The sequence below is a fragment of the Podarcis pityusensis genome (genome assembly GCF_964106645.2).
Source record: "Podarcis pityusensis genome assembly, chromosome: 3".
Classification (NCBI taxonomy): Eukaryota; Metazoa; Chordata; class Lepidosauria; order Squamata; family Lacertidae; genus Podarcis; species Podarcis pityusensis.
The window spans coordinates 115066854-115138942 of NC_138026.1; the positions used below are offsets into that span (position 1 = coordinate 115066854).

General features: G+C 43.4%; 1 protein-coding gene across 4 annotated transcripts; it reads right to left on the minus strand.

Moving 5' to 3' along the window:
- Positions 1-2393: 2393 nt before the first annotated feature.
- On the minus strand, positions 2394-36565 carry XPO1 (exportin 1). Of its 4 annotated transcripts, none has more exons than XM_081000881.1 (25): positions 35493-36565; positions 31468-31599; positions 28228-28329; positions 24059-24131; positions 16546-16607; positions 16410-16454; positions 16135-16316; positions 15338-15386; positions 15135-15254; positions 14554-14682; positions 14016-14174; positions 13309-13506; positions 12692-12830; positions 11685-11866; positions 10345-10501; positions 9855-10018; positions 9007-9141; positions 7773-7956; positions 6413-6519; positions 6115-6309; positions 5204-5372; positions 4514-4648; positions 4239-4398; positions 4042-4138; positions 2394-3445 (listed from the first exon to the last, which is right to left on the minus strand). In XM_081000881.1, the coding sequence occupies exons 2-25, from the start codon at positions 31591-31593 to the stop codon at positions 3299-3301; spliced, it is 3216 nt and encodes a 1071-aa protein (XP_080857007.1). In that variant the 5' UTR covers positions 31594-31599; positions 35493-36565; the 3' UTR covers positions 2394-3298. The 4 variants fall into 4 exon arrangements, with proteins under 4 accessions (XP_080857007.1, XP_080857008.1, XP_080857009.1 ...); XM_081000882.1 differs by lacking the exon at positions 35493-36565 and adding an exon at positions 33769-34530; XM_081000883.1 differs by lacking the exon at positions 35493-36565 and adding an exon at positions 32195-32389.
- Positions 36566-72089: the final 35524 nt, after the last annotated feature.

Consider the following 72089-nt stretch of genomic DNA (forward strand, 5'->3'; position numbering starts at 1 on the left):
GCAGGATTGCAGGGAATTGACTTGTCTTGATAGCAGTTGGAATCCTCCTAGGAGGGACCTTGATCCGTCATCTATGCACTGGTAACGTCTAGGTTAGAATACTGCAATGTTAAAATATCCATCTGCCTTTGAAGATGGTTCAGAAACTTCAGCTAGTGTAGTTTTCAGCAGCCACGTTGCTGACCAGGGCAAGATGGCTTGGGCATATTACACCAATCCTGGCCCAAATGCATTGGCTGCCAATTAAGTTTCCAGGCCCAATTCAAAGTGTGTGATGGCCTGGGATTCGGACTCGGATGCTGAACCTGAGGGATCCCAGCCTGCACATGATTCCCCGCCTCCAGAACCAGCTGAGCCGGGACTGGGGCATGAGCCTGAAGGGTCCTCACCTGTGCTGAATCCTCAGGTGCAGGCATCAGCTGAGTCTGCTCTGGCTCCTGAGGTGATGGAGGACCCATTGCCTGCAGGTGCTCCACTCTCAGCCCCATCAGAGGAAGCTGAGGTTGCCACTGGGTCCGGTAACCCTTCAGCCTCTCCTGAGCTGCAGAGGCTCAGGGCAGAGAGGCAGAGGGAACCAAGTTCCCGCAGGAGGAGTGCTCGCCTCCAGGCCAGGAGAGGCGAGTCACCAGAGGATCGGGGCCGCCCAATGCCTTGGGGCAGATAAAAGCCGGCCAGCCCCAGTCGCAAGTTGCGGGAGCAGCATTGTTGCGTTGCTAGTTCCTGCCTGAACCCTGTCCTGCTTTCCTGCCTGAGCTCCTGACCAGCCCTTGCTCCCTGCTTGCATGCCTGTTCCTGACTTCACCTGACTCCCTCCCCTGCACCCAGCTTCAGCTTCTACGGACTGCCTCTTTGCAGTCTTTGACCAGGGATTGGACTTGGACCTCACCTCTCGGGTAACCCACGGGACCAGCACAGTGTGCTAGTTTTGACCTCTGAAGCCTTAAATGGCTCAGGACTGCAATGCCTCAAGGACCACCTTTATATGAACCACCCTGGCCTCTGTGATCATCATCTGAGGCTCTTCTTTGTGCGTGTCCTCGAGAGGTCTGTAGGGCGGTAACATGAGAATGGGCCTTTTCTGTAGTGGCTCCCCCTTTGTGGAATGCTCTCCCCAGAGGAGGCTCACCTGGTGCGCTTGCTACCTATATTTAGGTGCCAGAGAGTCCTCTATAACCGGGCCTTTGACTTATTAAACTATCTATAGTCTTTTAAATTGTTTTCTTTTTCTGGGTTGGGGGGCGGGAATTGGTTCGTATCACTAACCAGCCTGGAAAGGTTGTCAAGGTGGACTTCTGCCAGGAACTACTGGAATCTGTCACTGCCCCTTGTGGTGAGACCCTGAACTGCTGGTGTCAGCCTTCTAAGACTGAAGTACAGGCGAACCACACGTTTAAGTGAACATGCATGTATTTGAAACACCATTGAAAAAGTCTGCAAACACCCTGTTCCGTGGCCCCCCTCCTTTTGTGACATTTTTGGGTCACAAAAATGTGCTTCTACTATGTTTGCCCTAATGTATACAATGCCCAGTGTTTATGCAGATTCTCCATTACTCACACTTCCTACAACATTCATTATTTGCTTCTCGTATTAATTTATTTTGTCCTCCACTGTGTCCACGCCTGCCATCTTAGGCATATGACGTAGACTGATTTCAAGTAGTATGTTGTGCAAAAAGTTTTGGTTGGAAACAGAAGTCGACTTAGCACTTTAGAACCTCAATCTAGTTTTGGTATTTTATACCAAGCATTAAAAGCACTTGAATTTGATTTAAGTGTTATTTTGCTTTGATAGGTACTAAAATGAAGAATTTCCAACTAAAAATTCTGAATGGATAATAAAGGCACAATACAACTTTATTTTTATATTCAAATTTTATATAAAAAGATTAACACTAATCATCTACCCTCATTTTCTTTAACAACGGCACATGAATGTTGCATTTTAAAAAAAGTAGTGAGACAGTCTCAGGACTGTAGGCAACATGGAAGCCACCCGTCCCAGGAAAACCAAGACAAAGTTGGCATTTGATATACAGAAGAGAAATTCTGGAGAAATGTTAAGCAAAAGTAACATTGATACTGCCAAATGTTAATTTTTTTGTTTTTGGTCATATTATACACTGCTTGAGAAGAGCCACAAAAACTCGGGTTAAAGGGGAAAAAGACAATGCTGGGCAGGCCATTTCGGGAGACGTGTTGAAAACCTACGTTTAAAGAATCAATTTGCAGAGCCACTCTCCTGCAGAGGAAGGTCCCACGGCCATTATGGGAGTCCCTGCCAGGTCTTGCAGGGTCCGTAACGGGATTCTTCTGCTACTCTAAATTCTACTTGAATTTTAAGGTGATCAGAGCGTTTAATCCAATAAAAGAATAAAGCCAAGGAAAGGAAAATAAATGTAAACCAAGTTTATTTTGCTTTTTAAGTAGTGTTCTTAAAGCACTACAGCATGGTAAACAATGTAATTAGTAGAAGTCATCTCAAAAGCCAGAATTCTTCTTTAATGAGCTTGTTAAAAAGATGCAGCCTAGTCTAACAGGATAAATATTTTAACCATTTCACTTCGAGTTAATGAAGGCTCACAAATGAGCAACACTCCTCATTGAGGAAAACAAAAAGCTGTTGTCGACAAAGCGACAGCACACACACAAAAACAAAAGAACTGTGTAAAAATAACTAACTGTACTGTGTTCCCATACTCTTTTTTCTCCAAGTTGCTTTACAATGGGATGATATGCACATGATCTTGCTGCAAACTTGCCATACAACTTGCAAATACCAGTAAGCCTAGCCTTGCCACTCAGCCCAAAAGCTGCTCATGTCTGATGCAGCACTCACCATCCTATACCTAACAATTAATCTGATGGACTATACTCATTTACCCTTTTCTTCTAGACTGCAGGACAGGCTAGTAAGAAAGTGTTCCCTAATTGGAAAAAAAAATCTGTGTTCTAACTGGAAAATGTATAATTTTGCAATAGACTTTACAAGTTATATGTTTTGCCTCTTTTACCCTTAGCCACAAAATGGGCATGAAGTGTTTTTTATTTATTTTTAAAATGCCTTAATTTCCAACTTCATGCAAATCTAAATAAAGATGACCAAAACAAAAAAGCTTAAACAATGGAAGGATATTTCACAGAAAATTTCTTATACAAAAACACATAAGAAAAAAGGGCCACTAGGTGACATCTTAAATTTACAAATTGGCATCATTTTGGTCAACAAATATCCAAGTCCTGTTTTCTTTTACAACAAAGCAGCTGTACAGAAAGAAAACAGTGCAACTGGTTATTTTTTAATCACACATTTCCTCAGGAATTTCATGTGGATTAAGGATGCCAGGGACAGACATCTGAAGTTTGTGTTTCTCCTCCTGAGCCTGTCGAAGAGCTGTCTCTCTTTCTTCCAGGAATAAGTCAGACGTGTCTTCACCTGCAAATTCCTGTGGGAATAAAGCAGATGAGAAAATCCATTATAATCCAAACAACCGGCAGAGATAATCAAAAGCTAGAAAGGCAGTTACGATGTAAAGTTCCAGAACTTGGATGGATGAGATAATTTTATGCAATGAAATAAAAACCACACTCAAGAGTACCCTTATTGGCATCTGCATGTTTGAAACAGAACAGTGACTTCACATGTTAGAAAGCAAATGCCACAATTAGTGCATATCCCCTTTTCATAACCTGATAGTTCTGCCCTTATATTTTTGGTCCTCCAACTCAATCATCCTCAAGTCTCCTGTTCCCTTAAGTATGGGCATTAGTCTCCCTGATGGTTGGAATTAGAAACTAAAGTTACCCTAGGACTTTAGAAGTTGGCTACCTTTAACAATATGACAAAATTCACAGCATCAATATTAGCAAATAAGAGAGCTTTTGTTTTGTAAAATCATCTAGCAACTGACTTGGCATACCAATGAATGGAGCATGACAGAAACTAGCAATACATAGGTCTCAGCAAAAAAAAAAGCCCCATGGTTTAGTCTACTTGAAGTCCCATATGTATTCAGAATAAGAGAGGGAATTCCAGACATACCTTTATCTGTACCAGGAAGTCCCTAAGGTGTTCCTTGAAAGCAGGAATATCCTGATTTAAACTGAAGAGTCCTGTTACAAACAGTTTAACCTGTGCACTGAAGTAATAAAAAAAAGAGACACACAGAGAAGAGCAATTAAGACCACTAGTATTTGCACTCAAGTTCTACTTAACCTTTTAATTCTAAACACACTTACTCTTGAAGATGAGGAAATGCAGATTTAAGGAGATTAGCAACGTACTCCTGAATAAACATTTGGTTGCTCACTGGATTTCCAGGGTTTAGAGGAGTACTTATTTTTCCTTCTTCTACTAAGTTGAACATGTATGCAAGAATTGATGCATGCATCGTCAAACCTGGTGAAAGCACACAAAGGAGAGAGAGTAATATTTAGATTAGAATGTATACAGCAACTGAACTCACCGTAGCTCAAGCCGTACAGGTCTTCCATCCCACTCCACAATTACTTACCAGCAGTGTGAGACGTGTCTGTTACAACAGAGAAAATGTGCTGAAGAATGTCACAGAAATAAGTCTGGTAAAAACTCTGGGCAGCAGCTTCTTCTTGTGCAACATTTTGTAAAAGTGTATAAAGGATCTGAAGGCCTAGAAGAAAGTACATGAAGCTATTCAAAATTTTAGTGCCTGTAGAAGTTATGCATTCTAGAAACCAAGTGAAGTACATCAAGTATATGAGCTACACAGAAGCAAGTAAGTTATTAGTCTGGGAATTCCACTTTTTAAATTAAATAATCACTCATGACTACCACGTTTAAAATGAATGGACACACTTGGAGTGTCCACTCCACCAAACCTGTTCTCAATAGAATTCCCGTAAATTATTGAGGGAAGCTTAAAATCAAGTTTCAAATCTGTTAGGTGGGTATATAGAACAGCCTCTTTTCAGAAATAGGTAAGAACAGACACCCCCAAACTTGGCCCTCCATATGTTTTGGGACTACAACTCCCATCATCCCTAGCCAACAGGACCAGTGGTCAGGGATGATGAGAATTGTAGTCCCAAAAAATATCTGGAGGGCCGAGTTTGGGGGTGCCTGGGTAAGAATCTACATGCCCACATGTTCTAGGCAGAGGAGGATAGTTCAGCACAATTAGCTGACTTACTCAAGCATAAGAGTTCAGAAAATTAGGATAAGTCACCTGTATCTGCAACGTTTCTCATTGTGTGCTTGAAAGCCCAAATGATAGAATCCAGTACTAGTTTGAACTGTGCAGGTGGGATGGCCAGGAATGCTGGGAAGCAATGGGAGTTTACTGCTTGTAGTAGCAAGAAAAAGTTTGTTCTGTGTTCAGGATATTCTTCAAAGTCCTAATGGCAGAGGAAGGAGCAAACAGAAAAAAATAATGCAAGTTACACAATATAGTCTGACCAAAACAAATTTTTAGAACTTCACATTACTTAAAAAAGCACCCCAAAGTAAAATAATCTAGGGCAGCAGCTGCACAACAGCCGCCACACTTGTTCAAGAGCCCAAACCTAATTTTGAAAGAAGTTTCAAAACAATTCAAATCATGGTTTGATTTACAAGTTTTCAGGACTAGTGTATACCTGAGGCAGACCAAAACTTTAAACTATGCTCCAGCCTAGTTTAATCTACACTTTTTAACAATGGTTAAAACAATTGTTTCCTTAAAGTTGCTTCCAGTGAATGACTGAATACAGCGAGAATTGAATAAGCGATGAAATGAATGGAGAACTTTCAGAACATTTCTTGCTCTGTTTGAAGTTCTGGTATGCTTATTCGGGCAAGATTTTCAGAGATAGGTATCCCTACATATATGTCAGGCTTAAGTATTTTGCCTTTACTTTTTACGGAAAGGCAACCAGTAAGTTTTTTATAAGGTTCCTTCTTAGATTTTATTTCCACCTCCAAGAAGAATAGCTCTAACAGCCACTACATGGCAAGCCTCTTCATGAGCAGCAGCCTATAAATGCTTCACACATACATTTACAAGGAACACTACAATTTCAAACAGAGACAACTGAATGTGGTTCACAGCAGTGAAAAAACTCGAAGCATTCCTGTTTGTTGCAGGACTTTGTGAATTACCTTATTGATCATATTTAACGTGCATTCAAAGACAGCATCAAATATCTGAGGTATTTCAGCAGTAATGTGTCCTCCCAGCTTGTTTACTATGATAGCCATTGTACTAAGCACTTCAGGCTCTCTGGCAGCTGGAACATTCCTCTGGTAATCAATAAGAACTGCATCCAGCAAAGGCGGAACAAAGTTTTCAGCTACCTAAAGAGAGAGAAACAGTTGTACTGTAACACAAGGTCTACTATACGTTTGAGTGTGCATTTGCCATTCATTGAGGTTGCTGACACTTGAGAAGTCCACTTACCATCTGAGGATCATTGGATCTGCTCACCCAGCCAGAAATTAGTTTTAAAGTTTCCCTTTTTACTGTTCTCATACTTCTGATCAGAGGTTGCTTCGTAACCATTTCTCCTGGAAGAGTTTGAGGTCAGTTACAACCCAGGAATACATACTTTGTAAAACAATTCAAAAATATTTTTACCCTCCCTTTCCACAGAATGTCCAAGGTAGCTACCCATCTAAAACAAACAAACAAACAAACAAACAAACAAACAAACAAACAAACAAACAACGGAAATATGGCAGATAAAATCCAGGGCAAAGAAAGCAGCTGTCAAAACCTTGTAAAAATCAATTTGAACTTTAAATTGACGTCTTAACTTAAGCAGAGGCTGGACTGTGTATTAGTTAGTTGAGATTCTTGCATTGCCGGGGGGGTTGGACTAGATGACCCTCAGGGTTCCTTCCAACTCTACAATTCTACCTCAGGGTAAAAGTTCTGACCCTTTTATTATAGGGGCTACCGGACGGCATATACCATCCTTGGTACAAATTCCACCTCCCTCCCCACTCCATCCTGTGAAGGCTTTCCTCAACACTGACTTTAACCATGGTTAATCTATTTTCAAACACAGAAACAAGAAAGAAAGAAAGAAAGAAAGAAAGAAAGAAAGAAAGAAAGAAAGAAAGAAAGAAAGAAAGAAAGACTAGTAGCAAGTTGTAGTAAGTTCTGTGACCGCACCATGCAAGGGTTCCCCTATCCCATCCATTCATTAAATTTAATCTTGTTTTAACCACCCTTTGCTTTTCAAACAACATAAACCATTCCATCACTTCATCCGTGTCTTTTACCCAAGCTATCGTATTTTTTGCTCTATTAGACACACCGGACCGTAAGACGCACCTCTTTTTTAGGGGAGGAAAACAAGAAATAAGAAAGCAACGCAAAGCCTCCTGAGCGAGGAGGGAGTGCTCCTCCCTCTTCGCTCAGAAGGCTTTGCGGGGCTATCCCTGAAGCCAGGAGAGCAAGCGGGATCGGTGCGCACCGATCCCTCTTGCCCTCCTGGCTTCAGCGAAAGCAAACCTCCTGCCTTTCCCCTCACCTCCCGCTAGAGCCGTGTGCTCTTTAAAGGGAGTGCGGCTCTTGGGGGCTTTTCTGGGAAGTGGGGGAAGGGACAGAGCCGCACGCTCTGTCCCTTCCCCCACCTCCCGCAAAAGCCAGGGATAGCAGCGCAAAGCCTCCGCAGGGCAGCGGGATGAAGGCTGCCTGCTGCCCTGTGGAGGCTTCGCGCCGCTAAGGCAGAAGCTAGAAGTTCTGGCTTCTGGGGTAGCCCGCGAAGCCTCTGCATACTCCAAATACTTATGTTAAAGCCAGTAATACTCACCGTTTGCCTGAATAGCTGCAGAAATGTTTTCACTGAGGCACTTGTACACATTCAGCATATCCAAGTAGATTCTGCCCAGCTGAATCACAAAGGGATGCCCAACAGCTTTACACGCCCGCACATTTGTTTTCAGAATGCTCCCCAATTGCTTAACAGTTTCAGAGTCCTTTAGGATATCAACGTTCTGTGGAACAGAAGTAAACCATGTATATATATTTCCTGCTACTTGATTCGGTATTTTATTCTATCATTTTTATCTGTGTTGCATGTCACCTGGAACACTACGTTAAAAAGAAATGTAATAACAGTAATAGTAATAAATTAATTCTCTTCCTCCTCCCTGGCCAGCATAAAAATAGTCTGCTGGTTTGGGGCGGGGGGGGGGGGGGAGAGAGCGAGCGAGCGAGAGAGAGAGAGAGAGAGAGAGAGAGAATTCCTTCCTCCACTCCCAGCGCAGAAATGGCAGGCTGATGAAGCCATGCTTTTTCTATTAATTCATTAATTACATTTGGATACCACCCTATACCAGTAGATCCCAGGATGGTTCTTCTATCAGCTGCATTTGTAACCTGCTCAAGTTTTTCTTTACTAGCCTGCATTTTGCTTAATAGGAGGATGGTAGCAGCTTGTAAGTTTGGGGCGGGGCAGTGCTTAAGAAGGCTGCCTTTAGCGAAATTAGCCGATGCCTCTCTCACACACATAGCAAATGTTTTCGTATTTCGCACCACATCTCCATAGAATTCCACCACAGAGTCTTGGAAGGCAGGTCAATCTCATTTCAGCACTGCCCACCAAAGGATCGTTCCAAATGATGTGCATAAAGCTAGTAATGACATGCTTCATCAGCCTTCTGTGAACTGGAAAAAAATATATATACTCCTTTTGTCCACTATGCTCTATGAAGGTTGCTACAATTTTGCTATGGCGAAGCAGAAACTGCAAGTTACATGAGGCCGAACGGTAAAACTGAAAGTAAAATTAATGTGTTTTAGACCCATACATGGAATGAAGTAGTTCGTGTAACTTTACACAACTCAGGGCAATAAAACCTTTGAAAATTGGGAGTAAATTTTTTGAAGCATCACTGATTTGGGTGACCACTGCCATGGCAGCCATTTTGTGGCTGGTCAAGCCTTCATGGCAGCCATTTTGTTGTGGCTCGCATGACACGCTCACATATGCAAGTGTCTCTGTAGGTTCAAAATAAAGGAAACCCAATAGAGAATATACTTACTTTTGTGGCCTGTTGAATTATGCTGTCCCATACTTGATTAGGGAGTAACATGTATTTCTCTATCAAATGCTCTTGTACTGTCTGGTCAGTCTGTGCTCCAATCATGTATCCAACTGCTTCGTAGAAAGTATGCACCTAGTTGAGGTATCAAATGTACCAAAACATATAGCTGAATATGCTAAAATATGGTAAGCCTATACATGCATTTTAGACTGGTATTTAAAACAGGTGCATTTATTTAAATTATCTGTTCAACGGTGAAGCTGCATATTCTTCTAAAACATGTGAATTATTGCTCAAAAATAAGTAGGGCCTTTTTAGGACAACCTAAAAACACAACTTAAAAGATTGACAAATAAATTTAGAGCACACATGAACTTAGGCCAACAGTGCACCAAGGAGTCAGATTTCCCACTATGGAACAAAGACCATCTACATTACTATGCAGAAAATTTGGCATTTATATAGCTAGCTAGATGTGAATGCTAAAGGACTATTTTGGGCAGAGGAGAACCTAACAGCAAATCAGCCAGTTGCAGCTTGCCACTGCTTTGTACCATGGACATGTGTCCCAAAGCTCCAAAACCACTGTTTTAAGTCCAAAAGTGCTCTTCTGTGGGTGCAAGAGCTTCTTCATATCCAAAACACCGACACAGAATTCATTCCAAGCTTTCTCCATACATCTTTCATTTTAAGTCAGGGGTAGAAAAACTATCAGCTCAAAGGCTGAACTTCCTTATAGGGGCTACATTATCAGTGGGCAGAGGCAAAATTGACAGAGCAACAGATGCGTCCACCCTCAGGCCCAAGGCTTCATATTCCTGTTTTTATAAAGTTGAGTGACATACCTGTTGTGGTTGAAGGTCACAAATGATTGTATTAATGTTGTTCAGGATCTCATCGATGAATGGCATGACCTCTCCCACCTGGACTTGAACAAAGTGTCTGCGGCATTTCTGCGCTATTTTTATAAAAGTATCGCAAGCCATGTCTTGGACACCATCGTGGGTTTCTATAGCAGAGCAAGAGAAAAGTTGTGAATACAAAAAAATTACTGTATACAACGTGCTGCTGTTTCTCAGGTTTCATCTTTCCACAGAAATCTTGCCAAAGTTGGCCTATTTCTCTTTCCTAAATTTAAGTAATATTTTGGTGTCTTCTACTGGGGCTTAAGGAAATGAAACTGGAACAGAGATGCTACTCAGAGTCTTGAGTAGCTTCTCAAAGTCCTATAATGTTAAGGTAGTCTAGGATCAAAAGCAGTTAACTATTTCAAAATTTAGATTGCAAGAAATATTTGTTACTGTGAAAACAAAGTGAGAATTCCAGATAAATTACCATGCATAAATTCAAACAGCTTGTTAACAACAGTCTTCAGAAATTTCCAGTGGGCTCTCAGAAACCTTGGATATTGCCCTACTATATACATTATATTGGATGCAATAATAGCTTTATTATCCTTCCCTCGCTTTTGCTCGCAAAGTCCCAGAAGGTCCTACAAAAGGAAAGAAAGAAACAAAGAAACAAAGAAAGAAAGAAAGAAAGAAGAATTATGGAGTTGCACTGTTAGAAGTTAAATTTGAAAGCATTTTTTCTATTTAGTTTGCAGCATCCAGAATATTTTACAGAACCTCTACAAAGTCCTCATTTTTCTTTTCAATAAATGCCTGCATTACCATAGAGGCTTCTCCTTTTCTCAAGTAGAAGGGAAGCACACTCTGGCCCCCAGTAAGGGGTGTGTTTTGATGGGGCTCTTTTGCATTATTACAATCTATTGCAAGTTGCCTTGAGGATCTTCCATCAAAAGGTGTTGTGCAAGTCTTAAAATAACTTTAGTTATTTTATTTGAACTGCCACTAGCATGTCTACATTTAAGTGTGTTGACGCCAAGACAATAATTGAGGCTGCATCAGCAACAGAAGCTGCATGTTACCTTTATGAAATCCCGCCTTCCCTGGAGTTAACTCTGGCCACTGGTAAGATTAGCATTCCCTAGAACTTTTGTTCAGATACTGCTTTTTAAAACAGACTATGTTGCACCTCTTTCTGGAAAATCTGGTTTGCTTCCCCCCAAGAGCTACTAACATTTCTCTATCCAGCTATATGCTATACATGATGCTGACTCTGAAGATGGTTTAGAAACTTCCAACTGCTGCAGAATTCAGCGGCCATATTTGAGCACATGACACCAATCCTGGCCCAAATGCACAGGCTGCCAATCAGTTTCCAGTCCCAATTCAAACCGCCGGTTTTGACCTATAAAGCCCGAAATGGCTCAGGACTGCAGTACCTCAAGGACCACCTCTCCACATACGCCACATATGAACCAACCCGGACACCGAGATAATCATTTCAAGCCCTTCTCTGTGTGCCTCCTCCACAAGAGGTCCAGAGGGTGGTAATATGAGAACGGGTCTTTTTTGCAGTAGCTACCCATTTGTGGAATACTTTCCCCGGTGAGGCTCACATGGCACATTTGTTACATATAGTTGCCAGGCAAAAACATTCTCTTTCTCCCAGGCCTTTGGCTAATTAATTGATGACCTTTTAAACTGTGTGGGGATGGGGTGGCTGGGTCGTGTTTTTGTTTGTTCCTATATTACATATTTTTGTGTTTTCATATTGTAAACTGCCCTGTGATCCTCAGATGAAGAGCAATGTAGAAACTTAATAAATACCTTTATTACTGTTACAAGAAACCTCTTCTCATCTTCTTCATGCATTGCCCCACTGATTGAGCCTATGGCCCAACACAGAGTGTTTAGATTTTTCCATGACCATTCGGTACCGTTTACTTGATTGTGAAGTTTCTCTGTCATTATTCGCTCAGTATCTGCGTAATCCAAATGGGTAAGGTAAACTAGAAAAAGAAAAATTGGTCATATATGAAAATGAGCATTACATATTTTCAGGGTTTCAGAGTAACATCTACGCTTAAGAAATATAGTTAATATTTAAAGATAAAAGTGCTGTACTGCTTGTATATTTAATTAATCACACACAGTTCATCCAAACATCACAATACTATACATTATTCAATACTGTAAGTGGGTATAGGTTTAAAGTAAGTGTTCACATAATTATATTTCACTATACAGTGGTACCTCTGGTTAAGAACTTAATTTGTTTCGGGGGTCCATTCTTAACCTGAGGTACCACTTTAGCTAATGAGGCCTTCTGCTGCCGCTGTGTCGCCGCAGCGCAATTTCTCTTCTCATCCTGAAGCAAAGTTCTTAACCCGAGGTACTATTTCTGGGTTAACGGAGTCTGTAACCTGAAGCGTCTGTAACCCGAGGTACCACTGTACAGCCATGTTATTATACGTAGTAAGGGCAACTAAAGGGTGCCCTGCAGTTCCCCTAAGGTTATGGGGCTCTCTGCCAGGTAAGGCATATTAAGCATGCATTAGCTAGATTTTTGTAAAAGCAATATAGGCCCTAGTTAGTCTCCCAGGCTTCTGTAGGCATTTGTGACCTAATTTTCCAAGCACAGGATGACCACCAAGACAGAGCTAATATCATAAAGACTTTATCTAATAAGGACTTCAGGCAGTACCTGAAATTAAAATCATAGTTGACAGAAGCATGTAGAACAAATCTGCATTAAATCGTTTACAAAGAGCCACAAGACACATTTATGGCCCTGGGATGATCATGGAGTTGCAGGCAACTATTATTTAACTTACCTAGTGTTTCTCTCATGTTTTTGTACAAATTGATAGAATCTGTGTCTTTCATGAATTCTCGGACAACTTCCCCTTGGTCATTTTCTACAACAAGCACTTCCTCTGGTTTTGCCATGCGGCTAACCATCAACAACCGCACCTGTATTTGAGGGGGGGGGGGGAGAGACAGAGAAACACACACAAATAAGTTTTTTCGTACAAGAATATTGCTAAATATCTTTACACTTATTTTTTTAACAAGCAGCAGGTGCACTCACCATGAGGCAGGCACACATTCCAATTAATGTCATCTGACTGCAGCAAGCAGGCTTCCTACCTTGTGACTTTATAAAGGACTGATATTGTTTTTATTTTAAGTGCCATGAACCATGAAAACCCACCTAATATTTTTCACAATACTAGGGGAAACCCAGCTGGATGGGCAGGGTATAAAAAATAAATTATTATTATTATTATTATTATTCAGAGAAATAAGCCCAAACTCTACGAGCTGAAGCAATGAACTCCTATGAAATGATTTTGGAACTGCTTCTGAATAAATCAAGCCACCAGACATTCAGAAGAATGATTAAGCCCAACTATGACAGATTATAAGCAAGTTGGAAGATTCCTATTACCTTAGACAGAACAGGAAGATAAAGTTGTCTCCGGGGAGGAACATCAAAATGCTGGGTCCCCGAAAGCAATGGCGAAGCAGATGTTGAAAATGGGCTCTCTCTATATAGTTCAGCAGCCAGGTGATTCCAGTACTCCAGACAAATCTTAAAGATTTCAGTTTCTTCAACTTCAGATACCAGCAGCATGTAATGAAGGGCCTAAAGCGAATTTATGGTGTTTACTTAATTGACATATGAAAGGGCTAAGCATATATAAAAACTGGCAACTTTAAGATCTGATCGGTTTTTGGTGGAGCATCTCAAAAATGCTTTTGACTAAGTTCTCAGCCCAAAAAAACACAAGTTCACATCCTTAGAATGAATACAAAAGGGCAACTGGCATTGTGTCAGCACTAAGTACTGACAGCAGGAGAAGAGCTCTTACTATTTCACAAGGTAAACGATTACCAGACTAGAAATGCTGGAGAACTCCCTTTGAGAACTGCACAGCCCGAACACAAATACTGGGACCAGGCCAACTGTGCAGCTGACAAAGGAGCTTACATTTGAGACACAATTTTACCCTGTCTACTAATCCAAGTTAAGTCTGCTCTCATGCTTTACTCAGTTCTTGACCCAACTTACTTTTCAGTAAAGACGATGAGATACAGAGGACACCAAAACAACACCACACACAAATAAGAAGCAAGCAAACTGGGAAAACTTACTTCCATTAATGTCTCCCTTAGATTTAAACGTTTTTCTATAAGTTGACCATGCTCTTTCAGAAAGGTACAGAGAAACAAACTGAGATTCTGGATGAAATTCTGTTCATCGTCTTTTCCATTGGAGTATGCAAGTCGAATATTGGTGTTCAAAGGAAGCATCTAAGAACAATAGAAGTCAAAATTATAATCTGGCAGTCATGTAAATGCCAATGGTGTCATCAACTACACACACTTTGGCCCGCTTCACTTTGGATTGCTGCTATAAATAGCTCCACTGAAATAAATGGGATTTCACCCCATGTGGACGTTTCTGAGCAACTTGGCATACGATCCACCGATAAGATTCATTAACTCCTCGAATGTTGCATACAGGGGGAAAAATACTGGGATTCCACAAGATTTACTTCCAATGAACAAGTTGTTGCCTGCACTGGAAATCTTGGTATCCAGTTGAAGGATTTGAGAGGAACCAACTGCTTCAGAGTAAGAACTGCCACCCACTCTAATATAAGTTTGGGAGGAGGAGGAGGAGAATTACCTGTTTCAGCTGCATCATCGTCAAGGTAAAGAGTGTGACAAACTGTTCCTCATACTGACTTACACTGACACCAGCAATCTCTGTGAGGCACTTCAAGGAGACATTTCGGAACATAGGGACATTTAAAAACTGTAAAAGAAAAAATATGCATAGAAGTTAGGTACTCACTTACTAGCTACAACCAGCACCCCATTTTCCTACTTAGTGGTTATTTAAGTAAAAGATAAAGGTACCCTTGACCATTAGGGTCCAGTCGTGGACGACTCTGGAGTTGCTCGCTCATCCGATGTTTGTCCGCAGACAGCTTCCGGGTCATGTGGCCAGCATGACTAAGCTGCTTCTAGCGAACCAGAGCAGCGCACAGAAACGCCGTTTACCTTCCCGCCAGAGTGGTACCTATTTATCTACTTGCACTTTGACGTGCTTTCGAACTGCTAGGTGGGCAGGAGCTGGGACCGAACAACGGGAGCTCACCCCGTTGTGGGGATTCGAACCGCGACCTTCTGATCGGCAAGTCCTAGGGCCTGTGGTTTAGACCACAGTACCACTATGTGGTTATTTAGTTTAGAGGAAATACTCACTTTGTATATTAGCGTGCTGATCAGCTTGGTCTCAAAAATATAGCCCAGTGGAATCCAGTTGAGGAATCGAAGCAAAGTTTCCAAAGTCGCATGAACAAGGGGAGCATTTTGAGAGTTTTCCTGTTAACAAAGCTACATATAAGCAAATGTGTCTTTATAATAATGTGACCATTTTACAAAGATTATATTGCAATAAAGCTTACCATCACAAATTGACACAGCTGAAATATCTGTGAGAACTCATTGCACATACTAGAAGAAATAGAGAGAGAAAATCAGCAACTAACAACCACAACAACAATTTTATTATTTGTACTCTGCCAATCTGAATGGGTTGCCCCAGCCACTCTGGGCGGTTTCTAACAAATAAAAAAACATAATAAAACATTAGATTAAAAAGCAATAAAAAGCAACATTAAAAGTTGCAATATAAAATGCCTCTACCATGTTTAATACGTCATACTACTGCAAAGACTTTTGTTACTACTTTTAGAGGTTTTGCAGGATAGCCCAAGCAAACACCAGCAGATTACAAAGTACCAATTCAAGCAAAGGCAAGAGCCTGCAGATATGTGCAGTAAGCCTGCAACTTACGTGCATTTAACTTGTGCATATTCAGCTTGCACGCTTGGCAAATAGTTAAATATCCAAGGGAAAACAGACTTTGGCAAACCCACCCACCATTGAACCCAATGCATTTTTGGACTATATACAATTTTGGCTTTAGGCACGATCCCTGGAACGTAACCCCCATGTAAGTTGTGGGCTTACTGTATTACTTCTGAAGTCTATCTTTTAAGAGCACAAGTTGCAAAATTGTTTTATTTCTACATCACAAACTTAGAGACATATAAGCTCTGTTTAGAGTTTAGGGAAAGAGGCAGTTGCAATATATTGCCTCCAAATACCTGCAAGGAAAGCTGGTGGATAAAACAGATGGGCAACAGCCCACTTAGGTACAGTATATTGGGGGGGGGGGGGCGGGAGAAACACTACTTGCCTGTCCTTTAAGTGTTTGGCTTTTACTTGAGTTATTTGTCCACTGGAAAAGTCAAACACCTCTTCACTAAGCAGTTTTAAGATCACCATGTTGTTCTGACAAAGGCTCTCACTTGTCCTGCTGGCCCCAACTATGTCACTGATGAATGTTGGCCAATGCTTTGGCCATTCTTGTTTTAGTATCTGCAAAGCATGAGAACCCCATGTGGTATAAGATTAGTTTTCTTCTGATAAAACCTTCATAACTAGTATTTTTAGGTCAGAGACAAAACTTACCTGAACAAGAATCATGTTTAACTTCCCTATGTATACTTTCTCTTTCTAGAGGAAACAAAGAAAAAAGAATTAGGGCCTGGTTTCACTTCATCAGAAAGGAGCCCACTTTCCAGTTCCCTAGAGAAATCTCACTTACTTCAACACATGATGGATCGGATGAAGTCTTGATAATTAAGCCAACAACGTATTTTTTGATACCTACAAAATATTTTTTAAAAGTTTGTAAACTATCAAACAACAAATCACTGATAAAACAGGATGTATCAAGGAATTATTAAAAGCCCCAAGTATACAGTGTCCCTGAGTAAAGCTGCCTGAATACATTAAGCCAGGAACAGGCAAACTTGGCCCTCCAGATGTTTTGGGACTACAACTCTCATCATCCCTAGCTAACAGGACCAGGGGTCAGGGATGATGGGAGTTGTAGTCCCAAAACACCTGGAGGGCCGAGTTTGCCTATGCCTGCATTAAGCAGTAATGGGATAAGAGAACAGATTATCCTATGGACTGATAATTGATTAAAGAACAGGAATAGGAATAACTAAACAATGAAGCCCCTCAAACATCTGCATTAGGAATGATGCCTTTACTTAAGTTCCTAAATTTTGTGGACTTAAGGGTTAAGCGAAGTAGCCAAGATTGTGGATTGCTTCAATTTTTTTATGATGATGATGAAACCCAATAGGACTCTAAAGAGCCATATCCAAATTGAGAGAGAGACAAATGCAGTTCAGTGTAAAGAGATACACATTGGCGCAAATATCCTAAATGCACACATACTGAAGGGGCCCAAACTCACAGCGACTAACGAAGAATGCTCTTGAGGTCATGGCGGATGGCACAATGAAATGTTGACCCAGTGTGCAGCAGCTGTGAAAAAGGTGAATTCTGTGCTTGGGACCATTAGGGAAAGGGATTGGGGTGGGGAGAAGGTGCCAATATTATACACCAGGACAGAAGTCAGCAACCTAAGGCCCATGGGCCGGAAGCAGCCCACGAGGGTCGCTTAACCGGCCCATGAGCCACCCCCGAACCGAGCCGCCCTCTCAGCAAGTCCCTGCGTGCTGCGCTAAACTGGTGTAGGGGGCTCTGAATGGGGACTCTCTTCTGCGGCTCCGGAAATCGCGCCTGCGCATACCCAGATGCCGGAAATCGCATCTGCGCATGCCCACGGCATCTGGGCATGCGCAGATGCGATTTCCGGCACTGCAGACATGCGCAGACGCGATTTCCGGCATCGTGCTGTGCCAATCTGGCCCATGGAGGATCTCCATGGGAGTGATCCGGCCCATGCCCGGGAAGCCTTGCCGACCCCTGCACTAGGAATACTGCCCTGCTTCTCTCATGCAATCCTAAGCCATGGTTTATTAAACAGTGGTTATTAAACCACCACTTAGCTTTATGTATGAACCCTGCCCTTGGGCTTAACTATAGTTAATGGCGAACAAGCTGCAACTTGAACTGTGGCTTGTTGTTGGCTTATAAACAGATGTAAAGTTCATTGGGTAAACTACGGTCAAACTGCTCTCATAAAATCAATTTCAGTTCCAGTGAAAGAAAATACTTTAGACTAGTAAATTCTTTATCTGTCAACTTAATTTTGGAATGGGTATCTCAAGCATGTCATCCTGCCCCAAGAGAGAAAATTAACCCATGAACTGAGAGCAAGAAAGAATTTTTTTGCAACAGACAATTTTCATACTGTCTGGTCAGATTTCATTTCATATATTATGATGAAAGAACATAGCTATTGTCTGCCTGTAATACATGGAAACCTGAGGAGAAGCCACCCCCTTCCCTGATATACAGGTTGACGTCTTCTGATATACCTTGCATTCAGGGAGTGGGAGAAAGGGGTGGTGGGAGGTGGGGAAACTATTCAATTTATTAGTTTAACACCAATTTAACCATCATGGTTTCCCATAAAGAATTCTGGGATTGCAGTTTAGCAAGGCTTTTGGATTTATTTTAAAAACTGTACCCAAGGATGGCTCCATGGAGCCTTCCGAACGGGCAGCAATGCAACATACTATACAGTGGTGCCTCGCAAGACGAAATTAATCCGTTCCGCGAGAGTCTTCGTCTAGCGGTTTTTTCGTCTTGCGAAGCAACCCTATTAGCGGCTTAACGGATTAGCGCTATTAGCGGTTTAGCGGCTATTAAAGGCTTAAAGGCTTAGGGGATTAGCTGCTAAAAGGCTATTAAAGGCTTAGCAGATTAGATAAAGGGGGGGAAAAGCGAAAAAAAAATCTCTAGACTCGCAAGACATTTTCATCTTGCGAAGCAAGCCCATAGGGGAATTCGTCCTGCGAAGCAACTCAAAAACGGAAAACCCTTTCGTCTAGCGGGTTTTCCGTCTTGCGAGGCATTCGTCTTGCGGGGCACCACTGTACCATGAACAGCAACAGATCAATACATACAACACTTGACATTTCATGCAGTCAAGACAGCCTTGAGGATCTCCCTTTCAGCAGGTTCCCCTGACCTTCAGAAGAGGCAGGAGTGGGGGATCACCTTCTGCCATAACCTTACTATGTGCTTCTTTTCGCTGAATCTTACACAAGTTATTTAAAATTTGCAAAGAATGAAGAAAAAAAGCCTAGAGTTGTTAGAAAGGGCAAAGCTGTATACAAAGCTTTCTCCAGTCCTTCGTTGTTCCAACTACCAACTACTGCTTCTGATTCTTTGCATTACAAGCAAGTCTAAATGAGCCCATCCTTTCCTCACAGGGTGGGGCTTACTCAAAAGACTGTCACTATGGAGCAAAACCTTCCTCAATTTGCAGAAATTCACACTTAAAATAACTAATAGTATTTATTTTCAGAGTGACAGCTGTCATGGCTTCTTTCTTCCAGCATACAATCCAAATATTTTGCTCTTCTCTTTTGCACTCACTTGTATCCAGTGCTGCCATTTCACTCATGCAATAAATGTCTGCTTGTGCAACAAAATTCACCCCCTACAATTCTCTCCAGGCCTTTATGCACCCTCAAAATATGCTTCAGAGGGCTGGGGGACCTTGGATGCTACCCATATTCACTGTGAAGACTAGTGCAATGCAGTTAGTTCTTCTATCATGCCCTCTGTAATGGGAACATGTTTCACAGCCCCCACTTTCCTTTTGAATTTCTCTGTTATGTAGTTTTTCGAATCTGACCTGAAAAGGTTATTTGATGAGGATAGTTTATTTTGATTTAAAATCGAAGATAATACATACTGTTGTTGCCCGATTTAAAATAAACTATCTATCTTGGTATTAGGTAAAGGACTACAAGCAAAATACAACAAATACCACACTTGAACTAATCTTACTTCACTATAAACTCCACGGTATCAAACCAATAATTCATCTAGTGTCTCCTTTTGCTGTTGGGAAGAGGAAGACATGGAGTGGACAAAGACCCACAATTGGTTTTGATTGGTGGGCAGGGGGGGCAAGCATTCCAGTGCAGAAGCAAGTAAGCGGTAAGAGACTTGCATTGACACCATGCACCCAGTGTATGAAATACCCTCAGGCACCAGGTGCATTTTGCAACTTGGCATGGCTTAATTGCAACCAAGAGTTGTATGGTTGCGTAATAGGGCGACTAGTGATGTGAGGTGAGAATATTCTCCACAAACTGTTAATTCTGATGTAATAACCAGTTTTACAACCCACATTTAAAAAATCTAGTAAATTCTAGCAGATTTTAATAATTTCTGAACTGGTGGTCATTGCAAAAACAACAAGGAGCAAGAGTATTGGGGCACCTACAAGACATATATAAGCTCAGATGGTCTATATCAGGGGCCAGCAAACTTTTTCAGCAGGGGGCCAGTCCACTGTCCCTCAGACTTTGAGGGGGGCCAGACTATTTTGGGGGGGGGAGGGGAATAAACGAATTCCTATGCAGACTAGGAATAATGCGGTGGGGGAAGGGCAGGCATAATATAATATAATATAATATAATAATAAAATAAAATAAAATAGTGTGCTTTAAGTGGGGTGGGGAAGGCTCCTCAACAGACAAGCTCACCCACCACCACGCTGCTCATCCTCCCACCGCCCCCCCAAACCACACACACAGAGACCCACAATCGCCCCACGGAGAAAATGTTGGCAAGTTCAGTATGAGAACGGCTGAGGTGAAGGAGGGATGGCGGCTCCAGAGAAGTGGCATCGGTGGGGGGGAGCTGGAAGAAGGGGTGAGGGGGGCGAGTAGTCTTCCTCCCCACCCACCCCAGCAGCTTTCTCGGTTTGCCGCCTGCCTCATTTGCCGAAGGGCTGGCGGTGGTGGCATGAAACGGGCTTCCTCCTCGCCAAGAGAAAGAGCTGTCACTGCCACCACTTCTTGTCAAGCGGGTAAGCAGAGTGAGCTTGTCTGCTCCGCTCTCTGGTCCACAGGAGCACCAGGGCAGCGGCAGCGATGGGAGGAAGATTATTATTATTACTACTACTATTTTCCCAATGGCCTGACTTGGAGGGAGAATAAGAGGCAAAAGGCTGGTGGGAAAGCAGAGAGAAAGAGAGAGAAGAGGATTTTTTCCCTTCCACCATCTAATTCCGCACACTCAGCTTCCGGGGACATAATACAATACTAATAATATCAATGATATCGGGGTAAGTAAGCAAGCAAAGCTGGCCGGGCCCTCTACCCGAAACAAGGAGTGGTGGGGCGTGTGGAGGCGGTGAGTGGTGCCACCCAGACCTACACCTTTTCTTCTTGTTGGAGCTGCCCGTCATGGCGCAGGGCTGCATGGTGGCAGCAGTGCCATTGTCATCGGAAGCCAGCTTGACTGCCCAAATGGAGTTTCCGCTGAAGTAAACCTGGCACAGCGTTTGATGCCAGAGCAGCTCGGCCTCTTCCTCCCATCGCTATCGCTGGCAGTCTCGGCTTCGTGGCGGGTTCTTAAATGGCCAGGCAGGCAGGATCTAGGACCCAGCCGGGCCTGATCAGGCCCAGTGACTGTAGTTTGCCGTCCCCTGGTCTATATAGCCTACTTCATGATATCCAGTAGACTCTATCCACAAAAGCTTTTTAGCAGATTTTATGACACTCTGTATTCTTGGACAGTGCCAAGGTACAGTGGCAAATTTAGGACTGTGCAAGCACTGGTTGTTGAGCCAGGGGGCACATTCTCAAAGCAGGGAAGGTAAGTGAGGCATCAGACTTTGGGAAGGAGATATGAGTCTCTGGTTGGTTGAGTTCACAATTCTGCTTTATTTTTAAAGAAGCTTTTTTTTGTTCTTAAGTTACATATTTTGTTCTTCCATTTTGTATTTTAATGTTGTAAACCACCCAGTGATCTTCGGATGAAGGGTGGCATATAAGTTTAATAAATAACAGTAATAATAACCGAGTTGGAAACACCTGTCTAGAAGGCAAGAGTGCATAGTAAGACTAAGCATGTGCTTGGTTTCTAGGCCCCATCGTTTGCTTGCAGGCCTAAGACTCAACTCTCATGTTCATCAATTCCTGATCTTTCACAATCCAGCCTTATTTATTTTTACATTTATATCCCATCTCCTGCCCCAAACAACTTTGGGAGGTACAGAGGTTCTCCCCCTCTCCACAGTATTTTCACAACAATCCTGTGAAGGTGGTTAGACTGTGTTGGGGGCTGGCCCAAGGTCACCCAGTCAGCTTCATGGTCAAATGGGAATTTAGACCCTAAAACTCTTAATGACAGTACACTGAACTCTTAGAAGTACCTCTCCATTTGCATACAATCGGCATGTGTGCAAGCGCTGACACATGCTCTGTTTTCACCACCACAAGGGGATGGGGGCTTACACACGTCCTGCAGAAACGTGTGGTGCATCAGAATGTAACCCCCGCATAAATGGGGAGTTGTCTGTACACCCTTCCCCAACGCAAATTACAATTTTCTTTAAAGCATAACATAAAATCAGAAAAACACAAATACCACACATTAATCAAAAGAACAGATGTAATAAAACTGCACCACATCTATCAGTACCAATTCATCAGTTGAATGAGTGGTATAGTAAATAGTAAAATTCTTGGTACTGGATTCAGAAACTAGCCTAAAAATGGACTTGCTAGGTAGGCTTTGGCAAGTAATTTTTTAAGACACAATTCTTACTCATGAATTTCGAGTATTAGTGATCTCTTTCATTGAGACTTTTCTATTATGTATAGTGCTTTCTGTATGCAAAAGCTGTGGGCATAATCCAGTTGGTACGTTAGCACTAAAGAAAAGGCTGGGGATCAAGTGAATGTGTTTGCTAATGGAAGAAGCTGCAAGGCAAATATCTGCAAAGTACCCCTTCCTTCTGCAGTGTCAACATCCCCCCAAATATCAGCTCCAGAGCATAAGGGAGTCTTCCGTAACAGGCTGGAAGATGGTTTAACCAACCAGGCTTCATCCATCAGCCAAAGCAGCAGCTGCGAGGGGACTACTTAAGATTACACAGTCCATTTAATTCCTATCTCAGCTCAAGAAGAAACTAAAGAGAGAATGTGATGTAATATTCATCCAATACTGAAAGACATTTAAACATACTTGTCATTTACTGGTTTTAAAACCAGGTTAAAAAGCCACACCAAAATTTCAAGTAATGCACGCCAATTTGCAGCAACCACCTTTTTAAGCCCTATTCTACACATTGACTCTACTCTGGTTTGCTTAATGTACAGCTGAAGCTCAGCTATTATGAATCATGACATCACATAAATCGATGCTCACCCTGACAGCTCGTATACCAGCTTTCCAGAGTCAGTATCACATACTTTGATGTTGCCACTTCTGCCAGTCCCAGCTTCAATTAAAGCAACCAGACCAAGTGCCAAAAGTTGACAGTGTGCAAGATTGCTAACTATGCTTAGCACTAGACAAGCAGTTCTTGGAATGGAACTGCAATCAGTTCCATTTAGCGCCACCTCTCATTCCTACAAGCTGCAAATACAGACACTCTAGAATCATTCCAGCAAATACAAACTCCATCAGCACTCTTACAAGAGTGCACCCTCCCCATCCTTCACAAGGCAATTTAATTCTCCAATAGTTCCATTCTTCCTTGTATCTGAAGGAGGAATTACTGGCCCAACAAAATGTGTTCCATCTGGAAGCAGCTATGCATGGCTCAGAAGTGGCCCTTAGCTTGGATCTCTGTGTTGTCAAAACATGTAACTCCTTTTTATCAAGGTTTTTATACATCAGTACATTTGTCAAGCATTGGAAATTCCCTTGCCAGTATGAAACAGCTGTCTAAACGTACTTTGCTTTGGTGAAAACAATGCTGTTTGCTCAAAACAGCAGTGCCAGGATTGGGGATAAATCAAGCAGCTATGCATTATAATTCACTGGCCAAACACAGCTGTTTTAAGTGTGGATTAGGAGCTTGATTGCCAATGAAATAAGCAGCTAAAAAATGGGGGGGGGGAGAGTGAGAAGAGGGTAGTTATATTGCATCAGGACAGTCATTTGAAGTTTAATCAGTGGCCACGTTTGGAAATCAGGACATGTTAAAATTTGCGTCTCCATTCATCCCACAGTATTTTTAAAAATCTGCATGACTTCATTATCATACACTGACACAAGGTCCAATACCTGATCTATTAGGCACTACCCCAGTGCAATATCCAAAAACATACCATACGAGCATCAGTGAGTCTAAACTGTACAAAGAAGTCACTCATATCTACCTTCACACTGGGTTCTTGGAAGAATCTTCCATCTTGTTTTTATCACGTTTTCCAAGATCTGCAGGCCATAATACTGAAAATTGGAGAAGTGAAGCATGTGAGTATGCTGGATGATTTAACAATAGCTTTCAGGATTCTCATTCAAGCTGACATCATTCACACTTAACATCTAAGATTAAGTCTGTTAAAAACAAGTCTATTCACCCATTTATTGAGCTTTTCCCATGCATTTTCCTTATTTTACCCTCTTATATTCTAAAGTCCTGCTGCTTTTGATCATGGTTACATTAGAAAGGGAAACAAAAAAAATGTTTTGCAAAGCCAAATGACTTATCTGTAAGGGGGAAAATGGCAGCCACATAAAAATGAATAGCCTAAATGACTGCTCACAAGTTCAAGCACACAACCAAGTTTAGCAACTTGGATGAGCATGGGCTTCCTGGCACTTGAGCTGTTAAGACCAGGGCTTAACATTACATCTACTAACACTTTCTGAAGGATGTATTTTCTGCACTTCACTGGTGTGTACTTAAGGAACAGCAAGACAGCTCATAGGTTGTTGTTGGGTTTTTTTAAAAAAAGATACAGTAGTCTCTCCCCTATAGCAGCTATATCTACTGTTTAACTTTTGTGCTCAGTCAAAAGTTCACCATTTCTAGATACACTTCTAAAGTTGTTTTACCACTCAGATAAGCCTCCCAAAGGCATGGTTCAAATGGATACATTTATAGGAAATGAGAAAAGCTCTTCAACCCATTTTATTCCATTTATCTCAACGTAAATATGTCCAGTAGACCTCTATGAAAAGTTGTATCAGACTAAGGTCATCATTAAAAGCAACAACACAGAGAAGAGGAGGAAAAGGGGTCAAAGAGATGCAGCTTTCCCTTTAATCAGAAACCAACACTGAGGAGACAGGAGGCAATACCTGAAAGGCAAATCTATGTTTTAACATTGATGGCTGGTGAAGATTTGGCTGAGAATAAAAGTTCTTCAAGTCTGTTAGTGTCTATACAAAGTAGGGTAATTAGAATTTCAGCCAAAGGGATCATGTAAGCCTCATTTTAAATAAATAGCACAATGTAGACTGTCCCACACTACATTGTACTCTCCAGTTGGTTGATGGTTGTTTACATTTTAACTTCCCACTCTTTTCTAAGGTATTAGTAGTTCGTATATTTTAGAACTCCACATCTTCATAAAAGGAGTAAATTTAGTTATGTATCTGTGATATTTCTAGCCTAGTTAATGATCTTCCACTGTAGAAGCCGGTGAAACATTTCAATCTGAAGATGCAATTCAAGGAAGTTATATGCAAAAGGTGGGAAAGAACATCTGCAGCTGAATATTTGCTTGTTGTTTCTTCAGCAGGTCGCATTGCTGAAGTAAAGAGCTAAGTTTGTAAAACTGAATTGCAGGTTGCCTCCTCAGCTCAGCAGTAGGAACTGGTGCCAGAGAAGCAGCAAGTAAAGCTTTGGCAATGCTTGAGGTTCTCTTCTCCCCCCCCACCCACCGATGCACATAACTTCTTTGTATTGTGGCCTAAATCTCAAGTGAACAAACATTTCTACTGAACAGTGATGGCATTCATGAAGCAGCTCTCAATAGGTTCCCAAGCTGTTCATCAGCAGTCACTGCAGTGTATGCACCACATCTGCGCAATGGGGTGACTCCCTATGGGCAAGATTTCACCTGTAATAACTCTCTTTAAAGTTGCTCAGTGATACACAATCTGTGCAAATATCCCCCTTGCCTAATGCGCATCCCAATTCTCTCTGGGACTAAACTTGCTCAAAGTATCTATCTTTAACATATAGAGGATGCCCATCAGTGAAGCAAATGATCCTGAAATCCCTAAACCTGCCAACAAATGAGTTTCTAAATGCCACAAGTAGGTATGTCAAATGGAAGGCCAGAAAGGGTGTTACTATAGTTCAGAACTACCACATTCCCACCCTGCGGCAAGCCCTAGAGATGATGAATGGCAGGTATACATTCCTCCATTCTGCCTGGTTCAGAAGGCTATTTGGTAGAAGAGATGAGATGACATAAGATTATGAGCATGTGAAATTTTGGCTAGTCTGTCAACACATTCACCAACAGTTTCAACTGTAATTTTCCCTGTCTCATCTTCACGTTGAAGCATCTTCTGATTCTATTCCCACTTTACTAACAAAGCAATGAGATTTAAGAATAATCACAATGAATATACAATGTATTTTACCAAATCAAACCTAAAGCAGCCCAACCCAGTATGGTCTAGTGGCTGGCAATGGCTCTCACAGGACCCAAGCAAAGGGTCTTTCCAGGATCCTGTTAGCTGGAGATACCAGAGACTGACCTAGAACCTTATTCATGCAACGCTCATACACTTAATTTCTCCCCTAGCAAACTACTGGTAACCACACAAACACACTAAGAACTAATTTACAGGCTACATGTAAACAGTGATAGATGCAGTGACTCTTGCATCTTTTTTTCTATGCTTCCATGTAACATGAGACATCTCTCTTCCATGAGTAGCATGCATGCACATGCACCAACACATGTGTGCATATAACATGCAATGCAGACCTAGTATAGTAGGGAGGGAAAATAATCAAGTTGCATTATGACCAATTTGTTTTCTCTTCTTGTTATGACAGCAGCCAACATATATTACAGCTATTTTTCTCTCTCCAAAATTAATAGGTGTTACATTCCTGTAGCAAATATCTTGCAAAAAGAAGTTCTCAGGACTACCTACAAAAATATGCATACAAAACAATCCAAGGTTTTATATAGTTTTCCCCCTCCCATTTTTGTTATATTTTAAGCCTCAAAATTTTATTTATGTAGGCAAAAGATGGGACAGAAATTACAGATTAAGGAAAAGATTTTAATACAATGATCCCTGTGGCAGAAATTTTTAATGGGACACTTATTCTATGTACAAAACCCATACCCACCCCACCACCCAAGAAACCAAAACAAGGAAAAAAAGCAATTGATGAACAGAATTCAGTTAAAGGGAATCAAAAGGGTAGACCTTGTGGAGGCCTGCCGTCAAAGCCTAGCTGTGTCAGTTGCACAGGAAGACACCCCTTTTCTTCCTATTACAAGCAATCAACATAATGGAACATTATGATTAATATCAGGTAGTGTTAACAGCTTTAAGAAAAAAAATGACTGCATAAAAGCCAAATGTCATAGTGCATAAATTTAGCACCAAATCATTTGCAATTTATGTAAATTGAAGAATTCTTTACCTGTTGCTTTCTTTCTGTTCCTCTAATCATCTCATTTTTCACAAGACAAATTTGAGTTTTAAAAAATACTGTTGATAAAATCAACTTTAACATTAGTAATGTCTGTGAGTATAAAAAGCAAAGTTTACCAGGCAAGCAAACAGGCAAACATGGTTACTTAAATTTAGTACTTTGAGGAAGTTCTTAACTTTGCCCTAAAATTTACAAAGCCTTTTTCTTCCCAAAAAAGTTAAGACTTTCCTAAGTGCCATCCGAATTCTGAAGGAACTAATCAGCATGGCTGTTTTCTATCTCAACACAAGTTATGGCAAATTTTGTGTGCTCAATGAATGTGGCCATGCACAAGTTTCTCCAACTATATGACAACCACTTTCACATGTTTGGCAACTCATATTTAAACCTTTAAAGTTTCTGAAGCAAAAACATAATTGCAGTAGGCTGAAGAATGTCTACTTTAGCCAGACTATCCTGATGGTATGGTTTGATCAACTGTACTGCAAGCAACTACAGATTGTATTCAACTGAAGTGTCTGGGGTGCCTAGCCTGCTTTAAACTGCGCAGGACAATACCAGTCTTTCAAAAAAATATTGAGGGATGTATTTTGCCCTCAGTTAAGTGCACATGGCTCTCATTAACAGAAATGAAAGCCAAACACATTATCTAAAGACATGATACGGCTATAAGATTTTATAACACTCAAATCTGTTCATAATTCAACAAGAGTTTTTATACAATTCCCAAGTGACTTATAATTTTTCAAGCCTTTTATAAGAAAAAGTAACTGACAACCTCATGGATCAGACTAAAGGATTGAAGAAGCAATAAAAAAGTTAAACAAATGCTAAATCTAAAAATTGAGATACCTTCCTCAAAGCCTGAGTGGAAGAAAGGTCAAGATCAATTGGATATCCTATACTTACTTTGGTGTTCATATTCTGAGAGAATTCCAAAATAGTATCAACTCTTGTCCATGCATCAGGGTGCTCCTTTAAGTGAGTCAAGACCTCCTGCGCCATCCTTTGCTAGAAAAGCGGACACAATGAGTTAACAGCTTTCAAAACAGCTTATCACACATGGTTTTACAGCATTACTTCCCAAATTTTGGATAGCTGAGGCAAACTTTTTTCGGCTTTAAAAATTAGATGCACACTTCTCAGCAGTGGCACCCACCCTGTGAACACCCCCCCCCCATCAGATGTCAAGGAGATAAAAAAACTACAGTGGTACCTCAGGATGCGAATGGGATCCGTTCCGGAGCCCCGTTCGCATCCCGAAGCAAACGTAACTAGCGACAGCGCTTCTGCGCATTTTGAGCATCTGCGCATGCAGCAAAACCCAGAATTAACGCGCTCTGTTACTTCCGGGTTGCCGCGGAGCGCAACTCGAAAGCGCTCAACACGAAGCATATTCAACCCGAGGTATGACTGTACACAACTTTTAGAAGACATCTGAAGACACCCCTGTATAGGAAAGTTTATGTTTAATATCTCGTATTTTTATATTTTGTTGGAAGCCGCCCAGAGTGGCTGAGGGAACCCAGTGAGATGGGAGGCCATTAACCAGGCTGTGCTTCTTAAATGAAAAGAGATATGCCCAAAGCAGCAACTCAAGCAAACATCACCAGCAGCCTTCCCTGAACACAGGTACTGTTACAGGTTTTTTTGCATCAGAATTGTCTAGATAATCCAGTCATATCTGAGACAGATATTTAAAGCAAATGCCCTGTCCCCATCAGAGATTGACCAGGAGGTGGCAAGGCCAGAGCAGTGTATCTTATAGGGCACACAGTAGGCAGCCTGCTCTGCAGATGGTACTTTGAGAGAACAAGAGGCTTCAATGATTACATTTCTTTCACGTGGGACAATCACTGTGCTCTCACAGTACACTAGCACACCCTGGCACAGTGCTTGGGAATTACTGGTTAAGTAATTAAATGCACTTTTCATGGTGGGGAAATTTTAGGCAATTGTGTGTCTTTATCGAAAATTCTCTAGCTAGGATAGAATATTGATCTACAGTAAGGAATCTGCCAATACTACTAAATATGCTTTTGAAAGTCCAAGGTATAATCTTTATTTCTACTCATTTCAAAACAGCTTTTAAGATACAAAAAGAAAAAACGTTTCATAGTTGTTTCTCAACCACTGATAGCAAATAAAAACTAACATTGATGGTACATTTTTATTTAACAGAGAACAAGCACACAAAAATTTACTCCAAACTAATGTAAGACTAAGATCATCTGAATTTCAAGACATAAACTTTATAACACCTATGACAGGTAGAAAAGGCAAACAGTGGTACTTCTTGACAGTTGGAACCATCTCTGCTCTCCTCCCCAACCACACTGTTGGGGGGGGGGTTCCCTAACCCCCAGAGCAGATTTGGGAGATATATGGGGCAGACAGGAGAGAAGAGGTTGGGGAAAACCCAGTTCTCCTAATAGGAGTCCTTGAGATGGCTTCCACTAGTACCCTGGATGAACTGAATTGGGACCACAAACTTTTCCAACTGTATACGAATCACTACACTTTTGTTCAGAGATCCACTAGAAAGTAAGAAACACCCTAAAATTAGACTGGAACACAGACACTCAATTCTAGAAATCTGATCACTACTTTCCAAGGCATGATGCAACTATGCAAGACACCCTACAGCAAGCTGCTGTCAAAGATGCAAGGCATGGAACTTGAGAGTGTGTGTGTATTTGGGGTGGGGTGAAGGGGTATTGCAAACCACCAACTTGAATATCAACTTCAGAATCAGCTGCCAAGAACCATCTTAAGAGAAAAAGGTTCCTGGTGCTCTGAATCCCAATCTATTGTATACCTTTCAGTTGCCTGGTAGAACTACTCAGGGTCTGAAGTTCTAGTGTTTAATTCATACCTTCCCACTCACCATGGTGAATGCCTCAACTAGAGAGGAAAGCAAATACTGATTCAGAGAAATGCTTCTATAGTGCACATCTTCCCCAAACAAAAGATTGTGGAGCCTTCAAGCTTTAAGTGCTTGCCAATTTAAAACAGAACCCCTTTTATGTTCTTCTGCAATTCTGCTTCACTGATGCCACTAAATATGCTGCAACTCTGCCACAAGTCCAGGAGGGGAATTTGTATCTGGCCAAATCATTCTGACCTGCAAGTGTGCCATACTACATAAAAACTAGTCCAGCTGGACTATTCAGCTCAGTCCAACAACTTAGGATGCAAACATGAGTAGTGGAGAAAAAGCAATGGATTAGACCAGGTACCCCCAAACTCAGCCTTCCAGATGTTTTGGGACTACAATTCCCATCATCCCTGACCACTGGTTCTGTTAGTTAGGGATAATGGGAGTTGTTGTCCCAAAACCAGCTAACGGGCCGAGTTTGGGGATGCCTGGATTAGACCATCCCTCAGATATTATTGGACTACAACTCCCATCATCCTGGACCATTGGCTATGCTGACTAGGAATTATGGGAATTGAAGTCCAACATCTGGGAAGGCCACTGTTCAGAGATATGGAGGGATGAGGAACAACATGAAGGTAATAAGGGTACCTCAAGCAGAGACCAGTGTGTTTATGGCTGCAGATTGGGGTATATACAGAAGGTCTGACAAGTTTCTGTCTAGGCAGCAGAATGGGATGCTCACAGCCCTATCAGAGGACTTTGACTGTCTGCCCAGTCTGATTTCAGTGGCTCTTTTTAAGTTTGATGTCAAAATATGCTTCTAAGCACTTTAGAAGTATAAAAGCAGATTACACAGAATTTGGAAGAGATCACATAATAAACATTTAAACTACTTCAGAGACACAGACATACTATAGGCAAAGGAGACAGCAATTTGCCTTCCACTTAAAAGTCCTATGAATAAATGGGACATAAAACTGGACCAGACCACTTATCTCTAAAAAATTAAAAGAAACAAACAATAGTAAATTCAGTCACATTCCATCTTTCTGTTACTGGCATGAAAAACAAGACAAGAAGCCACCAAGGTATTTTTCAACATAACTGTAGCATTCCTGCTGGCTTATTCTCTTCAGATGCAGCTTGACTGCTAGTCAAGTTTTACTAGCATATGAGAAGTCTTCAAGAGAACCAGCTATTTTTTCCTCTACAGATATGCTTTAGACATAATAAACTGCAGGTTTCTAGTTCTCAAACATATACTGTACCTGGGCTCCTTCTCCATGATACAGGCAGTTCACCACATTATCCAACAGATTTATATCCAATTTCTGGTTGAAATCCAGCAGCTGCCGTGCTGCATGGTCTGCTAACATTGTCATAATTGCTGGCATAGATTACTGCAAATTTAAAGAAAGAAATCAAGTTACAGAATTTACTTATTTTTAATATCATAGAAATTCAAAGTTCTTCCCAACTGCCTTTAAGACCACTTCAGCTCCCATCTTTTACTACTGGTAACATATTCAAATGTTGAACTTTTTCTTCAGTGTAAGCCAACCATAATTGTCATACTAAATTTTGTAACACTACACATGAATAAACTTATGCCTGCTTAACTTCAAAATAAAATAATGCTAGTGCTTAAACCAGGAGTTAATGAGTCACAATATGTGTTCATTACACCAAATGCTGAAGTATTCTAAAATGTGGAAGAGTGGCATCTGATTCCGGTTCTCCCTGAGCCACAATAAATTAATAATGTAAAGTGTAAGAGAAATGGTCAAAAGAAGCAAGAAATGCTAAAGCTTTGACAGATTTTTAAAGTGGGGGGGGGGAGGCAGAGGGGAATGCTAACTTACTGACCCAAGAAGATCATTAACACATGAAATTATTTATGTTGAACAACTAAGTCTACCAGAACATATCACTGAGTGAACAGCAGTTAAAGGCAACAGGATTTGCTATTACCCCATAACAGTCTTCTCAACCTACCATCCAGAGAAGTAGACAGCAGGCATGCATAAAATTTGATCAAAGCTGAAAAAGTGGTGCTAATCCTGCTATACAGTAACATTAATATGGTGTCCCACTCAGAAACCTTAACGTCACACTCTGGAAACTTTACCAAAAACACAGTGCACTCCTAAACATATCTACTCAGAAGTCAGCCGCATCAAGGTTTACTCCCACATGACTGTAATAAGGACTGCCTAAATGTCCTAAAGGATTAAATTCTTACAGAAATACATATACAGTGGTGCCCCGCAAGACGAATGCCTCGCAAGGCGGAAAACCCGCTAGATGAAAGGGTTTTCCGTTTTTGAGTTGCTTCGCAGGACGAATTTCCCTATGGGCTTGCTTCGCAAGACGAAAATGTCTTGCGAGTCTTGAGATTTTTTTTCTGCTTTCCCCCCCTTTTTCTATGCCGCTAAACCGCTAATAGCCTTTTAGCAGCTAAGCCGCTAAGCCTTTAATAGCCGCTAAACCGCTAATAGCGCTAATCCGCTAATAGGGTTGCTTCGCAAGAGGAAAAAACCGCTAGACGAAGACACTTGCGGAACGGATTAATTTCGTCTTGCGAGGCACCACTGTACAAGTTTTGACAGTGGGACTTACAGCACAAGATCAGCATTAACCAGTTGAGCAGAATAAAATCATAGCTAAATAGTTAATGGACAACAACTGTTGCTGAAGACAGCCTGGTGAACTGGAATAAATGGCAAACTACGGCTACTCATCACACACTTAGAAAGAAAGTGCATTGAACTCATTGGGATTACGGTACATTTGCATTGGTTTGGGCTGCATTAACCATCATAACCATAATAGTGACAAGCAAAGAAACAAATTTGTTTTCTGAAGAACACACTATATTTATTAGATATAAGCACAGCAGTTATGGTTTACATCCACAATGCTATTGCTACTTACTACATAACAATTTAAGTGTTCAATTTCTCACAATATTACTATTTAGAACAAAAACTAAGGCTACCCCCCATATTTGGTAGTACTTTCCTTAAGTTCCCTAGCTCCAAGTATCAAATTACCACACCTCTTCTATGCTTGGCCACACACCCTTTATTGCTGCATCTACTGTTCCTGACTAGACAGTTACACACAACAGCTCAGAAACAGTTTTCATGCATCTTCCACCTCCAACTAAAACACACAAAACTGCATGTTAGGTCTTATAAGTCTTGCAAATGCAGAAAGACAAGAGCACTTTGCCACTTGTAATCTCTTTAGATCAGATAGGTCATTTTAAAGTACAGTAATGGGTGGGAAAGGCTAGAATGCATCAAGTGCATGTATATGAGAAGTTCAATAAATACATTAATGAATCTAGACTGAAAGTCACTGGAATGCAAAGAAGTTTAAGATATAGAATACTAGAAACGTCACATAATTTCTATCCAAATAAGCTATTATATTACATGTGAACCCTATCTAACCATCTGCCCAAGGAATACCATTTGGAACACATGCTGTCAATAAAGAAAGGTTTTCAAAGGGCTAGCTTTTCCTGTATACCTATGCGATTTGTTCCATATCATTAACCTTACCTAGATTGTGAAAATTGGTTCCTCCCTTTGCACTCAATTCCTCCAAGTTCGTTAGCAACTTTACTGCCACTTTTTAAATGCACACTTTTGTTGAGTTTTATCAGAAAAACAACTACCACATTGAGAAAACAAATGGTCAATTACAGAGTTCACAATATATCAATCCTGTTGACGTTCAAAGCAGTATTCATTGAGGTACTTACTGCCACTAACTGATTACAAAACAGCTATCAGACCAGCGTTACCGAAAGTAAGCTCTCCAAAGTTCTAAGTCTGCCCACATCAGAAAGCCCGTACATTTTCGGGAAAGTTAAACCAATCTGCACACAACCAGAAACCTACAGGAGGCTGCAGAATACGAAACTTTGGACTGCAGTCTGCCCCTCCCCCTATAAATGCTTCGCTAACGTTTCCTCGAAACAAGGCATTAACTTCCGATTACAGAAAAACGTGAATTAGAGGAGGCACGCTGAAACCAGTAATAGATACGTAACGTAAACAGATGCAGCACATGGGGTACATCCGAAGACGGCAATTACACACCCACCCACTGGAAAGGCCTCGGCTGCCGCCCTTCGCCAAACAGCAGACACACTGCAGCACATGCAACATTCACGCTGCTACTACTACCGACACACAGCTAACGCTTACGATCTGCACTTAAAAGAACAACAACCCCAAATCGCCCAAAATATCTAACAAGGGTCACTAGCCCCGGGCACGCGAAGCTTTAAAGAGATTTTTGTTGCCTTTCCTCCCCGACAGCCGTAAAGAGCAGCTGGGCCACTGCAGCCCCTCCCTCCTCTATCCTTGCTTTCTATACAGGGCCCCCACGTGATCCAGACGGACGTTTCAATAGTGCTGCACAGTGAGAGAGGCACAAATATATTTCTGGAAACTTCCACTCCCAATAATTCAGATTATGCTCCTTAATTTCTCCACCCGCTCTCCAGCACCCCCCCCAATATACTTCCCCCGCCGAAAGGAGGAGGCCCTACCTCTAATCTCCCGCCAGGCCGCCTCCCTCCTCCTACCCGCGTTGCGTTTTGCCCACCCAAGCTCCAGTTTCCCAACCCCACACTTGCTGCTTTGCTCCATCCTCCAGGGATGGCTTTGGCTTGCTGGGACCTTTCGGACTCGCCTTCCCCATCCAATTACTTCAAGGCCTTCGTTTCTCGTCCTTCCAACAGCTCCCACGCTTTATTTAGATCAAGGCAGGATCCAAACGAAGGCGAACCCCAAACAGAGGTTTCTCTTTCCAAGGCTCGTGGCCTTGGTTTGCATACACACACCCTTTCCCCCCCCCCTTTTCCATGAGGCTTCACAGCACACCTCTCCACGCTTAGCCATGCCCACATCTTACACCCCCTACCCCAAGGAAGAGGCCCCGGACTTTGTTTTCTAAAACACATCCATCCTCCACCCCATCACTGCTTTCTCCTAGGAAAACAATGAGTTCATCAACATAACGTTTAGGCCTTGAGATTAGCACGCAACATCACTTCCAGGGCTTCACACCGTTGCTATTTCCATACTTTCCGCTTGTCCAAATACTGCATCCTAAAATGCATGAAGTTCTCCCCCGCCCCGCCATAAAACTTCACCCCCCTGGGATTGTATCCACTCCCTACTTTCTTCTCCAGTGCTCCCTCCCCACCTTTCCCAATCCAATCTCCCACTGGTGTACCATCATGCACAAGTTTCACAGATGAACTCTCACTTACCTAATTGAGTATCACAGCTACTTCTCGTAGAGAGGGAGCGGAGAGCAACAATAAAAAAATAAAATAAAAAAAATCCAAGCAAAGCCAAGAAGTAGGAGGAGGAGGAGTGGGGTGAAAAGACCTGTCCAGCCTTTCTTCCTTTTCAACTCCCCCCCTGCAAACAACACACACACACACACTGGAGAAACAAAGCGTCTATTTTTACATGCGCCCCCGAAAAGTCTGCTTCTTCCAAGCCCACCCGCCCTCGGCCCCCAACAACCACCACCACCACAACAACAAAAGAAGCCCCACTGGACTTGCTACGAAAAAGAAGGGGGTCGGGGGCAGAATGGGTGAATTACTAGGAAGGGAGGGGGGAGCCTGGGAAAGAAAACACACCCACCCAACGCACACACTCAAAAAGTCACTTTCTGCCTCCCAAACTCAGCAAAGTTGCTAACACACCCACATGGAGGATCAGGGCTTTGCCACCCATTCAAACACATGCACACACCTCCAACACCCCCCTTCCTGCTCCCCACCCCACGACAAAAAGAGAGGGGGGGAGAATAATACAAAAGGGGCAATAAGACAAGAGAGTGTTGCTTCGTCTAACAAGAGGGGAAGGGGCAACTCCTGGGCCCTCTCTCTCTCTCCTCCCCCTTTTTCCTGCCTCTCCCGCCCTTTCCTCGAGATTCAGTTGTATGGGAAGGCTATACTCTCTCACGCTCGCGTATATATACAGAAACACACGGCAAAACTATAAATATATATAGATAGATATATGTATGTATATATATTTCTCTCTCTCTGTTTTTTAAAAAAGCGGTTTCAAGAAGCCTCCAGCGCAGGTGAGGCAGCCACGCTGCTTGGAAGGGAGATGGGCCAACCCCTTCGGTTGGGGCCTACAAGACAAACACAACACCTCGTCCCCCGAAAACGAGGGGAGCTGGGAGGCAGACGATGGACCAAAAGGAGGTGTTCGCCTCAGCGAACCACCCCGTTATGAGGGTAAAAAAAGAGCCCCACACAGAATTATTCTTTTTTTGGGGGGTGGGGTGTCCTCAAGGAAACTCCAGTGAGCGTGGAGCGAGTCGGCCAAGTCCCCTCACGGAGGTCCGCTCATCCCCCTTGGCTTAGCCCCCTCCCCGGCCCCGAAACCCACCCACCCCTTCCTCCGCCGCTCCACTCCTGCGCTTAATGAACCCCTCGCCCGCCTTTCACACGCACTCGCGGAAACACGCGCGCGCCCCCTTCTCCTCACGCAGCTCGCTCCTCAGCGCCCCCCCCCTTCCTTCTCTCTCCACACACACGGCAAAAGGCGGCAAAAGGGGACCAAGCGCGGCGGCGGCTTCTTCTGCCTCTCTTTTTTTTTTACCCCCGCTCCCCCCTTTTTTTCTTTTCTCCCTTCTCCCCCTCTTTCGGCGGCGGCGGCGGCGCTTCTTCTCCTTCCGCTCGTCCCCCTCCTCCGCCTCCTCCTCCTCTAGTGCCACAGACTCGGAACCGGCTCAAACCGGTTCAGACTGGGAGATTCCATCTCGGTTTAGTTTTCAGCCCATGGCGCCTCGGAGCGCGCGGGAGGGGCGGGGCGGGGCGTGTGCGCGGAGCCTCCGCCCCAAACCGCCTCGCCGCCCCATTGGCTCCGAGCGGGTGACGGAAGACGAGTGGGGTGGGCAAGAGAGAGAGAGGAGGGAGAGTGGAAGAAAACCCAACGCCAGAGACACACAGACACACACACACACACGCACCACATTGCGCGGGACGCGGGCGGAAAAGGCAGCGCGGCGTCTCATTGGCTGGCCGGCACGCCCGTCTTTCTCCTCACTCCTTTCCCCCCCCCAAACCGCGCCCCGCCCTCCGCTTACTCATGAAGAGAGCGCGCGGGCTTTTCCGACAGGCCACGCCCCCTTTTTAAAAACTCTCCCGCAGAGGTTGGCTGGGAGGAAACGTGAAGAAAGGCCGTATGGGTGGCGGTGACAGTAGTGGGGGGGGGGCGAGGAAGGAGGGAGAGAGCGAGCCAGAGTGAGCGGGCGCGCGCAGCGTGGGCGGGACAAAGCAGCTCCTTGGGCCGCTTACATGATTGGACGCGGGGGGCTGTCTTTCTTGACATGTCAGCCCTTCCCGCCCACCTCCTCCTGCTCCGTGCCTTCAAATAGCCATTCTCGCGGGCTTAATATGCTTTTAGCCGCAGCAGCAGCCGCCGCCTTTTGATTGGGCGGCCGCTTCAAATGACGTCTCTCTCGCGCGCGCGCTTGAGGTAGGCCCTTGTACAGCTCGGCTCGCGGCGCCGCCGCCGCCGCAATTAGATCAATGAGCGCGAGGCGAGGCGGTTGAGGAGAAGGAGAGAGCGAGCTACAGCGCACGCGCACATCGCCTAACGGGCCGGCGGAAGGAAATGGCTGCCTAAACAATAGGGATTTATAAAGGGAGGGGGAACGAGGGGCCGTCCCTGAGGGGAGAACCCTGTGGAGTTGTGAGAGGACGGCGGCTCTTATTTGTTGATTTATTTAGCCTTGGAGGCTCAGGGCTCCTCACGACCTACTCGCGGTCCCGCTCCTTGTCACAGGAAAAGGCGGCGTAATTTTTAGTTCTTATTTCCCCCCCCTTCCTTCATGTTTCCCTGACCCCTGTGACAGCGAAAGGTCTTCTTCTCCGTGGGACGCCTCTACTTTTGCTGAGTTCATGCCGCTCTCTAGCTTCACCCGGTTTATATGAATCGTCACTTGCCCGTTTTCGTAACTATGTTTTTACTGGTTTTTACTCCGCTGTCGCTTTTCCTGTGTTGTTTCCAAGGGGCCTTTAGGGTGAAGGGTAAGAACTCGATCGTTTAGCTTTTGTTCTTGCTTTTATTATGTATTTTGTGAATTTTTTTTATCTTGTATTTTTAGGTTGTGAGCTGCCTTGAAATATATGGTTGGGGCGGACGGTATACTGTACATTTTTAATAATAATAATAATAATTGTTCAGCCCCCCCCCCCACTTTGGAACTGCCTGTTGAGATCCATTTTTTTTTGGCACCTGCTATAAACATACTTGTTTAGATACGCCTACCCGCATGCTTAGAAAGTCGAGGTAATTTTAATCTATTTTAGTATTTTAACTTATGTATGCTTTAAAGTGTGGTTGTAATTTTTCCTTTATCGTTGTGTAAACCGCTTTGAAGATTTTTGTAGCAATCAAGAGTTGTAAAAATTTTATGAAATGATTAAATAAACAGATAAAATGAAGCTTATGTTCTGATTTAATTTCCACCGCCATCCTTACCATAACTTAGTGGTTAAGAAACTGAGCTATGAATTAAGAGTTTCCAAACTTTTCTGAGCCTTGAATTCACCCTCAGCCTTGCCCCCTCCCCCAACTGCAATATTATTGATTTGACCTTTCTGCATTGGTGTGAACGTTACAGCTAGGTAAGGCATTTGAACTTCTTTGAACACTTGGCAATATACCCTTGGCAATATACTGTACTTATGTATGTTAACCAGTGCTTTTCTAGCGGGGCGCAGGGGGACACATTCCCCTAAACATTTTGTGAGTCTAAGTTTGGCCTCATTGAGGGGCAATAGTTCAATATGAGTAGGAAAACGAGAGTACCCCAGACATATTTTTTTAGAAAAAAAGCACTTATGTTAACCCTGCTATACAGATGTGTGTCATTATTTCTTCGTTTCTGTGGTGGTTTATAGATAGTGGCAGGGTGGGGGGCATTCGGCATCTATTAGGCGGAATGGGAAAATAGAATGTAGGACTACATAGAGCAGACGTTCTTAACCGTTTTTTGGGTCCAGGTCTCATTTGATGAAAGCTATGGACTCTTCCAGAAAAATGCATAGAAACACATACACACAACATTTTGCATACAGTTTATTGGGGGGGGGGAATTCTTTTGTATACAGTTTATTGGGTCCTCAGAAAAATAGAATTGTGGAGTTGGAAGTGACCATGAGGGTCATCTAGTGCAAACCTTTGCAATTCAGGAATATTTTAACCAAAAAACTCATGGCCCTGAGCTATCCCTTGGTCTGTGCAACTATTTTTTAAAACTGGCTAATAGTTACCACTTAGCACTTGGCTAGAAATGCTGTTAAATAAGAGGAACTTCTCTCACTTGTTTCTGTTGCTTTTTTCTTTTGCAGTGAGTGGCCAGAGACTATGCTGTGTGCCCCCATGGCTTTGCTGCTACAGAGACAGAATGTTGAGAGTGTAAGCTAGGAACATAGGAAGTTGCCGTATAGTGAGTTGGGCCATTGATCGATCTAGCTCAGCATTGTCTACTACAGTGGTACCTCGGGTTAAGTACTTAATTCGTTCCAGAGGTCTGCTCTTAACCTGAAACTGTTCTTAACCTGAAGCACCACTTTAGCTAATGGGGCCTCCCGCTGCCGCCGCGCCGCTAGAGCACGATTTCTCTTCTCATCCTGTTCGGGCAGTTGGCTGCCTGCCTTAATTTGCTACCAGAACTCCCATCCTGTAAGTCTGTGTGTGCTGTAGGAGAGGGGCAGGCTTTTTTATTGTTTGTATGTACTGTAATCAGTGGAGTCCTGCCACTGATGTTTGGTGCTATCCATTGCTATACATGCCTCATCGCCATGGTCATACTGGATAGATGCATCACTGAAGTCTATTATTTTGCTATACTCCAAGGCCATTTATTCCTATCCTTACTTCAAGGAGTGGGGGGGGGGATGTGGAGTACTTACTGTGTTTGCCTTTGAAAACTCCCTATATATGAGCTAGGGTTTTAAATTCTCATAACTCTGGGATCAGTGCTAGCCACAACACACTGCTGTATTAGTAACCGAGTATTGCTGGACCATAAAGAAGGCTGTTCGCCGAAGAATTGATGCTTTTGAATTATGATGCCCTGAGTGCTCACTGGAAGGACAGATCCTGAAGCTGAGGCTCCAATACTTTGGCCACCTCATGAGAAGAGAAGACTCCCTGGAAAAGACCCTGATGTTGGGAAAGATGGAGGGCACAAGGAGAAGGGGACGACAGAGGACGAGATGGTTGGACAGTGTTCTCGAAGCTACCAGCATGAGTTTGACCAAACTGCGGGAGGCAGTGGAAGACAGGAGTGCCTGGCATGCTCTGGTCCATGGAGTCACGAAGAGTCGGGCACGACTAAATGACTAAACAACAACAACATTGCACCTCAGGAGTGGCGGCTGTTTATGTGGTGTTCAGGAAAATAGCTGAAAATGGGAAATACAGTGTGGACAGGATCTTAGCAGAAAAGGATGGGTAGTTGTGGTGTGAGGGCGTATGTTCATACAGCACTGTATGAAGACCACAAATTACTTTTTCAGCTTACATAATGACTAGAAATAAACTTTGCTTTTAATCGCAAGCAAGTATGGCTGGTTGTGTCCTTTCGGTTAATCCAGAATAATTATTTTTCTTTGATTATAGTTGTTCGTTCACAGTTGTAGATATAAGCGGAAATTAACACTACCACAAACAGACATTGCAACAGAAAAAAAATACAGCGTTGGCAATATTTTATTTCTGACTGATGGTGTGGATAAGGTAGGTAGGTGACTGAAAGTGTTGAGGAGCAAGAAGGTGTCCTAAGCTGTCTTAAGTATGTGCTGTACAATATCCTTAGTGCTGTCTAATAACTGTATAACTGTAGCAGTTGTCTGGCTTTTAACCAGCTAATACGTTATATATTGCAAAATTTCTGTTAAGGTGGTTTGAATAGAAGAATCTTAAGTGTGTAAGAATTTGTAAGAAAAAAAATGGACCTAAGTTCAAGTCCCATTAGTGTGTGGAGGATTAGGTCTGTGCATGTTAGTGTCAGCTAAGCTTGGTCAGTGTGGTAAAGCTCACCAGGAAAGGCACCTTTATTCCCTGACTGTAGTGGAAAGCAAATCCATAAACACATTGGTATAGAATAATAGAATTGTGGAGTTGGAAGGGATCCTGGCAGGTCATCTAGTCCAGCCTCCTGCAATGCAGAAATCTCACTAGAGATCATACATAATAGAGGCATGCCCAGGGGCTGGTAAAATTGGCACCTGCTGGAGGCACAGACCCAGGATGGGTGCAAAAATGAGGCATTGGAGTCCTCTCATGACACCCCACCCCACCTTGGCTCAGCACTCAAGGATCTGTTTGCCCTCAGAAGGAATCTGCCAGGATCTGCGACTGGAAAAGCTACATCTGCTGCTGCTGCTGCAGAAGGGTATGAAAAGTGGTCCTCAACAGGTTTCACCTATTAATCACACCTTTCAGGTCTAAGTTAGGTAGAGAGTAGCAATACTGTACTCTTAATGGAGGAATGCGCTTGCTTGAAAACCTACTGCTGTGAGTTAGGTATTGGCTACTGAATGCTTTTACAGAAATACCTAACATGCCTTGCATTATTTACACCTGCAACCTGGCACTCGTGTTGTAGTAGCAGAAAAGCAGCGCCCGAGGGGCTAACAACACATTTCAGGGAAATGCATGTAGTGTATGTAACAGAAAAAATGGTCTTGTTTAAAAAAGGAAAGCTGCGTTGAAAGGCTCCTGTTTTAAGCAGGTGTGGGTGCTTATTCTTTTTCTTGCTGCATCAGATGTTGGGAGAGTATAAACTGATGGTTGCTTTGGGAAGAAGGGCGCGATATAAATTCAATAAATAATAGTTTTATTTATTGTTGCATTTATATCCCACCTCAAGATGGCGTGCTTTGTTCTCTTCCTCCCTATTTTATCCATGCAATAACCTTGTGAGGTGGGTTAGCCTGAGAGGCTGACTAATCTAGAAGATGGTGTGTGTTTATTTCCCATGGACAAATTAGCAAAGCTCCAAACATTTTGCAATAGAGAAAAAAGGGAGTATCGGAATGTGTTCATTAGAAGCAAAGGTCTTTCAACAACAATTAAGTAGTGTAAACCGGACAAAAAAAGCACAAATGTTCTTACATTAATGACAGGCTTCTTAAGTCATATGATCCAGCTAAAATGAAATCATTATTTAAGACATGTTGCTATAAAAAGAAACACTGAAGAATTAAGACTTCTGACATAAAATAATCGCAACATTAAAAAGCCTAGAAAACAAATGTTATTACCTGGCAGTAAAAAATAAATGTGGCACTAGGCTTTTATTCCTTCAGTAAAGTATAAAAAATTCTGAGTGTTTGTATAGAGGATTGTATAGTCCTGCTCTTGTTTGTCTTACATTACTTTTTTGCAATTTGGCTTGTTCCAACGTCCCTTAAATTCTTTACAGTTCTCTCTGCTGCTTTGTTCCCTTGTTTATTTTTATTTTAAATATTTTTATATTGCTTTCCCTCCAGAAAAAAATCCATTCAATGCTTTGATGATTAAGAATACAAAGAAAAGTAATTGTTTTTCTTTTTCCATTTTCCTGTTTAAAAAGCGAAAATATGCTGGGAGCATACTTCCTTGAGTTTATTTTTATTCTCTACAAAATATGGAAATTAGCCAGTTTGGTTCTTAAATTAGTCTTCCTGCATAATAGTACACAGCATCTGATGAAGAAAAAAATTGAGAAAGGGTTGCTTGCATGCATTGGAAGAGTAATGCCGGTTATTAATTTAAGCTCAAAGCACCCAGCGAGAGGTGACATTCCTGCAGCCCCATTCCTCACTCAACAATAGCAAGGCATGCGCTGTCTGGAGGGACTATCCCATTTTCCAAGGATTTTTAGTGCTTGGGAAACGTACTTTGGCTGCAGCAGGAGATAAATGCTGAAAAAAGATGTAATAAGAGGAGAATAAATGGACATTCATTGTAGAATGAGCTGATACTCTGGGATGGTTGTCTGTTACTGAAGTGTCCGCTAAGTAGCAGTGTACAGTGGGGTTACATACGCTTCAGGTTACAGACTCCGCTAACCCAGAAATAGTACCTTGGGTTAAGAACTTTGCTTCAGAATGAGAACAGAAATCATGCTCCGGCAGCAGCAGGAGGCCCCATTAGCTAAAGTGGTGCTTCAGCTTAAGAACAGTTTCAGGTTAAGTACAGACCTCCGGAACGAATTAAGTACTTAACCCAAGGTACCACTGTATATAGAACTGCATAGCAAAGATTTTTAGTTCTATCATTCCTGACATACCCATGTAAGTAGGTGACACATCTAGCTGGTAAGCTGTCGTTGGAATCTGCTTTCTTGTTGGGTTCTTTATTATATGTTTGACTTTTGTAACCTCTGTCTTTCCCTTATGACTCCTTAGCATTCTACTGTTGGGATAATTCACTCTGCTCATTCTTCAGACCTGTGGTGCCCCTCTCCAGATCCTTCCCGTATCCTTTCCATCCAACCCAAACTCCTTGCCCTTCCTTTAAAACCTTTCTGTAGTCTCACTCCCTGCTCTCTAACCTTCCTGCCCTCCTTGTTACATCACTGCCCTTCACTAATCCAACTCTTTTTCTTTTGCCACTCCGAAGTTTCTTCCTCTCTCAGATGACTTCATTTTTTTAAAAAGTTTTTATTGAAAGATTTTCATGGATAAGAAAGGTACATGTAACATCTCTTGTTTTCAATTGACAGAGTCCTTTCTACAGATCAGTTACATCTGATGTGAAACACTGCTACCATAGGCATTGTGAGGTTGCTGACCCTTATCTTTGTAACTCCTGTCCTGAGTAGCCATTTAGTGCCACCCATTCAGTATGAAGTTTGACTGAGTGCCTGCATACTAATAGAACAATAGCTCTGAAGAAAAAAACATTTCCAGATGATGACACAGCAGGAATATCCTGGAAAGAGACATTCCTTCATGTGAAGGTCTATGATGTCTGTCATGCACAGTTTTTCTTTTCTTTTTTTTTTAAAAGACCATAGGTTCTTTAATTAGCTGAAGGCTGGAAGAAGAGGAACATTTTTTCTCTGTTGCCAAAATATATAATGAAATTACACCCCATCTCTGCTTTTAATAGTGATAAGACATGCAGCAACATTTAAATCAGGCATTCATGAAACCTATTTGTCAGAGAATATCTTTTGAAAGTTATTTTTAAGTTGAATCAAAAAGTTCTAATCCATAAGCATAAGGGAGTCTTCTGTGAGCAGAAATGTATCTTTGGATCCAACACAAGATGTAACATTTTTTTTTAATTTTTTTTTTAAATGATATTTATTCAAGATGTAACATTAAATCATGTAATCTATTTCTTACACAGTATCCTGAAAGTTAAGTATAAGATTCTTTCTTGGATCAGAATCAGATTCACCACTACAGGAATATGCTAATGGATCACGGAATCTATTGTCCATGTAAGACGCTTCATCATATTGTCCATCATGAGAGCCAGTTTTCCGTCTGCCTTCAGTTGAAGCAGCAACTGGTATACCAAGAGTTGATGAAATTATGATATTGTCAAAAATGTCACTGGTGCAGCCAGTTACAGAGTTTTGCAGAACACTTGGAAACGTCTCATCTGCAATACATTTGAAGTCTTCTATTATACTGTCTTCTCATAGCTGCCCCAAAGCAAAAGCGAGCGCTGGAACAGCAGCTCTTGGGCGCCTCCGGGCACACACACTGATGCGTGAGGACTATGCACAGTTTTTCTAAGCTGGGATGGCCCTGCAAGTGCCGGCCGGACTCCAATTCCCCCAAGCCTCAGCTAGTACGGCCGATGGTCAAGTGGGATTTGTAGTCTAGTATTACCTCGAGGGTCAAAAATCAGCCAGCATTTTAAAATTACCTTTTTAAAACACCTGGTTGATTAAGAGCACTTTTTAAATCATCTAAACACTGAAACCCTTTTCATCCTCTTCTCTTTGCTCCACCCCTAGTTGAGATTCGTAAGAAGCTTTTTGAGGAAGGGACTTACCATGTCCTCCAATTTATTACACTTTATTATTCACAACATTTGTATATCACTTGATTATAATAAAACTTCAAATAGGTTTTCAAAAGCAAGGTTTTCAGCTAAAAGCAAGTACTGAACCACTTGAAAATAATTAACGTCAACAATACACTAAGTTGGTTTAAAACGCATGACATGTCTGGGTAAAGGTAAAGGGACCCCTGACCATTAGGTCCAGTTGTGACTGACTCTGAGGTTGCGGCGCTCATCTCGCTTTATTGGCCGAGGGAGACGGCGTACAGCTTCCGGGTCATGTGGCCAGCATGACTATGCCGCTTCTGGCAAACCAGAGCAGCACACGGAAACGCCGTTTACCTTCCCCGCCAGAGCGGTACCTATTTATCTACTTGCACTTTGACATGCTTTCGAACTGCTAGGTTGGCAGGAGCAGGAACCGAGCAACAGCACCCCCCCCCCATGGCGGGGATTTGAACCGCCGACCTTCTGATCGGCAAGTCCTAGGCTCCGTGGTTTAACCCACGGCGCCACCTGCGTCCCGGGTAGGCCTGCCTAAACAAAAATGCTTTCGGCAGATGCAGTCCAATAGTACTCTTAGCAAAATACTGCACAAATAGTGGGATCTTGAGACTTTTAGTTTCATAACAGTCGTTTTCAAGTACAGTGCGATGCATTGCAAGCGGTTGGTTTAGATTACCCTTGGGGTCCCTTGCAACTCTAAAATTCTAGGATTCTAACTATTTGGAGCATTGGTCTAGTATTGCAGAGACCAGGTTCAAATTGCCACATGGGCAATTTTTTGGGGGGCTCTTTTCTACCTCACCAGGTTGGTGTGAGGTTAAGGGGGGGGGGATATATGCTGTCCTGTGCTTCAGAGGAAGAATGTGTCTCATTTGTAGCCGGGGCTGCAAACGTCTGTTTCTTGCAGGGCTTTTAAAATGGAATAGCAGGATAGACCCCGCGGAGATGGATATGATATGCCCTACAGTGAAGTATATTCCACTAGTATTTGATGCAACGGCTTGAGCTCATTTTGCCTGGTTCCAGAACGGGACAGTACATTAAAGCCTTTTTCATTTGTCACTTAGAGTTGTTCCACCCTTCACATTTTTCCTGCACATAGAAAAATGCCTCTCAGCTTCTAACTTGTGTCTGTTTTAGCAGGAAGGGCTAGGAATGCTATAGACATTACTTATCTACTTGAAGGGTGTGTCGTGAAGCACAACTCGCAGCGTGAAAGAGGGTCATTGCACAGCAAGTGTTGCCACATGTATTCCATTTAATGGGTATTTTTTGGGAGGCGGCGGCAAACATATTTGATGTTCTGCTTCGCTGTGTGGCTGGGAAATGAAGCGGTAGTGCCTGTTGTGAAAATAACATTTATTTTGGATCCCTTAGGGTTGCAGACTCCATGTTTGCCCCATAATGCTAAGGAGTATGAAGGGAGGAAATTGCAGGGGAGTCTTAGTTTCTCCAGCAACATTGTCATCTACGACTATTCAAAAGGGAGAATCACCAGGTGTGGGGACAGTTAAGCACTTTTTCTTCACACTCAGTGATTCTTATCCCATAAACAAATTCTCATTTGCTCTCACTTTCGTTTTATCTCATCACACACTTTGGAAACACATCTCATGGTTTCTGTTTTCCCAGCAGCCAGCATGGTACCTGATACTTATAACATAAAAAAAATATATGATATGACATTACTTCATCTTGGCCATCTTGGCCAATTGAGTATATGTTTGCAATTTACCAACAAGGTTTGGTGGGTGAATTTTCATGTTTTCCTCTTCCTGCCTCATCTCTTCCTTTCGTGTCTTCTCTTTTTATTTTCATTCTATGTCTATTTGGCAGAAGAGCAGGGTGGCAATTGTAAAGCATGGGTAGGCAAACTAGGGGCCGGATCTGGCCCAATCACCTTCTAAATCTGGCCTGCGGACATTCCAGGAATCAGTGTGTTTTTACATGAGTAGAATGTACCCTTTTATTTAAAATGCATCTCTGGGTTATTTGTGAGGCCTGCCTGGTCTTTTCACATGAGTAGAATGTGTGCTTTTACAGTGGTACCTCGGGTTAAGTACTTAATTCGTTCTGGAGGTCTGTTCTTAACCTGAAACTGTTCTTAACCTGAAGCACCACTTTAGCTAATGGGGCCTCCCGCTGCGCCGCTGCCGCACAATTTCTGTTCTCATTCTGAAGCAAAGTTCTTAACCCGAGGTACTATTTCTGGGTTAGTGGAGTCTGTAACCTGAAGCGTATGTAACCCGAGGTACCACTGTATTTAAAATGCATCTCTGGGTTATTTATGGGGCATAGGAATTTGATCATTTTTTTCCAAAATAGAGTCCAGCCCCCCACAAGGTCTGAGGGACAGTGGACCGGCCCCCTGCTGAAAAATTTTGCTGACCCCTGCTTTAAAGAACTATTTAGATCCCTCTTTGCTAATAAATACACTTAAGGTGACTTGCAGTATCATTTTAATGTGTTTTATTATGGGACTTAACTATCTCCGATAACAACTGCATTAAAGCAAGCAGCAGTGAGTTCAAAACGCAAAAAATAGCCACTTGAGCAGATAGTAACATGAGGCTGAGCAGCACCATTTCATATTTTTTCAATTGCTGCCTCCATGTTTTGTTAAATTTCAATAGCTTGGCACTTTTGCTAATATGAATACTTGTTCAGCTGAAGGGCTATTTGGTCCCCTCTGTCCGTTGCAATAAGAGCAGCTTCAGAAGTGAAGAAGGCAACTATTGTTTTCCTGGTGGCCAAGGTGGGTCTTACGGGTTGCTTTTGATAAGTCTCAACTTAAACCTCCTAATGCTACACGCCAGAGAGCATTGCTAAGACAGAATAACATGACAGGTGGTCATCTTTCATCCTGGGCCTGAACAGTCCTTATTTTATTGACTAATACTTTCCTGTGAAACATCTCAAGGGTGATTTAACAATCAAACCATATAAAAACAGTTTCAGACTCACCTACTTTCAGCAGCCAGAAACAGCATAACCAGACACTGGAGAAACCTGTCAGGAGTAAGCATGGACCAATGCTACCAAATAGTATGGGAAACAGCCCTACTAGAAAAATTAACCAATAAACTGAAACTGACACGGGAACAAACAGAAGAAGACGCCTTCACCCTGGTATGGCTCCCCTTTATCGCATATACAGCCCAACAAGACAATGACAATAATCCACCAACAGCATACAAATCAGTATGGCTAATCTGATCCAAAACACCCACCCACCCACCCCACTCACACACGAAAACAAAGATCACCACAGCCAACCACAAATGAACAGCCACACCCTAGGCCAACCCCAACCTCTCTCACCACCAAAGAAACACAAGTGAACAGCACAAGCAACGCTGACACCAAACCCTACGTACATTAAGCATAGTAGAAACATTGCCACCTGACCCCACCCCCACCTATCTTCCCCCCTCCACCCCTTTCCCCCCTCCCCCCTAATGTCTCAACAAATGAAACGGATCTGTAAAAATGTTACATGGAAAAAATACGAGAGACATTACACATACTTCTGTAAATCAAGAAAATCTTTAATAATAATAATAATAAACCTGTTAAGCAAAAAAATAAAAAATAAATAAAAACAGTTCCAGTTCCAGTACAGATCCAGACTGGAATTGGAAGCCATTTAAAAGGCTTGCTAGAAAAGGAAAGTCTTCCATAGATGCCGCAAGGGTAGTAGAGATGGTGCCTGTCTGCTTGTCATAGAATTGCAGGACTGGAAGCAGTGTTAGAAACTCAGATGTGTAAGCTAGGTGCTAAATGGCTCCTCAAACCAGGGTTATAGTCGCCAAAATGGAATGTCTGGTTGGCATTTTAGGGTCAGACGGCTTGAAAGTCGTATTTTCCAAGGTGACATTTTGGTTCCTGAAATTCATTCTGGTTTTTCAGATAAAATATAATGGGTAGAATTCTGTTGGATGTGTTGCTAGTGTGTGAAAATAGTCAAGATCCAAGGATCCCCAGGTATGCACCTCCATATGATGGAGACAGCAGGTGCTATCCTGGCACCTGGGCATCTTCACTTGGTTGCAAGTGACAGATAGCCAGGTGCAAAATGTGCCTGGTGAATTTCAAACGCTGCTTAGAAGGGGCCGCGAGGGTCATCTGGTCCAACTCCCTGCAATACCAGATTTTTTTGCCCCACCACAACCCCGAGATTGAGTCTCTTGTCTACTGACTGAGCTGTCCCAATGGTCTGGGGCAACTTCTAAAGGGCAGGTTGCATCCCTGCAACTTACAGAATGGGGCTCTTGATAGGGTTGTATCTGCGAAAGGCTCTCTCGCTTATGGAGTATAGATTTTGGTTGAATATATAAAGGATGAGGCTACCTTTTATGATATCCTAGTCCCAGGCTGTATACACCAGGACCAGCACCTTGAACTTTTCCCTCTGGGAATGGGAGCTGAAAACAGAGAAGGTTTAGAATTACTAAATCTGGAGAGCTAGTACGTTGTGTCTTGGGAACGTGAGATGGGAAGTCCCAAATTTCTGAGTCATTAATTGGCCTTGAGCAAGCCTCTCAACGTCAGCACTCTGCCTACATTAAACACTTAATTTTTGTTCCATGCAAATTAGGTTGCCAGTTCTTTAAACTTGACCTTTCTGATTGCACCTCTATTGCAGGTTGGAGACAGTAGGACCATGGAAAAAGTATATACTTTCGTAGTGTTAGTCTGTGGAACATGGGAAGTTGGACCATTGGTTCTTCCTGCTCAGTATTGTCTACACTGATGGTAATAATAATAATAATAATAATAATAATAATAATTTATTTTATTAATTGAATCTATATACCGCCCTATACCCGGGAGTCTCAGGGTGGTTCACAGAATAAGTAGTATCTCCTCCATGCCTACCTGGAGATGCTGGGAATTGAACATGGGACCTTCTGCATGCAAGCATGTGCTCTGCCATTGAGCTAAAGCTCTTTGGGGAATGGGACTTTTCCTAAGAATGTGTAGGTGGAGCTTGGTTTCCATCCTGCTAGCTAGGTCCTCAAACAATGGGCATTACTCTGCGGACTACAGTAGACCTTGTGATGTTGACTCAGCAGCTCCATAATTTGAAGGTCATAATCTTGGCACAAGCTGGAAATCAGCAGAAACTTCTGATCACCACACCCAAGGAGGGTTTTTGTCTCAGTGAGTCCCAAGGGCTGATTCACACAATCTGTTTGAAATATGTCTCTTACTTGGCTTTTAGCCTTTTGTAGGGTTAGTTCATTTCAAAAAGGCAAGAGCATAGAATCATAGAATTGTAAGGGACAAGAAGGGTCATTTAGTCCAACCCCTTGTAATGCAGGAATCTTGCCCCATGTGAGACTCGAACCCACTACCCATGCTCTACCAACTGAGCTATTCATGATAACAGATCTCACACATAATACCATATTTTTTGCTCTATAGGACCCACCGGACCATAGGAGGGGAGAACAAGGGAAAAAAAATTCTCCCCCTCTCTGCTCAGCGCCCCTTCAGCGAAGCAGCAGGAGAAACGGAGCCCCTTTCATTTCTCCTCCCGCTTCGCTGAAGGGGTACTGCGCAGAGAGTGAAAACTGTGCAGCGCCTCTCCAGCGAAGCGAAGCCTGGAGAGCAAGAGGGATCGGTGTGCACCGACCCCTCTCGCTCTCCAGGCTTCAGGCGGCTATCCAAAAGCCTTCAGAACGCGGCAGGAACTCCTGCTGTGCTCCGAAGGCTTGCGGATAGCTGCCTGAAGCCCCCGGAGCGCAACCCTTGAAGCCTCCACAGAGCAGCCATCCCCAAGCTAAAACAGGGAGACGGAGCGCTGTGCAGCCCTCCGTCTCCCTGTTCTGGCTTCGGGGACAGCCTTCAAAGCCTCCGCAGGGCAGCGGGGTGGCTTCACCCCACTGTCTTGCGAAGGCTTTGCGCAGCCATTCCCAAGCTAGAACAGCAAGACGGAGCGCTGCGCAGCACTCCGTCTCCCTGTTCTGGCTTGGGCTTAGCCTTGCAGCCTGCATTCGCTCTATAGGACGCATACACATTTCCCCTTAATTTTTGGAGGGGGAAAAGTGTGTCCTATAGAGTGAAAAATACGGTAAATGGTGATAAAAGCTCTGCTTTTATTTTACTAATATTTGAAGGAAAAGCCAGATGTTTTTCTTTCCATATTGCTAGCCCAAGAGACACTCAAAATGGCTATAAATATTTCCTTCTACAGTGTGGTCTTCATTGGATTCTTAATTTATATCTCTACCCTCACCGAGGTGCACAAAATACAAGAAGACAGTACCTCCTCCCAAGCTTCTCCCTCTGACCCCTCTGCTCAGTGTCCCATCACCAATCCCTGGACTCTGAGTCTTCCTTCTCTGGGATTTCCCTTGGGGCTTTTCCGGCTGGTGCCTCTAACCCCTCCTCATAGTCCCGACTTACCGTGCCTCGGGCCAGTGTCTCCAGCACTGATCGCGCGGAGGGCTGGGGAGCGCATGCCCATACCTGTGTGCACACACTATTTCCGGCGCACTTCTGGGTTGGAGGAGCGCTGGAAATAGCTTGCGTGCATGTGCACAGGCCAGTGTGGTGTAGTGGATAAGAGCGGTAGATTCGTAATCTGGGGAACTGGGTTCATGTCTCCGCTCCTCCACATGCAGCTGCTGGGTGACCTTGGGCCAGTCACACTTCTCTGAAGTCTCTCAGCCCCACTCACCTCACAGAGTGTTTGTTGTGGGGGAGGAAGGGAAAGGAGAATGTTAGCCGCTTTGAGACTCCTTCGGGTAGTGATAAAGCGGGATATCAAATCCAAACTCCTCTTCTTCTTCCTCCGACCGGGATGTGCACTGGAAATAACACTTGCGCATGTGCAAATAACGCTTGCGCATGTGCACAAGCTATTTCCGGTGCTCCTCCGACCCGGAAGTGGGTAGCCACACAGCACAGCACTGGTAAGAGCGGGTGGCGGCGGGGGTCACCGCAGGCCAGATAAACGAGTCCCTCGGGCCTTATCCGGCCCGCGGGGCCTTAGTTTGGAGACCTCTGAATTAGGCTTTGGCAAGGAGGACTCTAGGGTTCTGTCAGATCTCTTATGCCTCCTTTCCAAAGTTCAGCACCTTGCTTACCCTGCTTTGGGAAGGTGGCACAAGGGCTTGGGGTGTGTTTCAAATGTTGCCAAGGGCTGGGACTGGGCGTTGGACCACCCTGGTCTATACTGGCTGACAGGTTTTCAGACGGGTCTCTCACAAACTTACTTGGAGTCACTGGGGATTGAACTTTCAACCTTCTGCATTCAGGTAAAGGTAAAGGACCCCTGGATGGTTAAATCCAGTCGAATTTGACTATAGGGTGCAGCACTCTTCTCCGCTTTCAGGCCGAGGGAACTGGTGTTCATCCCCACAGATGGCTTTTCCAGGTCATGTGGCCAGCATTATGAAACCGCTTCTGGTGCAATGGGACACCATGATGGAAACCAGAGAGCACAGAAATGCAGTTTACCTTCCTACTGCAGCAGTACCTATTTATCTACTCGTGCTGGTATGCTTTCGAACTGCTAGACTGACAGAAGCTGGGACAGAGCAACAGGAGCTCACTCCATCAGGCAGATTTGAACCGCCGACCTTCCAATCGGCCAGCCAAGAGGCTCACTGGTTTAGACCACAGCACCACCGCTCCCTCCAAAACCTACTGGATTTGAAGATAATCAAGGTGGCTTCTCGCACATAAAGAGCAGGAAGGAAGGAAGGGCAAGGGTCATTGGAAATGCTAGGAGATGTTTGTATGGTAGGCCTGGAGGTAGCCATGGGCAGAGGCATAACATGAGACGCTTGTAATGTTGTTTTACATGCCCTTAACTTGTTTAGTCTTCCAGCTGTACTCAGTCCCTCTCATATCTGCCCTCTCAAATGACCCTGAGATTCCTGCATTGCAGAGGGTTGGACCAGATGACCCTCAGGAGCCCCTTCCAACTCTACAACTCGATGAACCTATGACCCCACCCATTCCCTCTCTTCATCCCTGGAGATCCATAGTGAGAGCGTCTGGTTTAAAGTCTGTTGCCTGGAGCTCACAAATCCTGCAGTTGTCCTCAGCCTGACTCCTCTGGAGATCTTGCTAACTAGCCAGCCATACAAGTTTCTTATCTTAAACCCTCGGGGCTATTTTAGCAGCTGTTGTAATTTGTCAGCTCATAGGAAAGGTAGTTTCCCTAGCTCCCTCCTCCTCCTCTGGCTTCTCATTAAAAGTTGCCAGGCCAGGCGTGAAATCCCTACACCCATGGCACATATTTTGAAAGATTTCCATTTTATGCATGCATGTTCTGATTTTGCATACTGCTGTATCCACAATTAACAGTTTAGGACAGCTGAAGCACGCACCTTAGGCAACCACGCGCTGGGAGTTGGCAGAGCAGAGCAGATTAGCCCTACTTATCCCAGTTGCTATCTGGGATTTGGGAAGAAACTTTCATCCAGAAATGGGTGACTAAAGTAGTCAAGAGATTGGAACCCAGGGACTACCTGTCTTGGGGATCCAGTATACCTGAAGGAGCGTCTCCACCTCCACCATTCTGCCTGGACACTGAGGTCCAGCGCCGAGGACCTTCTGGAGGTTCCCTCGCTGCAAGAAGCCAGGTTATAGGGAACCAGGCAGAGGGCCTTCTCGGTGGTGGCACCCGCCCTGTGGAATGCCCTCCCACCAGATGTCAAAGAGAAAAATAACTACCAAACTTTTAGAAGACATCTGAAGGCAGCCCTGTTTAGGAAAGCTTTTAATGTTTAATAGGTTATTGTATTTTAGTGTTTTGTTGGAAGCCACCCAGAGTGGCTGGGGAAACCCAGCCAGATGGGCGGGGTATAAATAAATTATTATTATTATTATTATTATTATTATTATTATTATTATTCTATTGGGGACGTCACAGGGCTGCAACTCCTATCACCATTGCTGTGTTGCAGATGGTTGGACTAGACCCCCAGGGTCCCTTCTACAGTTCTATGATTATCCTTGACCATTGGCAATGTTGTTTGGAGCTGATGGAAATTAAGAGTCCTAAAGCAGAGACATCACCTTGCCAACAAAGGTCCGTATAGTTAAAGCTATGGTTTTCCCAGTAGTGATGTATGGAAGTGAGAGCTGGACCATAAAGAAGGCTGATCGCCGAAGAATGGATGCTTTTGAATTATGGTGCTGGAGGAGACTCTTGAGAGTCCCATGGACTGCAAGAAGATCAAACCTATCCATTCTGAAAGAAATCAGCCCTGAGTGCTCACTGGAAGGACAGATCCTGAAGCTGAGGCTCCAATACTTTGGCCACCTCATGAGAAGAGAAGACTCCCTGGAAAAGACCCTGACGTTGGGAAAGATGGAGGGCACAAGGAGAAGGGGACGACAGAGGACGAGATGGCTGGACAGTGTTCTCAAAGCTACCAGCATGAGTTTGACCAAACTGCGGGAGGCGGTGGAAGACAGGAGTGCCTGGCGTGCTCTGGTCCAGGGGGTCACGAAGAGGCGGACACGACTAAACAACAACAACACATTTGGAGAGCCACAGGTTCCCCACCCGTTAACTGTTGTGTCTCAGAAACCCTTCTATCTCCATGCCAGGGATTGTCTTTCTCCCAGTATTTGGTGGGTTGAGGTTTCTCTGACTTTTGTATAAATGCAAGAAGATAAATGAAAGTGGCTGGTTTATCCGATAGGAGCAGGTGAGCAGGAGGCCAACTGTCATTAGCATAAACAGAAGTGATGTGTAGGCACATTTTCTTTTATTTTGAATATAGCACTAAGCACAGTGTAGCTGGTAAACTTGAGATAAAGAGTTTATGCCACTTGCTGGCCCTTCTAGGAACTGCAGTTTCAAATCAAAACAAGTGCAAGCGCTGAGGGCAAAGGGAATGTTTTACAATACTGTATCTGGCTTGAACAGGTTTAACCAGCATTCCTTGACCGCAAAGGATTCTGGGAACTGTAGTCTTGTGATCGGAGCATGTGACATCTAATAGGGAGTTTGCAGCTCATTCACCAAGCTACAATTTCTTGATTGTAAGTGTACGTGTGTGTATGCATATAAGACACATTATAAGTTAAACTAATAGGAAGCAAATATGATATTTATAATAAAAACAATAAAGAGTCTTGTGGAAGTTAAAAGATGAACACAGTTTTTGTGGCATGAGCATTCGTAGGCACCGTCTTGTTTTATTCATCTCAGATTTATTTACTTGTAACATTGTGTAATGTTTTATTATGTTTTTATATATGTTGGAAGCACCCAGAGTGAATTACTAGTTATAGTAATTATTACTGTTACCTAGGTTATAATATTGAATATGATAAATGGTTAAAGCTATGGAACATAGGATTAAAATTTACCGCTTGTGTGGCCTTGAAGGAAAATATATTAAAAATGATGTATAGGTGGTATCTTGCCCCAGCCAGGCTAGCAAAGATGTACAGAATGAAAAATAAGAACTGTTGGGAATCGAAGGAAGGAAACTTTTTCCACATGTGGTGGTTATGTGAAAAAGTTAAAACTTTCTGGGAAAATATATATAATGAGTTAAAAAAGATTTTTAGACACACTTTCCCAAAAAGCATGGAGATGATATAACAAAGAGTGACCAGAAACTGTTCCTTTATGCTACTACCTGGCGAGAATACTACTATTACAGAAATGGAAGCAACATGAAATAACCACAGTTGAAGAATGGAATACACAGAAATAGAAAAATTGACTGGAAAAATCAGAGTTTTGGATTTAAGAATATTGAACAAACATATTACAATTGAAGGATGTACATTAATGAAATTTTGAATAGCATTATTCCATAGTATTAAGTACACATAGAATGTAAACATGACGAATGCATAAATATAAAGAAAATATAGAGAAACCAGAAGGAGGGAGGGAAGTACAAATTCGTTTAGAATTAAAAGTATTAAGGTTAAAAGAAATAAGGTATGTATTATGATGGTGAAATTTGGAAAATCTGTAAAACCAATAAAGATCATTTTAAAATAATAATTATTACTATTATTATTAATTAATCCCACTTTTGCTCCAAGGAGGGTCAGGTGTCAGATATGGCTTTCCCCCTCCCCTTTTATCCTCACAACCATATTTATTATCATTTTATTTAATACATCTATATACTGCCTTTCTCTTCCAAGGAGCTCAAAGTTGATGTACATGGTTCTCCTCCTGTCCATTACACCTTTACAACAACCCCATGAGGTAGGTCAGAGATGGTGACTAGCCTAAGGTGAGACCCAGTGAACTTCACGGCTGAGTGGGGAATCGAACCCTGGTAATCCAACGCTTCAATCCATGGGATCAGGAACTTGCTGTCACCCAGATTTTGCACTCCTGACTCACATCTGCCACAGTCAGCATGCATGGCCAATGTTCAGCGATGGTGGAGGTTGTAGATCAGGGGGTCAGCAAATTTTTCAAGGGGGGGGGCTGGTCCACTGTCCCTCAGACCTTGTGTGGGGGGGTGCGGACTATATTTTGGAAGGGGGGAAAAATGAACAAATTCCTATGCCCCACAAATAACCCAGAGATGCATTTTAAATAAAAGGACACATTCTACTCATGTAAAAACACCAGGCAGGCCCCACGAATAACCCAAAGATATATTTTAAATAAAAGGATACATTCTACTCATGTAAAAACACGCTGATTCCTAGACTGTCTGTGGGCCAGATTTAGAAGGCGATTGGGCCGGATCCAGCCCCCGGGCCTTAGTTTGCCTACCCATGTTGTAGATCAGGGGTAGGCAACCTAAGGTCCGTGGGCCGAATGCGGTCCAATCACCTTCTCAATCCAGCCCACAGACGGTCCGGAAATCAGCTTGTTTTTACATGAGTAGAATGTGCCCTTTTATTTAAAATGCATCTCTGGGTTATTTGTGGGGCATAGGAATTTGTTCATTCCACCCCCCACAATAAAGTCCGGGCCACCACATGGTCTGAGAGACAGTGGACTACCACAAGGCTGCAGCTTCTCTACCCTGCTCTGCCCATTACCCAGCTTTGGCATGGTTTATAATTTAGATACATGCCTGGGGGTGCCCCAAAAGTGAAATCCCCTTCCCTCTGACATATGTGAAGCATCATCTGTTCATTTCTTCAGACATTATTGTTAAGTTGTGGGTGAACATATCAGACGACACAGCGATTCTTCAAACAGCTCTTGTTTATTCACAGGACAGAACAGAACTGAACTGAAGGGTTCAGCCAGCCTGCTTATATAGAGCTCCACTACAACGCAACAGTAACCACTTTCTGTAACTATCCAATCATTGAACGTCACTTTCAATCCCTTATTTGCATATGTGGACCTGAGTGAAAACTATCTACAGCATCCCCCTGCTGGCCCAGGGTGAGAACTTCAGTACATAACAGCAAACTTATGCTTGTTGTGTAAAACTAGCAAAATAAACCTTTGAGCTCACAGAGCGTCAAGCTTGCAGATTTCCTGTGCTTTGTGGGAAAAGATATGTAAAAATAAATGTATAAACTAACAAACTCTAGATCTGAGGACCTATCCATTTTAAAAGTGCTACGAGTTGTTCATTCTGTCCTTGAAAGGAATAGACCCTTCATTTGGGCAGCAACTTGGAAACTCCCTACATATTGATATTTGATAGGCACCTTCAATGTACTGTTTTTGGCCCACTAAAACCCTTCTTTGCTTCAGCAAGCCTATCGAGACATTAAAATTTGACATGTATTTCAGCATGTAATCTTATTTTGTAATTATATTTTTTTATAACTGCTGGTTTTTATTTTGAAAGGATCTAGGCCAACATCTGATTTTATGGCTAATTTTAATGTATATTGTATTCGGTATTTTATGTAAACTGCTTTGAGAATTTAATGGTAAAGTAGTATATTAATCCCCTTAAATATTTACCATATGGCATTGTCATATGAAACATCTCAAAGAGATTTAACGGTAAAAACATCAACAACAAACATAATAAAACAATTTCATATATATATATACATGAAGTCAGTTATATGGCTCTTTCCCTTTCTGGCCTTTGACACCTGAGATATATATCTACAGGACAAATCCTACTCATTGTTATTGTAAATTGTTTAAACGGATTATAATATTGCGTTTTTGCATTGTGGTAACCTGCCCCAGGACACCGAACGGTAGGCAAGAAATGTAAAAAAAATTAAGTAGCAATAATAATAATAATTAATTGCAGTTTTGCTTGCTGATCAGCTTCCAGTTGCCGCTTTCTTTTATGTTTCCTACTTGTTTGTTAAACATGCTCTTTGCCTCGTGCCCCCTTTTCTCCCTTTAATCCTTGGCACCTGCTTGCTATTTTCTTCACATTAAAACCTTCAATGCATCCTGCCTCGTGTGCCCACAAAAGGGTTGGTTTTTATTTTACTTTATTCATTCAGCCTCAATTATTTACAAGCCATCTGGTTGCCATAGTAGCAATTATGACTCCAGAGTGCCTTTGTCCGATAAGCCTTTGTTCCTTCCCTAAAACAGCACCTTCCCTCCTCTGGCCCAGTCCTGCTGCTATAATGATGATAATGAAGGTGGGGAAGGAAAAAAAAAAAGGATTGCTTTCTAGGCTCTGTGTTGAAGATTACACTTGTTTGCCCGTGCACCGTCTGGAAATCTCCAGGAAGGATGCAGAAAACACAGGTGGTGGTGTGACCCAGAAGTCTCTTCTGATAGAAGCGGCACAAAATGTTTCTGTAGTTTGACGGTCTTTTTCTTGTGCACTCATGATGATAGGTGCTCATGACGGGATCCCAGCAGTTACATGCAATCCCGTTCTAAACGCTCTTTGCACCTGCGAAATATTTGTGGCGGACATACGTTCATTTCTGATCGGTGTATGCCCCATAGGAGATGGGACCGTCGAACCACCGACCTTCTGATCGGCAAGTCCTAGGCTCTGTGGTTTAACCCACAGCGCCACCTGCATCCCTGTACGCCCCATAGCCTCCAGCAAAATCCGGTAACTTTTTACAGTGCAAACACTGCTTTGTTTTATATTTCTGGGTATGGTGCAAGAGAATGGTTTCTGATGACAATAATGGTGTCCTTGGTAGTTACAGGTAGGTAGCCGTGTTGGTCTGCCATAGTCGAAACAAATTAAAAAATTTCCTTCCAGTAGCATCTTAAAAAGGTAAAGGGGACCCCTGACCATTAGGTCCAGTCGTGGCCGACTCTGGGGTTGCGGCACTCATCTCGTTTTATTGGCCGAGGGAGCCAGCGTACAGGTTCCGGGTCATGTGGCCAGCATGACTAAGCAGCTCCTGGCGAACCAGAGCAGTGCACGGAAACGCCGTTTACCTTCCCGCCGGAGCGGTACCTATTTATCTACTTGCACTTTTGTGCTTTTGAACTGCTAGGTTGGCAGGAGCTGGGACCGAGCAACGGGAGCTCACCCCGTCGCGGGGATTCGAACCGCTGACCTTCTGATTGGCAAGTCCTAGGCTCTGTGGTTTAACCCACAGCACCACCCGTGTCCCAACTCAGTTTGTTATTGGTATGAGCTTTCGTGTGCATGCATGTCCATCAAGCTCAGCACTGACTGACAGCCTCTCTTCAAGACTTCAGGCAAGAGTCCTCTCCCACCCCGGCCACTGGCCCTACCAGGAGATGTTGGGTGCTAAACCTGAGATATTTTGTATGCAGAGCCAGTACTCTTCCCCTAACCTCTAACCCTCCCCGGTTTCACCAGTGTGAAACCAAGCTTCAAAAGCCCGTGCATTGCAGACGATTGTAGAGGAAATGAATACAGCACATACGACGTGCAAAGTCCTCATCAATGCGTCATGCGAATGTTATAAGAATTTTAAGGTCTTACATATATATAAAATAGATGTTCATAAATGTACCAAGCAAACACATTCAAATATGTAAACCACATGTTTGAAACCCACAGAAAAGTCCTGAAACCATTTTCTCTCTCCCAAAATGACCTCAGGGATTTCTCTGCAAGGTCGAAGGAAATGGGAAATCTCCCCATTGTCTCTGTGCTCGGAAATCCTGCCTTAAGGGCACATTTCAGGTATGAATAGGGTGAGCCTGTGACCTGTGACCTGGATTCAGGAATTAAGTAGTTATAATAATGAAAGACATCACCTTGCCAACAAAGGTCCGTATAGTTAAAGCTATGGTTTTCCCAGTAGTGATGTATGGAAGTGAAAGCTGGACCATAAAGAAGGCTGATTGCCGAAGAATTGATGCTTTTGAATTATGGTGCTGGAGGAGACTCTTGAGAGTCCCATGGACTGCAAGAAGATCAAACCTATCCATTCTGAAGGAAATCAGCCCTGAGTGCTCACTGGAAGGCAGTGGAAGACAGGAGTGCCTGGCGTGCTCTGGTCCATGGGGTCACGAAGAGTCGGACACGACTAAATAACAACAACAATAACAAAAGAGTGGCCAAAACCCAGATAATGCAATCAGGTAAATGAAGATAGGAGATAAACAACACACTCAGGATTCTGTTTTAGACTGCCCCCTGTGATGTATGTATGATATATTGGGGGAGGTGGTCCTGGGATCTTCTTCTTCTGTGATGTATGTATGATGTTTCTGGGGGTGGTCTGGAGTTTGAGGGTGGGCAATTAAAAAAGTCTATATAAGGGCAGGCACACCTTTGTTCTGGGTCCTCCTCCCTCCTCCTGCGAGTGAGGGGAACACCCTGTTGCAACAGCTTTAATAAAGATCAGCCTTACTAGCTGCTTTGCTTCTCAATATTCTCTGGTTGGTCTCTGTTATTTTCTCCTACCGATAGAGAACCTACAAAAGGACTCTATCTGGGCTCTTCGGTACCCCATAAGGGAAAAGGAGCAGTTTTTTCTCATAACAGGAGCACACACACACTCATTTAGGGAAGCTTTTAATGTTTGATGCATTACTGTATTTTAATATTTTGTTGGAAGCCACCCAGAGTGGCTGGGGAAACCCAGCCAGATGGGCGGGGTATTAATAATAATGATGATGATGATGATAATAATAATAATAATAATAATAATAATAATTGGTGGGAAGGGATGGGGATTTTAAAAGTACAGAAGAGTGACCACGTTTTCCCGTGACACGTTGGAAGTGCACGAGGTAGAAAATTTGTATTGTTTCTGCTTATTTCTCCCCCTTTTCATTGCTGCTGTTCTCAGCTGTGTCGCCCCACCAAATCCAGTTTAGCTCCCCTGTCCCAGGAATGTGGACGGCTGATGTGGAATGCAAATAAACATTAAACAATGACACAACCCGTTGCCCCACCCATAAGGTCACAGCAGGTTCTGCCAGCAGACAAGTGCTGCAAATGGCAGAGGAGTGGAAATTTACTGGGCTGAAAGAAGCGAGAGCACTTAAAAAAAACAAAAAAAAAAGTGCACAGCAAACACGGATTGAAGCAAAGGTCATCAATTTGCAGAATTGCCCTTTGCAAAGCAGTGAAATCTTACAACAGCCTCCTCTAAGCTGGTGCCCTGTGGATGTCTTGGGACTACAACTCACATCAGCCACAGCCAGCAGAAGCTGAGAAGGATATCTTAAACCTCCTGCAAGGCGAAGGTAAAGGAGAACAGCAGTTCTAAGCAAAACATGTGCTCCTCTTCTTCTCTTTGGCGATACCTCGTAGTCGAGTAAGATTGTCTTCCATGAACACGGTCTTAACAGTGTGTCCATAAGTGACTGTGGAGGCCAACTGTCCAACTGAACACTGTCCAACCATCTCGTCCTCTGTCGTCCCCTTCTCCTTGTGCCCTCCATCTTTCCCAACATCAGGGTCTTTTCCAGGGAGTCTTCTCTTCTCATAAGGTGGCCAAAGTATTGGAGCCTCAGCTTCACGATCTGTCCTTCCAGCGAGCACTCAGGGCTGATTTCCTTAAGAATGGATAGGTTTGATCTTCTTGCAGTCCATGGGACTCTCAAGAGTCTCCTCCAGCACCATAATTCAAAAGCATCAATTCTTCGGCGATCAGCCTTCTTTATGGTCCAGCTCTCACTTCCATACATCACTACTGGGAAAACCATAGCTTTTACTATACAGACCTCTGTCCAGTTCAGGGCACCACAATTTAAGAAGGATGTTGACAAGCTGGAACGTGTCCAGAGGAAGACAACCAAGATGATCAAGGGTCTGGAAACCAAGCCTTATGAGGAATGGTTGAAGGAGCTGGGTATGTTTAGCCTGGAAAAGAGGAAACTGAGAGGAGATATGATAGCAGCCAATCAGGCTTCTTGAGGAAGTGAATCCACAACCTGATTGGCCTACAGGAGCAGCCTGGAATTAGCCAATCACGCGGGACCCATTGTGTAAATAATGTATATATAGCTAGACGTTTTGGGGAAAGTTTCATTCATTGCTACTACGAGCTGAATAAAGAGCATGAAATTCACACTCGACTCCGAGTATCTTTCAGTTTCTGTGATCTGGACAGATCTGAGCCAGTGGGAATCTTGACCCTGGGTGGGTATGCGCATGGGTGGTGTAGGAGTGATTTGGAACATTAAATCTGTTAGCTTCTGAGGTCCAGCACTATTCTTTACTGTTTGTTTCTTTGTTTGTTTGTTGTTATTGATGGCAGGAGTTACTTTCCTCCACTAGGCTGGCTTTAGCTTGCAAAATAGTTTGTTATTCAAACAAGGCATTCTGGGAATTGTTAGCAAAAGATCTGGGTGAAGGGGCACACCGGCTCCGCTGTTTTAAGACAGAGCAGCTGTAAACAAATCGCTGTTGGTGACGGATCTCTTTACGTTCATTTTTCACCGACTGTCCTACTCCAGGCAGATATAAGCAAGTCTGGATAAAGTGGCAGAGCACCAGTCCCTGGCATCTCCATTTTAGAGTTGGGAATGCTCCCCATCAGGGATGATGCCAGTCAGTGTGGGCAATATAGAGCTAGATGGACCAATGGCAGCTTCCTCTATTAGACCCACTGATAAACTCCCAACTTCTTTTCTTTTTTTAAATATTTTTTTTATTAATTTTAACATATAAATTATAGTACATACCACAAAACTTCACATCTTATACAATCTTTTTTGGACTTCCATCAGCACCTCTGATGATCCACCATTCTTATCACTTCTTCTGCATTTCTTAAATTCTTAAATTCATATTGCCTTTAATTATCTTAAATTCATATTGCCTTTAATTATCTTAACTAACCATCCTCCCCTTTATCCATTTTTGCAATAGTTCCAATAATTCACCTCACAAAACTTCTTGCAAACCTACAAACGTAGTCTGATCATCACAATTACTTTTCAAATAGTCTGTAAACTTACACCAGTCTTCTGTGAATTTCTGGTCCCGCAGATTTCGAATCCTTCCTGTTAGTTTGTCTAGTTCTGCATAGTCCATTAATTTCATCCTCCATTCTTCTTTCGTCAGTAATTCTTCTTGCTTCCATTTTTGTGCCAATAATATTCTTGCTGCCGTCGTTGCATATGAAAACAGCTTAAGATCTTTTCTATTTATATTACTTCCTAGATAAACTCCCAATTTCTAATTGGTTTCGACAAACTAATGATGCAAGATCTTATCAGCAACTTTGCAACACTTTCAGCTTTCTAATATGTATAAATTCAGCTTTGTGGGGCAATTTTGTATTTTCAGTCTATCCAGTGCTTGATAGAGCCTGCTGGATGAGGCCAATGGCCTAACCAGTCCAGCATCCTGTTCTCACAGAGACCATGTGATGGCCTGGGATTCGGACTCAGAGGCTGAACCTGAGGAATCCCAGCCTGCACAGGAGTCCCCTCCTCCAGAACCAGCTGAGCCAGGGCTGGGGCATGAGCCTGAAGGGTCCTCACCTGTGCCGGATCCTCAGGTGCAGGCACCAGCTGAGTCTGCTCTGGCCCCTGAGGTGATGGAGGACCCATTGCCTGCAGGTGCTCCACTCTCAGCCCCATCAGGGGAAGAGAAGGTTGCCTCTGGGTCTGGTAACCCTCCAGCCTCTCCTGAGCTGCAGAAGCTCAGGGCAGAGAGGCGGAGGGAACTAAGTTCCCGCAGGAGGAGTGCTCACCTCCAGGCCAGGAGAGGCGAGTCACCTGTGGACTGGGGCCGCCCTATGCCTCGGGGCAGATAAAAGCCAGCCAGCCCCAGTCCCAGGTTGCGGGAGCAACATTGTTGGTAGCCTGTCCCTGCCTGCACCCTGTCCTGCTCGTCTGCCAGAGTTCCTGACCCTACCCGACTCCCCGCCTTGGACCCAGCTACAGCTTTGACAGACAGCCTCCATACCGCACCATCGAACTTGGACTGGACACGGACCTCACCTCTCGGTTAGCCCCCGGGACCAGCACAGACCAGCCAAATGCCTGTGAGAAGCTCATAAGCAGGATCTGAGCACAAGAGCATTCAGAAGCATTAGAGGCAGTGTTCATTTTGGGGGTGGGGCTCCAATAGGAGTTTATTCCACATGTGTTCTTCTGTATTATTGGTGCATGGATTTGTTTCACAGGTGTTTTGATGCATTATTGTTGCAATACATTGTATTGTCATAGTCACTGGTCATCATCATGATCATGTAATTATTTGTACCTTGCCCCGGCAACTCTGGGCAGCTTCCAGCATATGCAAAAATATAATAAAGCACCAAACATTAAAAACTTCCCAATGCAGGGCTGCCTTCAAGTGTCTTCTAAAGGTTGTATAGTTAATTATCTCCTTGACTGCTATATACTGAAGTTCTCACCCTGGGCCAGCAGGGGGGTACTGTAGATAGTTTTCACTCATGTCCACATATACAAATAAGGGATTGAAAGTGACGTTCAGTGATTGGATAGTTACAGAAAGTTGTTACAGTTACATTGTAGTGGAGCTCTATATAAGCAGGCTGGCTGAACCCTTCAGTTCAGTTCAGTTCTGGCCTGTGAATAAACAAGAGCTGTTTGAAGAATCGCTGTGTCGTCTGATGTGTTCACCCACAACTTAACATTGACATCTACTGGGAGCGTTTTCCACAGGGCGGGTTGCCATATGTCAACAAGTTTTGTGTCTGGACTTTCACTTTTTGAAAGATGGCACCCTTACTACCAAGAAGTCCTTAACTGCCCCCCCTTGGTTCTCACTTTCAGTTCATGATATCCATGGTGCAGGTAACAATGAATGCAGAATATTTTACTGCACAAGTCATCAACAGTGACACATGAGAAACAGCATAAGGTAGGATAACACCTGTTATTTCTCAAATGGTTTTGGAATTCCTTTTGACTTTGTGGTTTTTGCGCTGTTTGGGAGAACCCTTTTCTTTGTGTTTGTACATTTAGAAATCCTTTGGCTTGCATCCAAAATAGTGCCCATTATTCTATGAGAGGGAGAAAATGTGCTACAAATGTGCTTTAAAAGTACTGCGTTGGTGTGCAGCCTTAGTCGGTAGGTATGTAAAGGAGAAAATTGTAAGGTAGGGGTTGAATGAGCTTCAAAAGTGATAGTTTGTGATGATTACAGTTAGGTACCTTTAATAATAGAATTGTAGAGTTGGAAGGGACCACAGTATTTTACAGTAGCAGATTATAGTGATGATTGCTGAGATTATTTTACTGATAATCTGTAATGGGCAGGGAACCATTTGGAAGAAATACTCATAGGTAGCACAAATATCCTGGCACCACAAAGTTTTTTCTTCTTCCCTACAGCACATATGTTAAATTAGTTTATAATTTTCAAAACCTTTGGGGTGTAGTGCTGCTGGACTGACAGACATCCCTGATTTACAGTGGTACCTCGGGTTACATACACTTCAGGTTACATACGCTTCAGGTTACAGACTCCGCTAACCCAGAAATATTACCTCGGGTAAGAACTTTGCTTCAGGATGAGAACAGAAATCGTGCAGCGGCGGTGCAGCGGCAGCAGGAGGCCCCATTAGCTAAAGTGGTGCTTCAGGTTAAGAACAGTTTCAGGTTAAGAACAGACCTCCAGAACAAATTAAGTTCTTAACCCGAGGTACCACTGTATTTGTTTTTTGCCACTATAACACCCAGTAAACGTTGATACTTATTTTCTTTTTTGTAGGAACCTAGGACACTGAGTTGGGACATGGATGGCGCTGTGGTCTAAACCACTGAGTCTAGGGCTTGCCAATCAGAAGGTCGACGGTTCGAATCCCTGCTACGGGTTGAGCTCCCGTTGCTCGGTCCCAGCTCCTGCCCACCTAGCAGTTCGAAAGCACGTCAGTAGATAAATAGGAACCGCTCCAGCGGGAAGGTAAATGGCCTTTCCGTGCGCTGCTCTGGTTAGCCAGAAGCTGCTTAGTAATGCTGGCCACATGACCCGGAAAAACTGTCTGTGGACAAACGTCGGCTCCCTTGGCCTATAGAGCAAGATGAGCATGCAACCCAGAGTCGTCCGCGACTTGACCTAACAGTCAGGGATATCTTTACCTTTACCTTAGGACACAGAGTTATACCTAGTTAGACCAGTGGTCTATCTAACTCAACTAGGGTTGCCTTATTTCAAAAAGTGAAAATCTGGAAACGAAAGTCTTAGTTTTGCCCAAAGTTGTTGAGCTCTCTCTTTTTTTTTTTTGCAAAAAGTCTGAGCTATTTTGAAGGCAAGTCGCCTTGCAACATGAGTTGCCATATGTCTGGACACAACAGTATGGCAACTCTAACCTACACTGACTGGCAGCAGCTGTCTCAGGGTTCAGGCATGGGACACTCCCAACCCTAGCTGGAGCTGCCAGAGATTGAACTGGGAACCTTCTGGATGTAAAGAGCCAATGCGGTGCAGTGGTTAAGAGCCGTAGACTCGTAATCTGGTGAACCGGGTTCACTTCCCCGCTCCTCCACATGCAGCTGCTGGGTGACCTTGGGCTAGTCACACTTGAATTCTCTCAGCCTCACTCACCTCACAGAGTGTTTGCTGTGGGGAGGAAGGGAAAGGAGAATGTTAGCCGCTTTGAGACTCCTTCGGGTAGTGATAAAGCAGGATATCAAATCCAAACTCTTCTTCTTCTTCTAAAGTGGAAGTCCTGCCCGTGACCCTTCCTGTTAGGATTCAGCAGCTTCTGAACTTGTTATGTACTAACCTTGGATCCTAGAACAATAGGGTAGTAGGATCCTAGAATGCAACAACGGATTGGCTTGCAGGAGAAGACCAATCAGGCTCCAGGAGGGAAGCAGAATCAGCCAGTCAGAGGGGAATCATTGTGTAAATAATGTATATAAAAGCCTGAGGTTTGGGGGGCAATTCAATCACTGTTTTACAAGCTGCAATAAAGAGCATGAAATCACTACAGGACTCCGAGTATATTTCAGAACTCCATGAAAACAGCTTGCGATGCGGGCCGGATTAAATGTCACCCACCCATGTCGCAGCGCATGCCTGGAGGAAATAGAATTTCAAGTGCAACTGTTCCTCGATTTCTAAGGAAATGCACATGCCCCGTGCATTCGCACTCAGGTTATGGAGCTGTGCCATGTGCCACTGTGAGATTTAATGGCGAAACCTGAAGCCTCTGCTATGAAGCATATACAGCTTAGCTGGCTGCCTTTGCCCATTGAAGCCTCAGATCAGATTTCACCACTCTCTGGCGTGACCTTGGCCTTGCTCAGCGAAGGCTTAAAAGGCCCTGGGCTTTGCTTTCGGGGCAATTGCTAAAAGGCAATTAACACCTTCAATTGCCCAGACCAAAACGGGTGTGCAAGTGGAATGCTGCCTTTTGAACTTCAAGCTAGTAGGTGATATTTGAGCAATCGGAGGAGACTTTCTGCAGTTGTCTAAGGCAGCCTGTGGCCGGAAAGGACCGCTTAGAGTTGTGAGCAAAACTGACCCTCAACTGGGGCTTCCTTGGCTGAGGAGGCTCACATAAGAACAAGCTGGTGGATAAGGCCAAATGGTCATCAAGCTGTGATAAGAATTTTAAGGTCTTAGATATATATTAAATGTTCATAAACGTACCAACCAAGCACGTACATAGATCAGCACAGGAAGACTGACCGGAAACCATTTTTGGCTCCCAAACTGACCAAATGTTTTCTCTGCAAGGTCAAAGGAAAATGGAAAAGCCTCCCCATTGTCTTTTCCTTCACAAATCCTGTCTTAAGGGTATGTCTGTGTATGAATAGGGTGAGCCAGTGACCTGGCTCAGAACTAAGCACAGTGGTACCTTGGGTTACATACGCTTCAGCTTACAGACTCTGCTAACCCAGAAATAGTACCTCGGGTTAAGAACTTCGCTTCAGGATGAGAACAGGCGTTGGCGCGGCAGCAGCGGGAGGCCCCCATTAGCTAAAGTGGTACTTCACGTTAAGAACAGTTTCAGGTTAAGAAGGGACCTCTGGAACGAATTAAGAACATAACCAGAGGTACCACTGATGTTATCATTACAAAAGACTGGCCAGGCTCCCCAGGGTATTCAATCAAGTAAGCAATAACAGGTAACCTGCCAGACAGGAGATAAACAACGACAGGAGATAAACAATGCACTCAGATTTCTGCTGTAGACCACCCTTTCTGTGATGTAGGTATGATGTGTCTGGGGGGTGGTCTTGGACTCCAGGGCCGGCAATTTAAAATGTCTATATAAGGACGGGCACACCTTGGTTCTGGGTTCCTCCTCCTTTCTTGCGTGTGAGGGGAGCACCCTGTTGCAACAGATCAATAAAGATCAGGCTTACTAGCTGCTTTGCTTCTCAATACAGTGGTACCTCGGGTTAAGTACTTAATTTGTTCCGGAGGTCCGTTCTTAACTTGAAACTGTTCTTAACCTGAAGCACCACTTTAGCTAATGGGGCCTCCCGCTGCCGCACAATTTCTGTTCTCATCCTGAAGCAAAGTTCTTAACCCGAGGTAATATTTCTGGGTTAGCGGAGTCTGTAACCTGAAGCGTATGTAACCCGAGGTACCACTGTATTCTCTGGTTGGCCTCTGTTATTTTCTCCTACCAATAGGGAACCTATGTAAGGACACTATATGGGCTCTTGGATACCCCATAAGGGAAAAGGGCAGATTTTGTTTACAACAAAGCCCAGCTTCCTGTTCTCACTGCGGCCAACCAGATGCTTGGGGGAAACCAGCAATCAGAACAGGAACACAACAGCCCCTCCCAGCAACTGGTTTTCAAAAGCACTGCTGCAAAGCCATCACAGCTAGGAGCCACTGATAGTCCTCTCCTCCAGGAATTTGTCTCATCCTCGTTTAAAGCCTTCTATCACTGCCTCCTGCAGAAGGGAGTTCGGTAGTTTAACTATGGGCTGTGCGATGAAGTCCTGAAATCTTCCAGGAAGACGGTTCTTCTTTTGAAATCAGACTGGCACTTACAATCTTGATATCTTGTCAACCTGCTGTTTTTGTGTCCAGTCCCCCAGCATTTTAGAGAACAACTGCGATTCACTGTCGGTAGTTTCTCCTGTATTTTATGATATTTTAATGGTTTCATTGTGAGGTGCCATGCTGTATGTTGTTTTTTTTAATGAGTCGGTGATGTATAAATACTATTATTAATAAAACAAAGACGTGAGGAGATATGAAATGTGTTTGTAGAATTTGTATTGCTAAAACAGAAAGGGGTCAAACCATCACAAGAGGTGTTGAAATTTTGGGAGGTTGGATAGTCGCAATGGAATGGTCTCTGTGGTGGGGTGCCCATTTTTATTCTTTGACAAAATAAATAAATAAATAAATAAATAACAAAGGCGGTGGAGATAATATACCGCTTTCCCTTGCACTTGATGTTGATCTAGATGATCACGTTCAAGGTGTTAATTTTAACTTTTAAACCCCTTAACAGCTTGGGACCAGTTTTCTTGTTGGATCGCCTAACCACAAGGACCGCCTCTTTCCATACCTGGACACTGAGATCATCCTCTGAGGCCCTCCTTTGTGTGCCTACTCCTTGAAGGGTCCAGAGGGTGGCGACCTGAGAACAGGCCTTCTCTTCAGTGACTCCTTGTCTATTTCCGGGTTTTTGGCGTTCGGGAGCCGAAACGTTCCAAAAGGGAGACGTTCAGGAACCAAGGTTTGACTGTACACTCGAACTTAACGTCGAAGCTGAACATAACGGCATTAGGTCTTCATGCTTTTCAAATATTTGCAGAATTCAGTAGGGTGTGTTTGTGTGTGTGTGTGTGTGTGTGTGTGTGTGTAAGTGGTTCCTTTCGAATTACATGTTATGACAGCTGATATGAAAGTAAGGATCCCACCCAGGAGCTTCTCGAAAGTAAATTTAGTTACAGAGAAGGAACAGTTGGTGCTAACAGATTATTAGAAGACCGAGGATGTAAAAGATATCGCCAGTTGGCGGAGGACCTGCAATTCCTTCAGCTGGGGGTTCATGACTACGGGAGAAAAAGACCTCGAGAGCAATGCAATTAAAGGGGCTTGTTTGGGGGCAACGGATGGCATTCGAAGCTGGCTGGGGCGGGGGAGAAGGCACGCATGGCAATTTGTTTATTTTATTGAACAAAGAAAGATTTGCTTGTTTTACATGGAATATTGAAATTATCAGTGAAAACAGTCTAAAATAATTAAGAGCATTTAAAATTAACAGCCAAAAAGGTTGAAATGCAAGTCGGTGGCTGGGTGGGCTTGCCTAAAGAAAAATGTTTTAGGCAAACACCAAGGTGTCAATAGGCAGGGAGTTCCAAAGGGGCTGCCCCACAAAAACATCAATTTCTTATAAGGGAGGAATGAGTATTATGTGGCACTTACAACATGGCCAGTTCCTCATATCAAAGACGTTGAGTGGCCATATATAGGTTGGTTAGTTAGTTAGTTAGTTAGTTAAAGGTAAAGGGTCCCCTGACCATTAGGTTCAGTCATGGCCAACTCTGGGGCTGCAGTGCTCATCTTGCTTTACTGGCCGAGGGAACCAGCGTACAGCTTCTGGGTCATGTGGCCAGCATGACTAAGCCGCTTCTGGCGAACCAGAACAGTGCACGGAAACGCCATTTACCTTCCCGCTGGAACGGTACCTATTTATCTACTTGCACTTTGACGTGCTTTTGAACTGCTGGTTGGCAGGAGCAGGGACCGAGCAACTGGAGCTCACCCCATTGCGGGGATTTGAACCGGCAAGTCTGATCAGCAAGTCCTAGGCTCTGTGGTTTAACCCACAGCGCCACCCGCCTCCCATCTTTAGGCTTAGAAGGGTAGCAAAAATGGGGTTTCACTGACTGTTTGCAGCCAGTTCGTTGCATTCAGTTTTGCGTACCACAAATGCAGACTGCGGTCCAGTTTGGGAGCTTTGCGAGCTTTGCACAGTCTTGCATTTCCCAGCTTTTCCTTTGAAGTAGCAATGGGAGCAGGAGGCAGCAATTAATTTCTAAAAAGACAGGCACCAAGGTTTTGATCAGGGAGTTATGTTTCCTAAATCCAGATGTGTGGGAATGGATTACACCCTAGTTTAAATGCTTCTGTGCTACTCTCATAACAGTCCAGCAGATGGCACCGGCCTGCCATAAAACTTTACTCAGATAAAGTGTTCCAACAGCAGGGAAAGAACCTCGACTGTGCAACGTTTTGGGAGCTGTGAAGAAATCCCTTTGAGGTTTGTACAGGTGGAACTGCAAGCACTGCGTCCCCTTGCATCAGAGCATGGCGAGGACCATGGATGCAGGAATGTTGTAACGCATAAGGCTGTGCAATCCACCAAACAACGTCTCTTGTCTATAACTGCCTCTCTATTGGGGCAGAGGAAGGGGTTGCGGTAGGGGTGGGCTGCCCCAGGTGTCACCACTGAGGGGGGGTGACAAAATGCCGGGTGGCACTCACTGCAGGGCCTGCAGCACGCCCAAGCCACGCGTCTCTCCTGGGAGTGACGCGGTGACTAATAATAATAATAATAATAATAATAATAATAATAATTTATTATTTATACCCCGCCCATCTGGC

Bases quoted from the DNA above. Each gene is read 5' to 3' on its own strand.
- XPO1 (XM_081000881.1), bottom strand. From the start codon at position 31,593: ATGCCAGCAATTATGACAATGTTAGCAGACCATGCAGCACGGCAGCTG. The intron at 15,255-15,337 runs GTAAGCTTTATT...CTTTGTTAACAG, and splicing joins AGCTGTGTCAATTTGTGATG to GAAAACTCTCAAAATGCTCC. The intron at 10,019-10,344 runs GTAATTTATCTG...GCTCTGCTATAG, and splicing joins GCTGTTTGAATTTATGCATG to AAACCCACGATGGTGTCCAA.